Source organism: Mustela nigripes, chromosome 7, assembly GCF_022355385.1.
Source record: "Mustela nigripes isolate SB6536 chromosome 7, MUSNIG.SB6536, whole genome shotgun sequence".
In the NCBI taxonomy this organism is placed as follows: Eukaryota; Metazoa; Chordata; class Mammalia; order Carnivora; family Mustelidae; genus Mustela; species Mustela nigripes.
This window is the reverse complement of record NC_081563.1, coordinates 110,880,964-110,948,877: the sequence shown is the minus strand read 5'-3', so window position 1 is coordinate 110,948,877 and position 67,914 is coordinate 110,880,964. Positions and strand designations below refer to the sequence as shown.

Below are 67,914 nucleotides of genomic sequence, written 5' to 3'. Positions count from 1 at the left end.
AAGAAAAAAGACATGGGACCTTTTCAGTGCACCTCACTCCTTCGGTTCAACGGAGTGTATCTGAGGAGCGGTTGGGGGTTCACTTCCTTGGGTGCTGGTATCATTTTTCGAGAACACCCTGGATCCTTTAGTTTCTTTCAACCATCCACACCCTCAATGAATACTCACTAAGCACTTACTAACAACCTAAGCTAACGCAAAGGGCAGTGACCAAGATGGAAAGCTCTTTGGAATGACAGCAAAACCCAACTCGGCGCCTCTCATCCCAGGAGAACTTTTCTCTTGGTGGTTTCTGTGAGAATTGGCCGCCCTGAGGACAGACCCAGGAAGGCAGAAGTTCTGTCCTTGGGCCAAGCGCCAGTTCTCAGTCTGAAATGTGAGCCCAATTTACCAAACTTGGCTCCAATCATAAAAATCACCGTGACGGCAGGCCTGCCGAGAGACATTTTCCCGGAATCATCCAAACTCCTAAACACCCTTACCTGCAGGGAGATGGTCTGGAGTGGAGAGAACTGGCGCCTTCTCTTTCAAAGGCAATAATGGAATTGACTTTCAGTAACTGAAATTTGTGCACAAAACATTCTAAACACTAGTGAAGCCTGTTTCGTTGAATTAATTCTGGCTCTGGAAATGTTTTTGTTTTATAGGTATTTACGGTTTTTGTTTTTGTTTTTACTTTTGGTTTGGATTCAAGCTTAGTTTGTTAATATGTATAATTTAGCATCTCTTGCACTCATGTAAATATGGAGTAAGTATTGTAAACTATTTCATTGCTGGGGACTGTGGGTGTTATACATACATTTAGGACTGCAATTTTTTGGTATTTTTTGTATTGTAAAATAACAGCTAATTTAAGCAGGAACAAGAGAATTAAGGGAGGTCTGTGCATTTTAAACACAAATGTGAAGAACTTGTATATAAACAAAAGTAAATACTATAATACAAACTTCCTTCTGAAATAAAAGTAGATCTGGTAAAAATGTGGTTGTTGCTCCGAGCGTTGAATTTTGATTTTTTGTTTTGCTTTCTCTTCCTTTATTTTTACAGTTTGATCATTAAAACCTTACAAAAAGGGGGGAAATGCTTAAAATGGTCACCAGTTTTCAGACTGTCTAAGAGAAAGCCCTTGGCATTCAGTGACGGTCAAGGTATAAAACCAGCAGGGTGGGCCCCTTGGCTACCTTTTGGAGTCAGGGGTACAGGGAGCCCTGCGCAGCCTGTGAGCAGACTCCCAGTGTCCCCACTGTAGCCAGCGTTGCCCTTGAAATGACTGTGCTGGGGAGAGAGAGCCGTGTAAGAGCAGCTCTGCCCTGGTGTGGGGAGGGTTCCCAGAGTGGGGGCCGACAGGGGTGGGGAACAGTCCAGGCCGAGGCCCAAGCCACCGCAGCTGCCCTTGGTCTTTGACTTTCTCGTTCTCTCACAAGTTCCTGAATGTTTAGGTTTTCCAGACTGCTCAATCTCAGGTGTGCTGACAGGTCAAGTACTCCACGGCCATGGCATGTCCTGGGATGTTTCCAATGTTCTTCCCACCCAGAGAGCTGTGTCCGGGGGTGTAGCTCCTATGCGTGGAACAGGGTCAGAACAGTACACTTGGGCACCCTGGTATGGAGGGCAGGAGTCCTAGAAGGAAGATCAGCTTGAGAGGAATTGAGAACTGAAGAGGAAACAAGGAAATGCTGTGGTTCCTGTAGGGGAGGGAGATTGAGGCATTAAGTCCCTCTGGCCCACCAGCGCATGGGACTGGGCTGGGGAGGTAAATGGTTGGACTGGTGGCCATTGCTAGGGTGGAGAAGACCATGAAACTGTTCAGGGGGAAGGGCCATGGGAGCCACCAATTGCTTAGGACAGGATGAAGATCTGTGAGTGTGTGGTTTGTAGCAGAGACAACGCCCTGTGTTCACCAAACCTTTTAGAATTTGCCTTTGGGAATATTTATAGCAGCAATGTCCACGATAGCCAAACTATGGAAAGAACCTAGATGTCCATCAACAGATGAATGGATAAAGAAGATGTGGGGTGTGTATGTGTATATATATATATACACACACACAATGGAATGCTATGCAGCCATCAAAAGAAGTGAAATCTTGCCATTTGCAATGATGTGGATGGAACCAGAGGGCGTTATGCTGAGCAAAAGACAATTATCATATGATTTCCCGGACACGAGGAATTTGAGAGGCAGGGCGGAGAGTTGTAGGGGGTAGGGAGGGAAAAAATGAAAGAAGATGGGATCAGGAGGGAGACAAACCATAGGAGACTCTTAATCTCAAAAAACAAACTCAGGGATATGGTGGCTGGATCCCTAACGCCAGGGACAGGCAGAGATAGGGTGACTGGGTTATGGACATTGGGGAGGGTATGTGCTATGGTGAGTGCTGTGAAGTGTGTGAGCCTGATGATTCACAGACCTGTACCCCTGGAGCAAATAATACATTATATGTTAATAAAAATTTAAAAAAAGAAAAGAATTTGCCGTTGAACCCACAGGTTAGGTGGGGGGCCATAAAGTGAGCTGTGGCTAAAGAAATGTTGGAAGAAGTGATGGACACCAGTTCCAAACTTGGCCCATGCAGTGCTCCCACAGGGGGCTCCCTGGAGGTCAGGTGCCAAAGAGGTTGGAAAGCGTGTGGGTCCCTGAGTCACCAATTAGAGGTAAGTCACCCGCTCAGCAAGAGCTGTATGCCGATCTTTGCAGCACTGAAAGGAAACTTCTACTCTAATCGACTCACTGAGATTTGGGATTTGGGGCTTTGTTACAACAAGTGGCTTTTCTTACTCCCGCTATACAGATTGGTGCCCTGAAGCTCAGCGCAACCATCACGGAAACCTACAACGCAGGGCTTTGCCCTCGGTTGTGGCCAGGTGGTAGGCAGGGAGCAAACAGATGGCAGCAGCAGAGCAGCTGGGATCCCTGACAGGCAGGGGCAAAACATCTGGTAGGCTGTTCCAGCTCGACAACTTGGAAAGCAACCTATGTGTCTGCTGACTTTTTAGCTCAGAGGGAAGACGGTCTAAAAAGATTTAAAAAAAGAAGAAGAAAAGAAAAGAAAAGAAAGAAAGAAAGAAAGAAAGGAAAAGAGAAGAAACAGCCCCAGAATGTGGCATGCATTGATCATTATCGGCTGTTCTCGGCAAGGCGCCACAAGGAGGAGTTGACTTCCAGAAGGAATTAGCCACTTTACAAGCTGAAGGGAAAGGGACCCTGAAATCCAGGGTCCCGCAGAGCTGGAAAAAGCCAACTCCTCTTGCTTCTGGTCTCCAAACACTAAGAGGCGCTCACGATCCACCAAGATCCAATAAGCCTTGTCCTCCCAGGGTGAGAAGGTGAAGGGTGTGGTGTTCCTGCCTGGGACTCAGAACCTCAAAGCCAGCATCTTGAGGGAGAGACCAGAAGGAAGCAAAGCTATAAAGCCAATTTCAGAATGGCGTCCAGGAAAGAATCAGGAATGTCATCACTGACCCTAGACCTGCCTGGGAAATAAATAAAAAAGGGTGTGTGTGGGGGGAGGGCGGTGAGAGGCTGAATGGCTCAGTCGTTAAGCATCTGCCTTCAGCTCAGGTCATGATCCCAGGATCCTGAGATGGGGGCCTGCATTGGGCTCCCCACTCAAGCCTGCTTCTCCCTCTCCCACTCCCCCTGCTTGTGTTCCCTCTCTCGCTGTCTCTGGCAAATAAAGTCTTTTTTTTTTTTTTTAAAGTGTAGGTTTGGGGGACTCCTGGATGGCTCAGTCAGTTAAGTATCTATCTGACTCTTGATTTCAGCTCAGCTTATGATCTCAGGATAGTGAGATCGAGGCCCGAGTCAGGCTCTGTGCTCAACCAGGAGTCTGTTTCTCTCTTTCTCTCTCTCTCTTTCTCCTCTCTGCCCCTCCCCCTGCTTGCTTTCTCTAAAATAAATCTTTAAAAAAAAAAAAGTATAGGTTTTGGAGGGAATGATGTTGCCAAAGAAACCATTAGTCTGACCTTTAAAAAGGTAACCAACCAACGCTGTGCCTGCTGAGGAAGCCTCCATTAGAACCACGCGCAGGCTAGAGATGGTTGTACAGGCTGTGTCTAAGGGCGCACGACGCAGGGCCCCAAAGGAGTTCCGAATCGCTGCACGTCTGCTGTCCTCCTCCTTCCTGCATGAGCGTGTCCTTCAGGACCAGGGAATTCAGTGAACGGAACAGACAAAAATCCCTGTCCTCATGGAGTCTACAAGGCAGTTAGGGAGACAGGTAATGGGTACGATGTCAGATGGTAAGTTCTGTGAAAGTACAGATGCAGTAGGGGGCAGAAGATGTGGGGGGGCAGAAAATGCGGGAAGGGTGGCTCCTTTACTCAGTGGGGCAGGGGAGGGCCATCCTGACAGGTGACAGCTGAATAGAGGTAGGAGCTGGCACATGGATGTTCGGAACAAGGGAAATCAGAAATGGAGGGGCAGCAGGTGCAAAGGCCTAGAGGTAGGGCATGCCTGCTGGTCTGAGCTGGTCCAAAGCAGCCAGAGTGGCTAAAACAAAGTGGGTTACCCTAGCAGTGTCGGGAGTTGGGCCGGGCCCAGGCCTGTAGGGCATAGTTCTTTAGTGCCCCATCTTGGGACAACTGGGGAACAGGTAGGGGCCATTTGGTTATTGCATTGCATGGGGAGGAGCTGCTGCGATTTAGTGGGTGAGCCTGAAGATGGTCATTCTGTGACACCCACGATTGTTCCACCCAACCAAGAACTGACCCACCTCCCACTCGATTTTAAAACATCTTGCTGGGTATTTGTATAGATGAGAACATCGCTTCCTAATTATTTAAGTGTGGAACCCAACCCCATTTCAAACACAAGGATCTGAGAGCTGGAGTGAGAGCCAGTTTTCCAGAAAGGCAGCTATGGTGTAAATCGGAGGAAGGCCAAATTTTTTCTTCAGAACTACACCCAGAACTGGTCATCATTTTGGAAAATGCTGTCACCAATGGCACTGTCCTTCCTGGTGTCTGATTCCCCAGCCCCACCCACACACGCGGGCGAGTTGGGTATGAGCAGACACACCCTGCTGCCCCATGTTAGTGATGGGAATTCTCTCCCATCCTGTGTCATCACAAGAAAGGGACCAGACCGGAAGACCTGCTGACCATATGCAACGTTCTGACATCCCATACGGGGAGCTGGGTTGTAGGGGGTAGGGAGGTAATGGGTACGAGGGTCCATTTGCACACCTCAGGGTCCATTTGCACACCCAGTAGGCCCTTCCTCGTTTGCTTAATCCTGACCCCTTGAGGGCTCAGCTTCTGAGGTTGTGTATTTTGCTCTGGTGTATGCTCATCTTAATTGTTCTCTCTGGATCGTCTGCCTCGGACTGGAGGCTCCTTTGAGGGTGGGGTAACATGTTCTTGGCAGAGCAGCTTCCCGAAACACTCTTCAACTCGGGCCTTCCAGGGCCTGTGGGCCAGCAGAATGGCCTTGGCTCTGTCTCCTGTCACACACATGCCGGGCTCATTGGCAAGTTGCCATGCAGCTGGGGGATGTCTCCTGAAACCCCACATGGCCCCCGTCCTCCTGCCACTCTGGAAATCTAAGCTAACAATGTCCACACGTCCTCTAAAAGTGAGCTGCTGATGGGAGTTTGGCCCTGCCTGACAGCCAGGGGGCTGAGAGGGCAGGACGGGGACAACAAACAGATTCCCTATCACCCTTGCACTTAGAAAACGGGCCCCAAGCCAGAGTGGACATTCATGAGCCGTGAAGTTTCCACCAATAAATCCATGAATGCTTCTAGCACCTGCCCTTCTGCCTGACCCCCTCCCCCAGTCACCTGCCAGCTAGAGGCTCAGTGTCGACAGCAGCTAGCAGAGGCCCAGTCACGGGGATGACGCCAGGGCCACAGTCTCCCCGAGGGCACGCGCGAGAGACTACCAGTGGGCTATCTGGAAGGACACAGAGGCCAGCGCTCAGATGTGGACCAACAGAACAGGAGCCATTCCTGGTCATGAGGGCCACAGCAGGACTCAGCCTTGAGGCGTCTGACCAGATTGAACACCATGTATAAGGCAGACCTCTTCAGGTAGAAGTGATGGAAAATGAACTCTGACGACTCTTGGTTTCCTGGGGGCTGCTGTAACAAATTCTCCAACCTTTGGGAACCTTGGGGGCTTAAACATAATTTCATTCTCACAGTTCTGGAGGCCAAAAGTCTGGAATCTCAGTGTTGACAGGTCCCCAGCCCCTCCAGGAACTCTGGGGAGAACCCATTCCCAGCCCCTTCTACTTCTGGTGGCTGCTGGCTCTCCTAGCTCTGCTCTGTCTTCACATCGTCTATCCAGTCTCCCCCTGCCTCTCTTATAAGGATGCATGTGACTGCATTTAGGGCCCACTCAGATAATCCAAGCCCCTCCTGTCCAGATTCTTAATCACATCTTTTTTTTTTTTTTTAAGATTTTTATTTATTTATTTGATAGACAGAGAAGATCACAGTAGGCAGAGAGGCAAGCAGAGAGAGAGGGGGAAGCAGACTCCCCGCTGAGCAGAGAGCCCGACGTGGGGCTCGATCCCAGGACCCTGAGATCATGACCTGAGCTGAAGGCAGAGGCTTAAACCACTGAGCCACCCAGGCGCCCCCTTAATCACATCTTTTGCTGTATTAGTTAATGTTTACTCTTTTGCGGGCATCTAAGGTAACAGTCCTGGGTTCCAGGGCTTAGGATGTGGACATAGCTTTGGGGCCCCCATTCAGCCCATTCCAGTAACAAAACCCCTGGAAAGTCAGGGGGTCCAGGGGTGGCCAGATGGTGGCCTCTGTACATCATGGTGCCTGGTCCCCCCTCCTCTTGGCTTCTGTCTTCAAAGCTGCCCGGGTCCTCACTCCGAATAGCCCTAAGCCTCCCACGTGGGAATGTTCACGTGGGAGAAGAACAGAGAGCCAGGCAGCAGGAGTCCTGAGACCGTTCCTTTTCCCCTGCTCCCAACAAGGAAGCCTCCTTCCCACGACACACTGTCTGATGATAAAGCGACGCCATTTCGTTAAAGCCCGAGCCCGAGTTGGAGAGAACTACCGAAGGGAGACCGCCAGCTGCTGTTGGAAGAGGGCCACTGATTTCTACAAGGTTCTGCTCTTTTTTCATGTTCATAATCTTTCAAAAGGTATAATTTACTCTAATTATTGGAGTAAGAAAAATGAAGTGATGGGAGCGCCTGGCTGGCTCGGTGGGTAGAACACGCAACCCTTGATCTTGGGGTTGTGAGTTTGAGCCCCACTTGGGGTATAGAGATTCCTTAAATAAGTAAACAACTTTTTAAAAATGTAGTGCTAGAATTAAACACACTCATACACGTGGCCCGTCATTTAGAAGATACGGAATTCATCTGGGCCACTGCGCCATCATGGTGGGCAGCTTTCCACGTTGCAGCTCCCAGCACACATAAACAGTCTATTTCTCCCCAGCCCACACACAGGTGTCCATTCCCATGCAGGTGAAGAGAGTCAAGAACATTCCTTCTTCGTGAAGTGAGAGGAGGCTGGACTCTGAGCTTCCCCCTGCCCAGCACACCTTCTTCTCTTCCTCTGGAGAACTGCCCTTCCCATTCCGTGTGATCTTTGCGGGCTGCCTGGTAAAGGCTTAAAACCCGCAGTGGGCCTCCCCGGGTCCTGCCTCTGTTCATGGATGATGGGAACGAGAGGAGCCTTTCTCTGCAGAGATCCCTAAAAGGAGAGACCACAGTCTGCAGCTGCAGATGACACTCTAACGCATCCTGCAGGGAGAGCCTTCATGGCCACGGAGGGAAGCCATGGATAGGCCAACGGGGCACCATCACTTGAACCCTGAACACAGCTGTGCCGGAAGCCCGGGCTGCCCAGGGGCATATCCCAGCAGGTCGGATTGGGGCTGGGTTCCGAGGCGATTACTGGCTGCAGTTGCAAGGCTGGTGGATTGCCGCCGTATGTGGTGTCTGTGGGTTTGCTCTGAGTGCTAAATAGAGAGTCTCAGAGCCAGTGGCTCTTGTTCTGGTCAGGACAGCCCCAGGCCTGGGCTTGGGTGTGATCTGCATTGAAGCTTTGGTCTAAGGTCAGGTTCTCCAGAAATTGAGCCCAAGACAGGAATTCACAGGCCATGGTTTAGGAGAGGGAGTGCCCTCAGGGGAACCTCTGAGGGAGGCAGGAGCAGGCAGGGGAAGGTGTGCTAGGTGAGGCTGTGGTCTCAGCTGGGATCTAGCTTTAGCCCAATCCCACAAGGAGCTCGGGAGCACAAACAGTGTAGAGGAGCGTCCCTCTGCCCCATGACTGCAGTCTACCTCAGGAGCAGAGAACTTTACAGGCATTTCTTCTAGAGTGGGGGGCAGCTCTGAGCTGTGTCAGCACCCAACCTCCCGAGCACCCAACCTGGTGTGGTGGGCACCCAACCTGCCCAGATTGGTCTCTGAGCAAGGTACCAACAACACGGCCCACATGGGTTTCACGGCCCCTGACAGCCTCAACCAGCTTTCAGACGCAGCGACTCAGAGACTCTTTAACCCTTCACTCATCAGTGTCTCCAAGCTCTTGAGAAAGAAGGAAGCGGGCAGAAGACTTCATACGTGGCCCCCACCATTCTGCCTTCTCCTCCCCGAACACTTTCGCAGGACCGCAGATCAACACAATGCCCCTGGCACACCCTCACCCACACTGGCCACACACAAGTGCTTGTGAAAACCTAATGAGACACTTCCTTGGACTCCAGGAAAGAGTTCGACTCTCCACATGGACAGAAGCAGGCAGAATGTACGGAAATAAACAACAACAACAACAATGACAAAATGACCACCACTCTAAAGTGTCTGTCAGGCCTGGGCTCTGTGTACACTGATCCTAAGTGATCCCAGGGCTCATTGGCACCCTGGAAGTGATTGTGGAACAATCAGAAACTGTATTTAGCTGCAAATGACAGATGTTTTGGAGAAACTGGCTTCAACAAACTAAAGGTATTATTTCTCTCATACAATGAAGAGTCCAGCGGGAGGCAGATGGGGGCTGGGACAGTGGCTCCACAATATCATGTGATTCCGTTTTCAAAATGGCTCCCACATGCCCAGACATGGCCACCAAGTTCTGGGCAAGAAGAAGGGAGAGAAGGCTAAAGCCTGAGGGGTCCAGTCAACAAGTCTGCTCCTGTTTCAAGAACTCTCCTGGAAGCCTCATCTGTGACTTCCACTTATGACCAGGACTGTGTTCCATAACCACCTCCTGGCTGCAAGGGAGGCTGGGAAGCATAGTTCCTGAATCCGAGTACTAGCAGAGAAGACAAAGCAACAGAAATCTCTGCCACTAGAATCTAATAGTGGTTCTGATACCATCTGAGGTCTCATAGGCCCGCAGAGGGACAGCAGTCTGTAGCAGACTTGGTCTCCGGGATCCCAGGACAGATCACAGGAAAGCAAGGCCAGTTTCAGTGCATACAGGTTTATTGAGCTATGGTTGCCATTCATAGTGCTAGGTTAAACCACAGGGAAGATGGCGACATGACCAGTGCAATGCAGGGGACTGGAATCTCACTCCAGGTGGTGCCCACTAAGGAGCATATCATGGTTGGGAAGAACCTTAATAACATTAGTCGATGGGGCCTAGGTGGATATCATGACAGGTGGTGCCTCCCTAGGAAGGTGCCATGAAAGGCTGCAGTGTTAAAAAAAAAAAAAAGTTTACCTGTAAGTCTGTCCAGATGTACTCCTTAGGGTATGTTCTCTTCAGGGAAGCAGGTAAAAATCTCTTAAAATTCTTGGAATTTGGATGGTTTCTGACTTGTAGGTGATCTGGGGCCCCACTGAGGCCTTAGCTAAAAAGGTGACCACCTCCCATCCCTACCCTGTAGGAGAAGCTGACTGTTCCAAGGTCAGTGGACAGAAGGACCTACAACCAAGAAACCCACTGAAAGGGAAACTAGGGGCTTTGCATCGGGCCCTCAGCCCCAAATCCCTCACTCTAGGGGACAGGCACACAGGGTGTCCAGACCTAAAAAGAACAGCAGTGCAAGAGCACTGGAGTCAGCTTGGGAGGCAAGCCAGTCCACTTTCAGGGGGCAAGAGGGTGCAGATGGGGCCCTATATCCCAGGCAGTATGGCTGTCAGTATGATGTTGTTGTCCAAGGTTGTTGTTGGTTGTTGTTGTTGTTGTCCTAGTCAGAGCAGGGGCTGCAGAGCCAAGACAAACAGCATGGAAAGCAGAGATTCCCCCACCAGGAGCCCATCTGCGGAGGACACCTTAGGGGTGGGACCAGAATGTGCACTTGAGGTAGAAGCTGGGTTCTACTCTATGCCTCCACCACCTCCAGCCCAGGCCATTCATGCCTCCATCCAAGCCCACCTGGATTGGAAGTGTGTGGAAGGAGCCAGGCCAGGGGCTGGCAGCTTACCATCCCCTCTCTACACCTACTTGCAGGAGGCTGTGCTCAGGGTCCTGGCGGACATCTGGCTGGTTCTTCAGGATTGGAGACCACCCACTGTCAAAGGCCTGTATGGCACCATCTATGGAGGAAGGGGGCCAGGATGGGCTAGGCTGGGAAACCTCAGCACCAGGCCCAGGTCCTCTGGGACAAACAGAGACCTCTGGTTTCCTGCAGTGGGTTGGGAAGATAGGAGATCTGCAAGGATTGGCTTCTGGAATGGAAGGTGCATGACAAGGCCTTCCAAATTGTCATCCTCACAGGGAAGGGTGACGATTACCACCCCCATACTACAGATGGGCACAAAAGGCTTAGAGGAGTTGGCTAACTCTGGGCGGGTGAGTGGCAGAATCAGACCCAAAAAGCAAGATCACCTGGGCGTGGGACCACGTCAGAAGTGGCGCTGGCAGGAATTTCACCTGGTTCCATTCCAGGAACTCGGAAACTTGTTTTGACTGTTTCCTCCCACCCCTACCCGCCTGCAGGGTCACCAGCCTAGACATCCCTAAGATCCTGCTTTGGTCTGTGACCTGGTCTCTGGGGATAACTGGGCGCGTATTTCTTGCGGGGCAGGTGGACAGCACAGACGGTGTGCACTTGCATGGCTGCAGCAAATAGCCTCAGTTTCCTCACCGCTAAAATAAGCTCCCGCCAGCCCGAAACTGGGAAGGAGCGGTCATCGCCGCCCCGTCCGGGCCCCTCACCCAAGCAGCGGTTCCTGGTGAAGAGCCCCCGGAAGTCTTCGCACTCCTCACGCCGGTTTCCGCTGGCTCCGCAGTCGCACCAAGGCGCCACGCGCGCGCTCGCGTTGTCCACATAGTTGGGAGTGACGGCGGTGCCTGCTGGGGACTCCAGGACTGAGTAATCGGCCCACCCAGGCAGAGGCATCTTCGGGAGAACCCCAGTCGGCGCCCGGATCCCGGCAGTGCGTACCCACGAGGCCTGCGTAGGCACGCAGGCAGCTGGGGGCCTCATCCAGCAGGCAGCCGTCGGGGGCGCTGGGGGCGGGCGAGCAGGAGGCCTGGAAGGCCAGGAGGCGGGGCCTGCGCGGTGCCACGGCGGGAGGGTGAGCGGGAGGCCCTGCCCAGTCCCTCCCACCCAGTCTCCTCCCGGCCAGCCCCCACAGCCCGTTCACACCTGCCCCACCGCCCCGCCTCGCCTCCGCCCCATCCCACGTAGCCCCACCCCCCTCCTCACCGGCAGATCCGGCTGTGTTCGCAGGCGTCTAAGGGTGCGAGGCAGGAGGGCGGCGCTGGCCCGGGCCCCGCGAAGGCGCAGGCTGGCACGAAGGTCTGGCGCCGGCGCTCGGCGCACGCGGCGGTGGCGCACGGGCAGAAGAGCAGCGCGTGGGTGAGCGCGGGAGGCCCGCGGGCGAAGAAGCGGCGCAGGGCGCGGCGGCAGCGGGCGCGGGGGCAGCCTCCGGCCCCGACCCGACCCAAGCACTGAGCCACGTACTCGGTGCGCAGCCGCTCGCACCGCGCGTCCGCCGTACACGCCTCGGCCGCGTCCAGGCATCGGTTCCGTCCGGCCGAGCCAGGTGACCCTGAGGGAGCGGCGGGCAGCTGCAGTTCTCGGGGAGCCTTACCAGCGCGCTTCCCCCGCGTCCCCCGGCCACGCCCTCTGAAGGCGCGGGGCGCGCGGAATCGGAGGAGCGCAGAGTGTGGCTCCAAGGCGTGACCGGCTGGCATTGACCGCCCCTCTGTCGCGGGGACGGGCGGCCCCTGGCTCTGGGGAGTCCTGCAACACGTCACGGGTGGGTCGGGCGCACCGAGACTCGGCCCGGCCTCCCCCAGACGGTGAAGCCTACCCTCCCCAGGCACCACTCATTCCGCAGAACGGCCACACCCGTTCGAAGAGGGGTCCGCGGGGCTCCTGCCACTCTCCTAGGCCCCAGCTGACGTGGGAAACAGAGCAAGGCTTCTGGGGACTTGGCTAATGGGCATTTATCAGAAATGGGTTGAGGACAGTGGCTCCTCCTCTTTCTCTTTTGACACGCTGGGACAGCTGAGCTTTCTTCCTTTCTTCTCCTCCCTATTGGTTTCTGGGTCTCCCACCTTCCATACCTTCTCAGGTGCCTCCTTCTGCCCCTTACCGTCTTGCCCTTCCATTCCCTTCTGATGCTCCCTTCTCATCCATCTCCCATGTGGCCCATCTCTGGTGTCTCCTGGCCCCTCCACTCTCTACCAGCCAAGCAAAAGAGGGATTCCCTGAAAGGATTCTGGGCTGCAGAGGGCCCATTTAGACTAGGCTGCCAGGTTGTGAATTCCAGGGAAGACCCTCTGGTCAGGCCACAGGTCTCTGACCTTAGCCACAAGGCCCAATAGTCCATGACAGGTGGCAGTCTTCTGGGGCCCAGGCGAGGGTCTCATAGGAAGGGACTTGGCAGCCCCTTCCTAGGACCTGGGTCACCAAAACCAGACTTCCGCTGCCCCTCTCTGTACTCTCAGCCCCTGGAAGCGCTACCCTCATGGGCAAGTTTTCCAGTCTGGCCCCCCATCCTTCTCACTGAGTGTGTGCAGGGAGGTGACTCCTGTTTCAGGTCTGGGAGCAGGGTCCCCATCTGGCCCTGGCCCCCTCTTTCAGGATCCATGGATTGGATGGCAGGAGCCACAGTGACTCTCCGTGTGGCTGCAGCATGTCTATTCCGCAGGTAGGATGAACAGATACCAAGGGCTTAGAATGAGTAGGTATGTGGAGAGGGTAGGCAGGAGAGAGGGGAACCCAACCCTCCCCAACCCTCCCCTCCCCTCCCCTCCCCTCCTCCTCCAGGACTCCAGGAGCAGCAAACTCTACCCTTCTGTCCCAGCCAAACCCCTCACATGCCCAGCTTCAGCCACACACAGCAGCACTTAGTGTCACCTAAGGTCTTGGTCCCACCTCTGCTCCTTTGCTTACAGATTTCCCCTCTGCTAGGAGTACCCTTGCCTCATCTTTACCCTCAGAACAGCGCATCTCAGCTCCAGTATCTCCTTGGCCTTATACCATTGTCAGATTCTATTCTCCCCACCCGGCTCCACCCGGCCAAGTGACGGCTCCCTCCGGGATGCCCCAGCTGGGAAAGGGGAAGTCAAGCAGGTAGAATAGCAGATGCGTGGCACCAAGGAATGAGTGTGAAGCTCCAAGACTGAAGATGGGAGAAGGGTAAGAGAGGTGGGAGAAGGGACCCAAGAAGAAAAAGAAAGTCTCTGGGACCAGGTACCAAGATGGGACTTGGAGGTGGGGAGTGGCAGGTGGCACGGCGTAGGCACATCCCATATGCAGGTCTCCTGCCCGTGCCCTGCACTACGGTTGTGTTTTTTTTTTTTTCCAGACCTCTTTTTCCAGTCCTCTTGCCCCCTTACTCTGTCCCTGAAGATCAAGCAGAGAGGCCAGAGGTGAGGGGTCTTCGGGAGGAGGCAACCACTCACCCAGCAGCTGCAGCAGCAGCAGCAGCAGCGCAGGCGCCAAGCAGAGGCCCATGCCAGGCAGCAAACAGATGGGAAGGACGACTGAAAGCAGAACCCCAGCGGGACAGGTGTCTGCTTCCCAGCAGCGGCCTGAGCCCAGCGTGGGAACCCAAGCGGCAAGCTGCATTGGTGCTGAGGCGCGGACATCCCATGGGGAGGAGCCTTGTAGTGGGAATGACATCCTGCCCCACTGAGTGTGTCTCCCCCTACCCCCTCCTCCGCTTTGCCTGCAGGTAGGTCCCGGAGGTACACAGCCTAGGTGGAAACACACACACACATACACACTCTCTCTCTCTCTCTCTCTCTCCACAACCACTACCACCCCCCACCCCCAGGAGACCTTGTCTCTCCCATGCCAAACTGTCAACTTTGTGAAACATCATTGTTCTTCCCCTTCTTTTATAATTTTAACTTTTCATTGTTAACTAACCTTAGACTTGAAGAAAAGTTGCTAACAAAAATGTTAGTGTTCCCTTATATCTATCCTTCTCAGGATGGCTTTGACCATTCAGGATCTTTTGTGGTCCCATACACATTATAGGGTGATCTTTTCTATTCCTGTGAAAAATGCCATGGAATTTTGATAGGGCTTGCACTGAATCCATAGATGGCTCTGGGTAGGATAGACTCTATACAGTTCTGATTCTTCCTGTTCATAACCACAGAATATCTCGTCATTTATCTGTGTCTTGTTCAGTTTCTGTCATCAAAGTCTTGTAGTTTGCAGCGTACAGGTCTCTTATCTCCTTTGTTGAACTTAATCCTTGATTTTTTTTTATGCAATTGCAAATGCAGTTTTATTTCCGTTAAAGATCATTTGTCAGTGAGGAGAAACTCACCTAATTTCTGTATGTTGATTTTGTATGCTCTAACTATCAAATTTGGGGATTAGTTCTAATCGTTTTTTGGTGGAGTTGTTAGCATTTTCTGTATATAAAATCACGTCATTGGAGCACCTGGCTGGCTCAGTTGAAGCACGTGACTCCTGATCTTGCAGTTGTAAGTTCAAGCCCCACTCTGGGTGTAGAGATTGGTTAAAAATAAAATCTTTGGGGAGGTATGTGCTGTGGTGCATGCTGTGACGTGTGTAAGCCTGACGATTCACAGACCTGTACCCCAGGGCAAATAATACACTTATGTTAATTTAAAAAAAAAAACAGAAAAAAATAAAATCTTTGAAAAAATAAGGTAAAAATAAATAAAATAAAAACATGTCACCTGCAAACAAAGATAAATTTACTTCCCCCATCTGATTTGAAGGCCTTTTATTCTTTTTTCTTTTTTCCTAAGGGCTGTGCTCTCATTTAGGCTTCATGGGAGTGGTTGGAGTGGGCATCCTTATCTTGTTCCTGATCTTAGAGGAAAAGTTTTCAATCTTTCACCATTGAGTATGAAGTCAGCTGTGGGTTTGCAATTATCTGACCTTTGTTATGTTGAGTTATAGTCCTCCTGTGCCTAGTTTTATTTTTTTTGTCTTTATCATGAAAGGATGTGGTATTTTGTCAAATGCTTGTCCTGCATCTATTGAGACGCTCATATGATTTTTATCTTTCTATTAATGTGGTATGTCACATTTATTGATTTGCATATGTTAAACCATCCTGGCATCTCAGGGGTAAATCCCACTGGATCATGGTGTATGATCCCTTTAATGAGCTATTGAATTCACTTTGCTAATATTTGGTTGAGAATTTTTGCATCTGTATTCATCAGGGATATTGGCCTGTAGTTTTCGTGTATCATCCTTAGCTGACTTTGGTATCAGGGCAATGCTGGTTTCCTAAAATAAATTTGGGAGTGTTCCCTCCTCTTTTAATTTTTTGGAAGAGTTTGAAAAGGACTGGTATTAGTTCTTCTTTAAATGTTTGGTAGAATTCATCAGCAAAATCATCTGGCCTGGGGCTTCTAGCTTTTTAAATGTGGACCTTTGTCCCCTGACTTTCAGCTCTCTTTGAATAAAAATTACTGTAGCTATACATTTTCCTCAAAGGACTGCTCTCATGGCCCCCAATATTTGATCATTCAGTTTTTAATCATGCAATGTTTTTCTCTTTATCATGCAATTTTAAGTATTTTGAGACATGCAATATAAGTGGGAATCTCATGGGATCCAGACATCACCCCCCGCCAAAGGGTGAGAATGTGGGGTGATGTATTCATTATGTTCTCTGTTTTCTGTATTTGATGATGGTTTAACATCTTGACTTAGAGGGAGTGGAGGAGAGGGAGCTTGGGAGAGACTGCCTCTAACCCTAATTCCTAGAGCTCATGAAAATTTGCCTATGAATATGTCTCTCTTATGCAGACCAACCAATCTGGTGTCTTTTTCCTAACCCTTACAAAATCTATATTTGCCTTGCCCTAAATCATCCCAGGGCCAGGTACCAGACCATTAGAGACACCCCTATACCTCACAGCTAGTCAGTTGCCCTGCCTTGCCTTTCCTGCAGAAACCTTAGTATAGGCTCTGCCCTCACTCCTGCTTCTGCCTCCCCACTGAACGTCGTGCTTCCCCACGCAGCCCTGTGTGACACCCTTCTCTTGGGAATTATAAGTAATAAAAACTTTCAGTGGCATTAACCTCTCCATGTCAGTACTCAGGTCATCATTGTAAATCAAAAACCTCATGGGTACAATCAAGACAGAAGGCAGCTTGGGCCGCTGGGGTGGCTGGGTTAGTTGAATGTCTGACTCTTGGTTTCACTCAGGTCATAATCTCTGCATCCTGAGATAGAGCCCCGCATCATCGGGCTCTAAGCTCAGTGGGGAGTCTGCTTGAGATTCTCTCTCCCTCTCCCACTGCCCCTTCCCCTGCTTGCTCTCTCTCAAATAAATTAAAAAAAAAAAAAAGACATAAGGCAGCTGTAGAAAACTGCCTCATTCAATCTCTGGGGCTGATGGAGCGGAAGCCAGCCCAAGCCCGGGGCTACCTCTTCTCTGCTGCTCATGGCAGGAATGGTTGGTTGTCAAAATTCCCCCAAGCCTTTGTGCCCCTGAAACATGATTCTGCCGCTCTTCCCATCAAGAAGTAGAGTTTCTCTCCCAATCCCTGGAACTTGGGCTGGCCCTGTGACTTGCTTGTGCCGATAGGGCATTATGGAGTTTAATGTGCCAGTCGTAGAACCTTCCAGAGGCCTTGTAAGCTTCCATTTACTTTCTGGCACGGCTGGGACTGGGGTGAGAAATGATCACTATTATGAATTTTTCCTTCTGCCTCAGGTTCCAAAGTGGCTTGGCATGACACTGTCACTGATCCGGTCTTCCGTTAAAATTCTGATATTTTGTTCACCATTGATTTTTTTTTTTTTGGCATTAATTTTGATCTTTTGACTTTTGCATCTTTTGCATTAAGATTATCTTGATCGCCTTTATTTTTTTTATTTTATTTTTTTTTTTGGTGCTCAAGGTAAGTGCATCATCTGCCTTGCCCTACTCCTGCTCTCTCGAACCCTCCACAGCTGTCATGTGAGCAAGCCTGAGCTAGTCTGTTGGAAAATGGGTGCTTAGCCTGCTCATCCTCATCACTCTCGCCAACAGCCAGCCAAACCCAGAAGTAGACTGGCCCAGCTGAGCAGCAGCTGAATTACACCTAATTTGCCAATTAGTTGTTTCCAGCTACTACTAAGTTTTGGGAGTGGTTTTGTTCTATAGCAACAGCTGACTGATACAGAAGATCACCCAGCAATTCTTCCATGAGTAAGTGGCTTCTCAGAATCTCCAAGGGAGTCAAAAGAGGTGGGGCAAAGGGACGGTTCATGCTAGGGAACAGCATCCTATGCCCAGGTACATCTGGGGCCCTGGCTGCCATCTGAGGCCCCACCCACCAGCTACCACCCCTTAGGACTCATAGGGAGCCCCCTGGGGTTGAATCGATATACAGAGAAAGATTCACAGAGTCTCAAAGGCAGCTTGTCTCTCTTTTGACTTCTACTTGGGTGTCCTTTTTAAAACAGCTCCCATTGTTTTTAAAACAGCTCCTGGAGGAGAGGGTGAGTAGTGTCCACAGCAGACCCCACACTCCTCTGAAACCTCAAGTGCAGGACCAAGAACATGGGTGAGGCTAAGAAAGTGCCTGAGAGACAAGATAAGGCAGGAAAAGCAAAGGAGGAAGGTCCCAAGGATTTTTTTGTTTTGTTTCATTTTGTTTGTTTGCTGGGGCCAAGCTCCAGGGAAGTGGACTCTGTCTGAACTGTAGGGCCCTGAGGGCTATCTTCTGGCCCAGCAGTCACCAGTCTCTGCAGACCTGGGTCTGGGTAAAGTACGTGGAACAGAGACCCCCGGGCTCCCTGGACAGAGGCTGGGTCATGCCCTCCTGCTGACGGGAGGTCAGTGACTACATGACCTTCTCTCCTTGGACTGATAGATTTTAGGGCTGCAGTATGTACCCTACCAGGATTCCCTAGCCCTAAGGAATGGGGACAGCACTGCACACCTTCTGATAAAGCTCTGGGGTCCTGGAGTAGGTGGGCAAGCTCAACTTAGGGAAGCAATTTGTAGGCTGCCAAAGTGCAGACGGTCTGACTCTGTGGCTCTGCGCCTGGGAGACCTAGTCCCTGGAGAGGCTGCCAGCGGTCCATGGTAAGTATCCTCATCTCAGGAGCTCCCTCTCACCAGCGACAGGATCTCGGCTTCTGGACCTGACCCGCTGAAAATGAAGAGGAATGGTTGCCCCTGAGGGCCAAGACCCCCTTTCCTCCCTCACTGAGGATCAGTGACCCAAGAAGAGATACGACTTCTCTCTCTCCCACGCTAAGGCCTTCCAGCGTCAGGTCTCCATGACCAATGCTCTTCCACAAGGTCATGTCTCACTTGCATAATAACCCAAGATCAGCTACCTCCGAGTTGGGACAACAGAGGTGGTGGGTGATGTGCGGAGGGCGCTGCCTACCTTGGGGTTGCAGGCAGGGCACCCAGCCAGAGGCTCCTCAAGGTGGCTCCTGGGCTCTGGCAGAGTTCTCAAGGTCTGCAGCAATGGGTGGAGGCCACATATTGTGACCACTGGCAGGAGTCCCTGGGGCAGGGTGGGGACTGGGGCCTCAGGGTGTCTGGGTGCTACATGGAAAGAAGGGGGGTCCATCTGGAAGGAGGTGGAAGGCAAGAGCGCATCCTTCACTGCCCTCCCCATCTCCTTCTGTGCCTCACTCACCCAAGGGCTGGGGTTCTCCAATGACTGTAGGGCCCAATTCCATGGAGTGAACACCGCTGGGGGGGCAGTCCCTGTTTGGGCCATCTTTGGGCCTGAGCAGTGGGATAAGAGAGCAGGAGGCTGGCACAGTGGTCCTGAGCAGACACACCTGACCTGAGTTCTGCCTTTAATGCGCCTCTACCCTTCTGGTCCATGTCCCTGCCTCCAGTTCCCCTCCTGCTCCCTCCTGGGAGAGGCCCTGGGGTTCTAGGCTCCAGGTCCGGCTCCTGCCCTCCCAGGGCCACAGGCACTTCTCTCTAGCCCTGACATTTTTCACAAGCTCTGCCATCACCCCAATATCCTGGCACCCTTCAGATACTGGCATCACTCAGGCTCCAAAGACAGGTGTCTGTGCTCCCCAATATCAGGTATTCCTGTGCCCCTTGCCATTGGGTGGCCCTGCCATCCTTAATGACTCAGAGCCATGCCTGGGTGCCCACGTCCCATCTCCCAGAGCCTTGCCTTGTCCTTTGCTCTCTCTCCGAAACAGTATCCACTGTGCTCGAGACTCTGCCTTAATGATGATATGTGGGTGCCCCTACCACACCTGGCCTCTAGGCCCCCTGATGCTGACACACCAAACTCTGAGCACCTTGCTTGTCCCCCATAGACCTGCAATCACTGCTCATCGTGTCAAAGCCCTCTCGGGACCTGGGACCTGGCTGGTGCTCTGCCCCTGTCCGGGCTGCCTTCAGCCCCAGTCTCTAGCCCAAACCCTGCCCTTGCCCAAACTTGTCCAGAGCACTCCCAAGGTCAGGCTGTGTCAGATGTGCCCTAGGGGGCCTCCCCTGCCCAGCACCCAGTGATCAACCCTGCTTAGGTGTTATGTGACCTCCTCCCAGGCCACGGAAAACTGGGTGAGGAGCAGGCCCTGGGCACAAGGGCAGCCAGCCCCCTAGCTAAGCAGTGGTGTGGACTGAAAGGAGGTGCCAGGCCCAGCATTTGTGAACTTGAAAGATGTACAGAAGAGATTTAAGCAGAGGAAATGGAAAAAGGCAGATGAGTCATTAGAGGCTAGGAAAGTCCTGAAGGGCACAGTGGAGACCTGCAGGATGAGCTTGTAGAACAAAGGATGAGGCAGTCCCCTGGTGGGAGAGACAGAAGAGGGGGTCAAGGGGGCTGAACCACGGTAACTGGGAGGGCTTGGGGGCCCCATGGGGATCCACACCCACCCACTGTGGCCTCCTGCTCAAGGCTCCTTTCCACCGCCTCTGCCCACCCCCTCCTCTGTGTAGCCAGGGGCAAGGTCTAAGCACCCCACCCTAGCTTCCCCAGGCCCAGCTGGGTTCTGCAGAGCAGGGAGTGCTTGAGTGGGCTCAGAGCCTACCCTCGGCTTGGGGCATCCCTCCTCAAGCCCCAGAGGCATGGCAGGAGACGGTATCCTGGGCACCTGAAGCAGCACCAGGCCAGGCCAGCCCCCAGCAGCAACGGCAACACAAAGCTAAGCATCATTGCTAGCAGGAAGGCCTTGTGGTCTGTGGACAACAGGGTAAGTCTGAGTACTTAGCAGGGGCACCTCCCCAGCCTCTCTCCACTTGTCCACCATGGACACACCTTCAGGCTGCATGGGGCCACTGTCCACACTGCCACCAAACCCTCGCTTGTCGCAGAAGGGCGGAGCCCACCCCGGAGCACAGTGGCAGTTTTGGTTACTGTTGCAAACCTAGGAGGAGAAGAAAGGAGGAGGATCCCGCAGGGTCAGGAACTCCAAGGTCATCACCCCCACCCCCGCAATCACATTCTGGTCACTCACCCCACGGCCATGGCAGGCTGCCAGGCATTGCTCCAGCTGCCAGAAGGTAGTATTTCGGCAGCGCCTGTCCTGGCACACCTAGGGGCAGTGTGTACACTGGGCAGTTAGGGGGAGTGATTATCCCAAAGGCAGGACTTCAGCACTGGGGGAAGGGTGCAGGGCTCACCATGCTAGGTCCACACTGGGTGCCTGGCTCTACCAGGCCCAAGTCGAGCACATCCAGCTGGACACCGGGCATCACAAAGACTCCCCTGCAGGTCACCTCATCGCTGCCTAGTCCAATGGTGGAGTCCACAGGCACAGTGTGCGATGGGCGTGGCCGCTGCTCCCCACCAAGGCACTGCAGCTTCCCGCACTGAGCATCCCTGGGGAGGAAAGTGCAGGGCGGGCGATCAAACAGTAACATGTGTCCTTGCCCCAGCGCACTACCCAGCTTCCCCGCCCTCCCCTATACTCCCCACCTCTGCGCACAAGGCACAAAGCCACCCTTGCTGTCCTCCCCGCAGTTCCCGTGGGCGTCTCCCGCGGAGTTCACGATCTGGAAACAGGCCTCTGGTGCTGGGCTGGAGGCTGAGGAAGCATGGGCAAAACCGCACTGGCTTCCGTCCCCCTAGCAATCCCCCCAATCTTCCCTAGAGTAGAAAACAGCGCACACCCGAGGATGGGCCGGAGTGCTCCGGTAGTCTCACCAGGCCCCCAGAGCTGCTGGCACTGCTGCTCCAGTGTAGGACATGCGCCATCCCAGCAGTAGCCCCGGCCGCCGGCACAGGGCGAGCCGTCCAGGAGGTAAAAGTCCGGGGGGCAGTAAGGGGAGGCGCCCGTGCAAAACTCTGGGAGGTCACAGTCACCCACAGCTCCGCGGCACGGCACGCCGGCCGGCTTCAGCTACGCAGGTAGAGGGAGGTTGGCGGAGGCACAGAGGGACAACAGACCGTGAGATCCAGACGGAGAGCGCAGCGCAGAGGCTGGAGGGCCAGGCAGGCCCCTGCTCGAATACAGCCGGCACCCGCCGGGGGACCCGAGCGCGCCAATCAGCCAAGACCAACAGGCCGGCTCGCAAGCGCCCCCTAACCCCTCACCCCGAGCCTCCCACGCCCTCACCAGGCAGCGAGCGCAGCAGTCCCCGTGGGTGCACTGGGCCCCCGCGCGCAGCGAGCAGTTGTGGGCGAAGCAGCAGGCGTCCGTGCACTCCTGGAGCCGAAAAGGGGATGTAGGGACCGGTCGGTAAGGATGCCGCACCCCAGACCTCGGAGGGGCGTTGGGGAAGGGGAGGGTGGGGCGCCAGTCTCGGGTCGCCAGGGGCCGGGAGCGCGGACCTGACCTGGCTGGCGCCGCAGTCGCACTCCTCGCCGTCCTCCACGAGGCCGTTCCCGCAGCGCGCCCGGGGCACGAGGAGCCCCGAGTCGGGCGCGTTGGAAAGGCACGCACCGCCCCCCTTGCGGAAGAAGGCGCGCAGCTGGCGCCGGCTGCAGGCGCTGAACACCCGCGGGAATGGGCGCCTACGGGCGGGGAAGGGCATCCCGCGTGCTGGCACCGCCGCCCTCGGCCCCCTGCTCTTCTCCCATCCCCTCCCACCAGTACCCCTGTACTTGGCCACACAGACCCCGGGCGCAGTCACACTGCCTAAGAGACCAGCGGCCCGGAGCCTCTAAAAGCCGGGCCCAAAGAGGGCAAGGAACCTGCACAAGGTCACGCTGTGAGCCCGAGGCTGGAAGGCGTCACACCAGGACCAGGCAGCCCAGGACTCGAGGTCGGATCGCGACCTAGAGCTGTTCCTCCCGGGGTTGGAGAATCCTTGCTAGAATGTTCTGAAAATAATCTTCATATTTTTGACAATCCACTTTTTCTGCCTTTTCTCCCTTCAAGCGTCATAAAGAACTCTCGGGGGGGGGGGGGGTGCTATGATCATATCCCCATTTTACGAAAGAGAAAATGGAATCGTAATCATTTCTCACAAAGAAAAGGAAAGGGCCCTGGTCCCGCGGGGCCTCCCCTAAAGCCCCTGCCTGACCGCAGCGTTCGTACCCTGTGGCCGCGGCCATGACACAGCCGCCTTGCTCGGCCGCCGCCTCCACACAGCAGCCGTCAGGGTCGTGGCTGAGGCCAAGGCTGTGACCTATCTCGTGGGCCATGGTGGCTGCTGCGCCAATGGGAAGCTCCGAGTGGTCCTGAGAGGGAGTGGGGACAGTCGGGGCAGGCCGCGGGGACGCCACCTCCTCCCCCAGCCCTTCCTTGCCCCGCTGCCTCCTGCCCCCTGCTCCCCACTGCTGTCCGGGCGGTGGGGGGGAGGGGGTGGAGCTCACCGTGCTCACGCCTCCGGAGCTCTCCGCGCAACACATGCCCTCGATGGGCGCCAGGCCCACGGTGTCGCCCTGGAAGGCGCGGCCCCTGAAGGCAGAATGCAGCATGACCTGGAGGAGCCAGGATTCTGGGCCGCCAGGTCGGGGCCCCGCGTGGGCGTGGGGGGCACCCACGTGAGCAGCTGCGCGGAGTCGTGTGGCCGCCGTGCCCTCAGTCCTCGGCGCCAGTGCAGGAAGGCCCAGAGCGTGGCATTGGCATCTGGCGTGACGCGGCTCTGATCCTGCTCCGTCCATATTTCCAGGCCCGTCAGGGCCACCTGAATGTCCAGAGTCCTGAGAATCTGTGGACAAGACGGGGGGTGAGGACAGGAAGACAGGGGTGGGGGGAGGTGAGGGAGGATGGCGTGGGGAGAGTGAGGACAGGACAGGCCACAGTGTGGGTCCTCCTTCCTGGGGTGCCTGTAGGCTCAGTTCCCTGGCCTCATCTCCAAGCCTGCCACACCACAACACCCCCCCCCCCCATCTCCCAGCCCCTCCACCTCCTGCCCCAGGACTTGCCAGCCTATGTGGCAGTCACCCCCACCAGGGCTGTCTTTCCACCAAAGCCAACCTGGTCCACATAGTTGGCCACCTCCAGGAGACGCTGTTTGGTGTGGTTCAGGTTCCGGTGCTGGGTCAAAAACTGGAAAGGCAGGCATAAGAGGGTGTCACAGGCTGAACCGGTCCCATCCCACCCTGCCAGCCCCCTGGGGCCTCTGGCTCACCAGCGTGTGGTCAGCCACAATGTACAACTCCAAGAACTTTGGGCTCCTGCCGACCTCCCGCCTCTCCTGGGGAGAGACAATGGTGACCTTCAGTGGCAGGCTGCCAGGCTTGAGTCCTGACCGCTAACATCAATTCCCAGGAAGCACAAATTTAATTTTAAAGATTGCTAGAACTTGTTTATTCACCCTCCAGTTAGAAATGTTAGAATTGGAGGCCCTGAACTGGGACTGTGTATTCCTATATGCAGTGGTTACTGCATTCCCATTCCCACTCCTGTCGGTGCCCCTGACCTTGACCTGAGTGGCACGAGAAAGGCTAGCCATGTCCCCTTTGTTCCTGGCATCCCTGTGGCCACAGGCCCCTTTCCAGCCAAGCAGCTGCCCGATCTGGAACATCTTGTGAGTGACGAAGGCCTCAGAGTCTCTGGCTGACCAAGGATGCACATAGTAACTGGCATTCCTGTCCAGTGTGATCAGGCCCCTAGGGTGCGAGGAGTGCAGAGAAGGGTGAGAAGGGACTGTTTCCCCAGCCCCAGGCCCAGGCCCCTCCCCCAGAATGCCTCACCTCATCCCGGAGCAGGTGCTGAAGACCACCCAGGAGTCAGGGAAGCCCCTCACGTGCCCATGGTAGAGGCAGTGGTCCTGGAGAGCAAGGGACCCAGCCCCAAAGCTCAGCCAGGGCTGAACTGGGAGGCGTAAGAGAGAGAGAGAGAGAGAGAGAGCATGGTGGGGGGCTGGCTGCAGGCTCTCCTTAAGAAGAGGTGGAGAATGGGGAAGGAATGGTGGAGAGGTCCTCAGGGAGTGCACCTCCCCCCCGCCCCCCAGCACCCTTACCCTGTCCTCAGAGCCCATGGAAGTATCTCACCGTGTGGTTGGGGACCAGCACCACTGGGTGCCCATCTGGGCTATAGTGGGTTTCTGTGTATCCTGGGGCCAGCAGCCTGCTGGGAAGGGGGTGTTGTAGGAGTCACATAATTCAGCCTGGCCTCTTCCAGGATGCCCTCCCAGCCTTCCTCCCTGAACGCTAGCACTGAGGAAGCACCCACGTGGATGTTCGGGAACAGACAGGAACCACTGTGCGTTGCTCAGATCAGAAAAACCCTGGGCTAGAGGGAGAAAGGTGGAGGGCAGGAAGGAGCCTTGGCAATGGCTGAGGTGTGGAAAGTGGGGGTGTGGGAGGCACCAGGAAGGAGCAGGAATGGGGAAAGAGTTTGTGGTCCCTGTGGGACCTGCGGCAGGGTCTGTTGGTCTGGGGAGGGGCAGGAGGGAGGATTCAGGAGACACTGATGAGGAAGTGGGACCCAGAGCCAAGGAAGTGCAGCGACCTCCCTTGGTGGCCCTACCTGCTGCTCAGCCTTGTTGGGCATCTGGTCAACCCTCTCTTGTCTTCTTCCCTGCCCCCCAAATCCAGATCTTCTCCGGCCCCTAGACTGTACATATCTCCCCACCTGTCCATCAGTGATGCTCACCCCATACTTCCAGAGAAAAAGAAAATCCCCACCTGCTCACAGCTGCTCATGCCTGCCCAGCAGAGCAGCAGAATCCCATCCCCACCTTCTTCAGACCCCACTCCAGTAACAATACCACCATTCTTCTCCATCTCTGCAGGGTCCTTGTCACCAAGGTGAATGAACCATGAGTCAGTTTCTCTTCTGTAAAGAAAATCCTCAACCCCCATCTCGCCTTGACGTCTTTACTCCCAGACCACTGCCTCCCAGACCACTGCAAAGACCTGCGATACCTGCTTCTCCACCTCATAGTCTTTCCTCCCCCTTCTCCAGTTTGGCTCCCCCAACACACACAACACACTCAACCTGAGGAGTAGGTGATGTGGTCACCCCCTTTCCTGTGTGGGGATGTTGAACCCCAGAACTGTGCTGAGCTGTGTGGAACTAGAATGTGTTCCTGGTGCATCTGGCTCCATGGGGGAAGAAGTCAGCATGTGTAGAGTGCTTGCAACATTGCGTCCGATGAAGCAAGCACTCAGTGAATGAAAGCTGTTGGTAATTCCGTCTGGGTGGTTTCCAGACCCCACGCTCCACCTTCGACACCCATCCCACCTGGCCCAGCTCTGCCTCCTCATTCACCAGCTCAAAATCTTTGCCTTTGCCTCATCCTGGACACTCAGCCTTAAAATGGCCTCTGTGATCTGGCCTTAACGGGTCTCCCCAGTTTCATTTCCCACTGCTCCCTTCCCTGCAGATGGAGACCCTCCCGGCAAGCCAGACAAATTGCCTCTCTGAAAGCGCCTTGATTTGCTAGCTACTGCACTTTTGTCCCTGCTGTCCCTCAGCCCTGAGCACCTACCCAACTATGGAATCCATCTCGGAGTCTCTTCGGACTCAGCATACCCTTTGAGCACCCACAGGGTGATGCTCACTCATTTCTGGCAGGAAACTAACAAGGTGCTCCTGGGGCTGGAGTGGGGTGTGTGCCCCACAGCTGGCCTGACCCAGCCTCAGCAGCCTATTTCTGCCTTGAGGGACCCGGTCATGGACTGGCGTGCCTTTTTCTGTCACCTGTACCCCTGCCTCTGGGGCCCTCCCTCCAGCCAGCCTCCCTCATGTGTTCCCCTCAGTCCCTGCCCCCCACAGATTCCCTCCCCCCAGAGAGTGGGGGGCTGTTCTTGGTTGCTAGCCTCCTCCCCAGCCTGGTACTCACTGGCTCTTCTCCAGCTCCAGCAGGAGCTCCTGCCCTTCAGCCTTCAAGGACACCAGCCCCGAGTCTAGCTTCGAGACCTGGGCAAGACGGAGAGCAGGGATGGGGAGCAGGCTGGTGAGGGAGAGTCGGGGGGCAGGGGGCAGCAAGCTCCCCACTTGCCATGGTAGGTATGGATGGGTGTGGAGGTGAGAATATGCAAGCATATATGTTCCCAAACTCGGGTGCTTTTGGTTCTGACAACAGGCATTTGACACAGCCCGCTAAGTGAATGTCCTCTGGAGAGATGAGACAAGGCATCCCAGAAAGGTGTGCTGCCTTACACAGGGTGACTGAGCTTTTCCTCTGGCTCTCCCTTCTGCTTCACAGCCAGAAGCCTTGCTCTAAGTGGGGAGGACGGTGGGGTCCTGAGGACATTGGGTGGAGGACTCAGACATCCTTACAACCTCTTTTCTCTGTATCTTGCTGCTCCCTACTCTGTGTAGAATTCAGACTTTACTCCCTCCTTGTCCAATTCTGACAAATCAAAAATTTCCCTGGCCTCCTGAAGGCCTGCCCCACACCTGCTTCACTGAGCCTGTGGAGTAAACATTAACCCCACCCCCCAATTCCAGGCAGAGAGGAAATCTTCTCAGCTAGATGTCAGGACCAAGCCTGGGCCAGCCTCTCCTTCCCCACAGCTTCTTTGCCTCTCCCACCCTGTGGGAATACCCCCCTCTGCCCCGCCTTGTCCACTCTGCCTGGCTGGGGGCCCAGAGTTGGAGCGGGCCCAGGAGCATCGTGGAGAGCTGTTGTGTCTTCGGAATGTGGGCCCCCACCCTTGCTGGCCCTTCCCTTTTATCCCACCATGCATTGGGCTGGGCCCCAGGCCAAGGGGCTCAGATTCTTCTGGGGGCCTTTTCTCTGCAGGTGGGGAGCAGACAAGATCCCCCACCCCAGCCAAGAGACCTCTCCAGGGCTCTAAGCATGAGCCCACGTGACCAGAATGCCACTTACTTCGTTGGAGAAATGTTGGCACCAAGCACGGACAGCTGCCCCAGATGGAAAGCCTCCTCCTACCTCAACACCAGCCCTGGGCTCCCCTCTCTCTGTCCTAAAGCCCCTGATGTCCTTGTTTCCTGTCCTCCTGGTGACCCTGCTATTCACTACGCACCCCACCCCTAACCTGAAATGTGGGTATTTGCTGCCTCTTAGACGGGACTCCCTACCTCAACTCTGCCTGCTGTCCTCATCTTGGCAGGCTTCCCGGAGGCAAGGGAAAGCAATGCCTTCTGGGATACCCAGCCTCATCACAGCCCAGGCTGGACTGGGAGGGAGGACCAAGTCACTGTGACCCCAGCATGTGCCTAGACTTCCCTTCTGGCAGTGGTGTCCAGGACAACCAACTCAAAGCTTGGGCCAGCTTGAATGGGGGCCCCCGAGGGTCTCAGAGACCCAGGGAAGGTCTTCAGTTAAAAGCTGTAGGGCCTATGGGGCCCTCCTAGCCTTAATGACAGTGTCCACCTGCCTTCCTCCTTGCTGGCTTAGACAGTGGGTTGTCTTCTCTTGCCTGAAATTCAGGATGAAGGGGACTCTCTAGATCTAGGGGAGCCACTGGTCAATGGTTACAAGTGTTTCAGACTTTAGTGGGCCTCAGGGTTCTGGTCTCAGATTGTGTGACCTTAGACACTTTCTCAACCTCTCTGGGCTTCAGTTTGCCCCTCTGTGAAATGGGGATACCAAGGGCACTGGCCTCCTGGTTTGTAGCACAGCTGTGTGATCAATACAGATGGGGACACAGTTATTCTGGAAGTGATGGGTGGGCGTTGGCAGGAAGCTAGGGCGGAGCGTCCTGGAGAAACAAAGTCAGGTGCCCTTGGACAACACTAGGAGAGTGACCAGTGTCCCCTGTCCAGAAGTGGATTCTGAGTGAGCCAGGAAGGCTGAAGTTTTCCCAGAGGGAACAACAATGTGTCCACAGGGTAACTTGTTCTAGTAAACTTGGCAAAAGGAAGATATTTGGGTGTTTTCTTAAAGAGGTCCCTGAAAAGTTTCAGGCCCCACAAATTCTGGCTCCACCTCTGCTGGGGGATGGGGGTGGACTGGATAATTCTGGGAGGGAGGGAGCCAGGGCGAGGAAGCCTGAAAATGACTTCCATGTGTGAAGGCTCATGTGAGCCAGCTATCTCCCCACCCCCACCTGCCAACCCTCTGGGAAGGGGCCAAAAGGCCCCCAGCCAAACTGCCAGGCTGAATGAGGAGGGGCAGAGGGGCTGGAAGACCCTGGGCCCCTGTGAGGGGAAGTACGAGCTGGCACTAACCGGCTCCTCCAGGGGGACCACGCGCCTGACTCTTCCATCTGGGACCCAGTGCAAGGTGACTGGTTTTCCAGGGTGGTTTCCTGGGGGGAGGACAGAGAAAAAGATGAGGGGGAGTATGGGGGGTGTGGGGACGGCAGAGGGATGAGGTTATAGGACCTCAGCCAGGTGGAACAGGAGACTCCATCTTCAACATTCAAAGCCCGGGAAAGGATGGCCACCCATGGAACTGGGAGCCAAGGAGCCACCAGGCAGAAGAAAGCCTGGGAAGGATAACACAGCTGGGGAGGTAGGAGCCCCATTGACCTGGGGGAGACTTGGGGGTCAGAGGCCACAAGGAAGAGATCAAGGCCCCCAGTGCAGAAGGGAAGGGAAAGGGGAGGCAGCCTGGGGTATTTTTAGACTGGGCAGCAGATGCCTTTGGGGTGAGAGATCTGTGAAGAGAGGATGCCTGTGTCTTCACCATCTGGGAAAAACAACAGCCAGATGTCTGCGGAGGCCCACCTTGTCCAGAGCTCCCCTTGAGGGGCCTCATGCTGGAAGCAGGACTTCCAGGGACCCTAGCTCAGAAGCCTGATTCCAGGATCTTTCAAGGTGGGGCGGCCTGGGGGGACACAGCCTGAGTCCTCCCAGGCCGGGTGTGCTTAAGGGGACTCTGGAGGAATACTAGAGCCAAGCATTACTCAGAAGGCTCTGGAATGCTCCCCTGGAATGCTCCCAGCCCCGCACCCCACAGTGGGTCCCAGCAGCTCTTGCCACAACCGCCCTCCAGGAGTCAGGCCCCAGGCAGCCCAGAGCCTGTAGGCAGCCCTCCCTGTCCTCTGACACAATCCCTGGGGAAGCAAGCCCAGCTCCCAAAACTGACAGCTACCCAGCACCCAGCCAGCCCTGACACCACATTCAGACAGCGGACTGTGGAAGTGTTCCAGCTCCTGCCAGGCCACCCCAATTCCTTTCTCTTCCTCCATCCTCTCCCCCAGCCCTCATCATCAGAGACCCAGAACAGCAGCAGCTATAGGAGTCCCCTTCTCCCAGGAAGCCCTCCTGGCTTGGATGAGCCAGTTGCCACGATGGGGGAGGGATCGGAGTGAATCTAGGAGGAGGCATAAGTGGGGGGCAGCCCATCCCAGAAAGGACTAACTGGGTGTGGAGAACTTCCTCTTGCTGGCCCTGGGCCTCCCAGGTAAAGAGGAGAGGGTGTGTCTGTGTGCATGTGTGCATGTGGGTTGGGGGTTCTCTTCATGGCACCCCTGAGGAAGAAGGGGAGGCAGAGATGGAGCTGTGGTGATGAGGGTTAGGGAGCCAGTGTGATGTTGAGGAGCACAAAGCCCTTCTCCACTCACTCCCAACCACCCCCCACCCCAGACTGAGGAGGAGTAGCCATCCAAAGGCATGAGGGCTGTCATCCTACCCTCTTGGGACCCCAGGACAGAACAGGACCCTATCCCTATTGGGTACTCCCCAACAGTGCTCTGGAACCCAGTGCCCCCAGGCTGCCCAGCCCAGCTGGCCATTCCTGCCCCCTCCCAGGTGTGCTCCAGTCCCTGCACAGGGTGCTTCCATAGAGGGAACAGGACACAGTCAGTCCTGCACACAGGGGTTGTGGAGGTTATCTTCTAGGGCCCCTTCTGTCTGAAGTACCTTTCTCTATCTCATCAAACAAGGCAACAATATCAACAACACACACATACTGCCCCCCAGGCCCCGGGATGCCGGCTGCATGAGTCTGAGGGCACAGCAGGGGCTCTGGGCAACCAGTGCACTGGGCCTCAGAGAGGGAGATGCAGGAAAGTCCACACCTGTGGGTGGGGTCTGGGGGTGGTCAAGGCAGAAGAACCCAGAGGAATTTGGGAATTTGGGCAGATGCTCAGAGGGGACCCCCCCCATCCCCCACCCCCCACCCCGCCAATGCTTTGTTATTGGCACTGTGGCATCTGGGCAGAGTGTGTCAGTCTGGGCCACAAGGCCAGCCCAAAACCAAGTACAGCTGAGAGTCCCCTGCGGAGACCCTCTCTTGTCCTCCCAGCCACCGTGGTGGCTGACAGCAACCTCGCTGGCCCGGCGGGGCACGTCGCACTCACCTTGAAACTCTTCGACCCCCCACAAAGGCAAAGGTAGCCTCAAGAGCAGCAGCAGCAGCAGCCACGCCCGCGACCCTCCAGCTCTCCGAGACCCCCAGCCCATCGCTGAGAGCGCCCTGGCCTCCACGACGCGGCTCCCGGCTCCCGGCTCCGCCCCGGCTGGATCCAGGCCGACCCACGCCCAGAGCAGCCGGCCGGCCGCCTCCCGCGCCACCCCGCACGGAACCCCGCAGCCCATCCGCCCGACCCTGGCTCCCGGCCAGACCCCGTGCGCCCTCGGGGAACCGGAGCGGCTGTCTAAGGTTAGGAGCAGGGCCTGCGGAATCCGTGCGGCCCCCCGGGGATCAGCCAGCGCCAAGCCGCGGAGCGGGTGTGGAGTGGGGATGGGGCGGGGCCCCTCGGAAGGGCCTTTGAGGGCCATCGGGGGCTGGTGGAGGAGAGAGCAGGGCTGGAGGCCACCTGCTGCTGCTCGGGTCGCCCCCTCCATGGTCCCCTGGGCGGACCTCTGTCTCCGCCTGCTCACCGACCCTGCCCAGAGGGGCCCTGGCCCGAACCCGGCGGTAGTGCCCCTAGGAGAAGGGAGGCGGGAGCCCTCGAGAGGTGCCCGGGCGGCTCCGAACGCTCCTGGGCGTCGGGGTGGCAGCCAGCCCCAGAGCGCGGGTCGGGGGAGCGGGTGGAGCCGCGGTGCTGCGGGCTTGGTGCCCGGCAAAGGCGAGGCGGGCGCGGGCAGCCCCTGTCCCTGGGGTGGCCGCCGGGAACAACTGCGCAAAGCCACAGACTCCAAGACACAGGGGATCCTTCCTGCTTTGACAACATCTGTTTCTTTCTTTAAAGGTTTGTGTACTGAGTAGTAAATCCGGAAAACGAGTAGCCAGTATTCTGATAGGGAGAGATGTTAACTTTTCTTTTCTTTTCTAAGATTTTGTTTATTTATTTGACAGACAGAGATCACAGGTAGGCAGAGAGGCAGGTAGAGAGAGAGGAGGAAGCAGGCTCCCTGCTGAGCAGAGATCCCGATGCGGGGCTCCATCCCAGGACACGGGGATCATGACTTGAGCAGAGGGCAGAGGCTTTAACCCACTGAATCACCCAGGTGCCCAGGAGGGGTGCGAACTCTTGGGCAAATCTATTTGTTATTGGGAACAAATGCCAACGTTCCCTTAGGAAGAGTTGCAGCAGATATAGGGAAACCTCTGTAGGTCTGATTCAAACAACAAAATATAGTAAGATGTACAGGAATCACACCTCCCTTTTCTTCCCACCCTCTGAGCCCACATCCCCCACCCAATGCAAAGCCGCTATCCTTAGCTCCTTGTATAGGTTTTGGATTAGTTTATGCACATCCAAGACAATACAGATCTCTTTTTTCTTTTATTAACATTTCTCTACACCGCTTCCCCCCCACCCCCACTTACTACACACGGAGGTGCTTCTTATCAGTGCATGTAAAGTGGTCTTATGATTATTACTAGTATCCTATTATCATTACTTCAGGTTTTCAAGTCAACTTTATTAAGATAATTTACACACAGTAAAGTGGACCTGGGGCACCTGGGTGGCTCAGCTGGTTGAGCTTCTGCCTTCAGCTCAGGTCATGATCTCAGGAGTCCTGGGATCAAGCCCCGAGTCAGGCTCCCTCCTCAGTGGAGAGCCTGTTTCTCCCTTTCCCTCTGCCCCTCCTCCCCACCCATGCGCTCGCTCTCTCTCTCTATCTATCTCTATCTATCTATCTATCTCAAAGAAATGCATAAAATCTTTTTAAAAATATGGGGCACCTGGGTGGCTCAGTGGGTTGAGGCCTCTGCCTTTGGCTCGGGTCGTGATCTCAGGGTCCTGGGATCGAGCCCTGCATCGGGCTCTCTGCTCGGTGGGAGGCCTGCTTCCTCCTCTCTCTCTCTCTGCCTGCCTCTCTGCCTACTTGTGATCTCTGTCTGTCAAATAAATAAATAAAATCTTTTTAAAAAAAAGAATTTTAAAAAGTGCACATGTTCTACGTGTCCATTTAGATGAACTTGATAAATTCATGCGCCTCTGTAATCACCATCCTAATCCAGATAGAATGTTCTGTAACCAAACCAAGTAGGAGAGTTTGTCCACCCTGTGGGCAGCAGGCAAATAAAAGTGACACAGATCTTTCGCAGTGAAGAAAGATGAGCTATTTACTGGTATGGCACCACCCAGGAGAATGGGAAAGTAATGCTCTAAAGTCCCAGTCTCCCCAGTGGCTTCTTAGTGAAAGGCTTTAAGGGCAAAATTGGGGGCAGGACTGTCCTGAGAAAGTGGGTGTCCTTGACTGGAGGCTCAGGAGGTCACGTGAACAGGTGCCCTGGTGCCACTTTGTCTGGTTCCCTGGGAGGTCTTCTTCATCTCAAGAGACTTGGAATCTGAAAAGTATATTTGTTCTTTTCGGTAGAGGTTTCATTAGGCACATCCGGTAATAATATCCTTAAAGTAGTATTGATTAACTACTTGTAAGCTAGTGGGGTTGCATTCCTGGAGGTTCCTTGGCCAGACCAGACCAGTCCAGCCGTGCCGGGAGCTGATAGACCTATTTCCATCGTCCCCAGGACGTTCCCTTCTGCCCCCTCCCCCGTCCCTCTCTCCCACTTCCAGCCGCAGGCAGTCATTGATCTGCTTTGTGTCTATACATAAATTTTGCCTATTCCAGAACTTCGTATAAATGTAATTACAAAGCTTGTACTCTTTGTGTCTGGCTTTCTTCCTTCTATGTTTTTGAAATTCATTAACATTGTTTGCTTTTGTAGTGCCGAGTATGTTCCATGGGCAGGGGGAACCACGCTTTCTCTATTCTCCAGTGAGGCATTTGGGTTCTCTTCCAGCGTGAGACTCTCCTACAGGTAGCCGCTACACGCTGCTGTGAAGTTTTATATGAGTCTATGTTTTCATTTCTCATTTCTCATCTGTGAAGACCCAGAAGTAGAAGGCAGGGTCCTATGGCAAAGGCATATTTAAGTTTGAAAGAAACTCATTTCCAAAGCAACTGTACCATCTTACATGCCTACCAGCAGTGGAGGAGAGTTTGGGTTCCTCTCCATCCTTGCCAGCACTTAGTGTTGCTCATTGTTTTAATTTTAGTTATTCCAGTGGCTGTGTGTCCCTGCCATTTTTTTATAGTTGAATGCTGCCTCTCATTCATATAGTCCCCTCTTGGCCATGTAAATGGTTTCCAGGCCTTCTGCTATTGCAATCCAGGCTGTGATGGATAATTTTATATACAAACTCATCTGTGAGATGATTTCCTAAAATGGGCTTCCTGGGTCAAAAGATTTGTGTTTTTATGACTTAGGAGGATACACTTAAATTGTCCTTCAATTTGTGCCGATGTATAATTGCAGCAGCAGTATCTAGAGGGCCCCTTGGCCTGCAACCTTACCGACGCAGTTCTCAAACTGTGATACGCTTGTCTGAAGGTGTGAGTACAGTCTTAATTTGCATTTCTCCTAGCAGTGAACTTGAATAACTGTTCAAACACTTACGTGCCATTTATATTTCCTGTTCCCTGAATCATGTTTCTACTGAGATGTTGGTCTTTCTCGTAACAACTGGAAGGAACTCTTTATATAGAAGGGAGTTTCATCTTTTGTCTGGAGTGTGAGTTGCAGATCTTTTTCAGTTTGTCAAATGCATTCAGCCTTTGTGTGTGGCTGTAGTTCAGCTATTTCCTTGCGAACTAGCATCCAATGGTGTGACTATCACATTTTTCCCATTGATTCTACTGTTGCCGAACCTGAGGGTGGTTCCTAGTTTTGAGATGTTACCAAAAACACTGCTGTGGACGTTTATGTGTGTGTGTGTGTCCCTTCCTGCCTTTGCCTGTCTTGCTCCCTTCAGCCCTTTACTGATATCCCCCTTGGAGCACAGCCTGACATTGCTTGCACATGAAACATCGTCTTTGGGAACCAGACCTAAAATAGACCTAGATGGCTTTGGTCATGCTGGGGTTTCCAATGTGGGCAGGCTGGAGAGACATCAACTCTTCCCTCTGTGGATGAGTAAATGGGGTTCCCACGAGTGCCCCCAGCTGCAGAGGCCAGAATTCCCTAATCCTCCCTGGACATGAGCTGGTGGGGGTGGGGTGGTGCAGGGAGCTGAAAGCAAAGCATCCCGTCTCCTCTTAGGGAGGATTTGGGGAAGAATTGGGGTGGACAGGGGTATGTAGGCTTCCATCTTGAACCAGGAGCACAATGAAAGATTCCAGAGCAAAATATGGATCCCGAGGATGGGGAAATTACAGACACACAGTCCTAACTGTGGTAAAGGAGTCCTGAATAGGAAGAAGAGAGAGACAGCTAAGAAAGCCCCAGAGATCACAGACATTGGACAATACCAAATGTGCAGCCTAGCAGGGCCTGGGGAGGACTTGGAGGTGGCTTGAGCTCTAAATGAGCTGGGGGCCTAGACAGCAGAGCAGACTCCCCAGAGCAGGCAGACTCTGAACACAGAGCAGAGGCTTCACTGTGGACAGCAGGGTCCTCTCGGACAAGAAAAGAGCAAACTGGTGAGCTCCTCTTCGCGCTGCAAACCTAGGCTTGGGTGCCTCTTTGTCAAGGGGTTCTTGCTGACCCAAAGCCTGGTTCCCACCCTCTGCATATGCTTCTCCCTGGCCATTTCCTTGTCTCTCTCCCCCCAGACCCTGAGCTCCACAGAGTCTGGGGCTATCTTTGTTTACTGCCTGGCACAGGGCTGGGCACACAGTCAGTGCTAAGAAAACAAGGTGAACTTGTGGCCTAAGAGCTATGTGGGCGTTGGAATCATCCTTGCAACATGGACGCCTTCCCAACCCGGATGAGATATGTCTAAGTATATCCGAGGAATTTTCTGCAGAAATCTCCAAGCAACTATTTATTTGGAGGCTGCAGAGGAGGGGATGGGACCACTAGACCAAAGTTGAGGAAGCTGGATCCCACGAGTAGCCGCTGTGGGAAAGATGATGTCTCCAGTGTCTTGCTGGAGTCACTCTCCAGGGGGACACTGGGGAGTGTCCTGGGCAGAAGGCAAACCACGGAGAGTTAAATCTCCAAAGTGCTTACGTAATGGGTGACATTCACCATCTGTAAACAAGACGCATTCTGAAGAATGACCCAGAACAGGGTGACTATAAACATTCCTCTATAAGCCTCACGGTGGACAGAGCCCTTCTTTTTTTGCATAACTACCCAGGGTGGAATTTCAGGGTCAGAGGGCTAGACAGTTTTAGCTTTAAAAGATAATGTCAGACAATTTTCCAAAGTCATCATTCTATACTATTCCATTTATATAAAATTCAAAAACAAGCCAATCAAATCCCTGGTGTTAGATAGCAAGCTTGAAGTTCACTTCAGGGGGCTTGCAATTGGGAGGGGGCTCGAGGGAGACTCTGGAGTGCTGGTGCTGGTCTGTTTCTTGATCTGGGTGCCAGTGGCACTGGCTTGATCACTTTTTGGAAAGTCATCAAGCTGTGTGCTTATAGTGTGTGCAGTTTTCTGTTTGTGTGTCACACCTGAAGTACGAGTTTATTTCAGAAGTCTTGAGGCTCCTCAGACCTCCAGAGGTAGACACAGCTAACCCCTCTGAGAACCTTCCATTCCCAGGTGGACCTACGCCCCCTTGGAGATGCGCAGAAGGAATTCTCCCCTCACCCTCTCTTCCCTGGACAACCTAAGAACATCTGGCCACATTCGGCTTGTTCTGTCTCTGTCCCACCTCTGGATTTAGTGCACACTTTCCACCCCCACCCCTCCCCCCAGACAACAATATGGAAAAAACCAGTGCTTACTAAGTGCTCACATACTGCGTGCCAAGCGAGGTGCTGGTCATGTGGACCAAGAAGGTGAGCAGGACCTAGAGCCTCAAGGAGCAGAAGAGAGCGCTCATCTCTTGAACATAAGGCAGTTTGTGGCAAATGTCTTGTAATTTGCACTTGCCTGCCACCTCAACAAGCAGTCTCCTAGAAGGAGCTGCATTCACATTCAGATCCGTGTTGCGGTGCAGCCGTTTGGGTTGCAAGAAAGAGACTCACTCTGGTATCGTCACAGGATGGGTGTTTATTGGGAGGACACGCCAGACAGGCCCCCCCAGGAAGAGTCTGGCAATCAGGCACTGCAAGGAATGAAATCTGGGACCAGGAAGCTTCCGGCCACAGTTCCATGGAGCTTACTCAGCCTCCAATTTCTTTCCAACCTGTTAGCCCCTAGGACATCTCCCCACTGCTCTCCCAGTTTCTCAACCCAAATCCCAGGCAGGGTCTTTGCGTCCCGTACCATCTGCCACCAGGCTGTGAGGGGAGACACTAGCCCACCCAAGAACCAGCCCCTCTCAGGCACTGACTTCCTGGGAGCAAGTTATTCCTTCTTTGTGACCCTCATTCCGCTTAACAGCCCCTGGCACACAAGCCCCCAGGAAAACCGCGCGAGCCCACTTGATCACAGAAATAAGGATGCTCTCCATACTCCCTGGGAGTAGAAATGGGGGCCCCTCTTTTTCCAAGGGCGTGATAAAATGCCTGCTCAGGCAACCCCATTGCCTGGCATGCCTTTTCCCTAGGGAACACCAAACCATCTTAATTTCCTCAGTCTTAATGTGTGAGAGGGACTCCCTCTTCTGGGAAGCCCATGAACAGAATGACCAGGGACACATCCTGGCCTTCAGTAGACGGGCACTGCAAACGTGGCCTGCCGGCAGCATTCTCACCAGTGTCAGAAGTCTCAGGCATGAGTCTGTGGTTGGGGAGTCCTATGGAAACAGAACCAAAACTATATTTCTCAGAATCTCTTGCAGCTTGAGGTGGCTGCTTGACTCAACTCCAGCCAATGGAGAGTGAGTAAAAATGACCTGCAACTTCTGTCCACAATGGGAATGGGTGTGCCTTCAATCTCCTCTTCTTGCTGGAGGGAATGTCAACACAGTGGGGCCACCATGAACCTCACAGTCAAAGGTACCATTTCAGGGATGGAGAAAAAGAAGATAGAATGCTCCCAAATTCTGACATCTTAAACTACCATAGCATATCCAGATTAGTATGGGAGAGAGAAGTAACATGTCCTCATACTGAAGTTACTGTATTTGGTCTCTTGTTAGTGCAGCCTAACTTCTAGTCCAGCTCCTATGGAGTACTCTGGTCGGCCTGGGAGGATGTAGGAAGCTCCTCTTCTTTTCTAATCCATCCCAAAAAGTCCAGGGTGGGCTTGGATGTGAGGAAAAGGAAAAGATGTGAGGGGCCATCCATTGGAAGATAAAGGGAGAGATGAGATCCAGAGAAAAGGAAAAGACAAGTAGACAACATGGGCACTTGTTTATCCTCAGAGTCCCCCAGGACCAGCACCCTCCTGGGTAGATTAAAGTTCACCTCTACTTCTCCGCGCCCATTTTTCTTGGCAAGAGATTTGGATCTGGGTCATAGAAAGTCAGATGCTGTAGAGTTGTTTTCACAGAGGGAGTCAGGACTCAGTGCTGCCTTGTTCACGAGGCCCAGGTTGTCACAGTTTCTGGTGACCTCCTCCTCCTGAGGGTAGACAGTGCCACAGATCAGCTCAGCGGCAGAGCACAGGACTAGGGCCCACCTGTGGCTGCATCAGGATCAGGATCAGTGAGCTTCCCGCAGAGAAAATCCTGGTGACAAGGAGGGCTCTGGGAGTGGTCATCCCATGGCCTCTAACTCTGGAGAGCAGTTCCCCAGACCTCAAACCTTAGGTGAGGGTCCCCAGGGGACTGGGGAGCTTGTGCCTGGCTGGCAATGAGGCTGTGAGCCCAGCCCCACCCCCGCAAAACCGGAAGATCTGCAGAAGGGGACGCATCACTGGGAAGGGAAAACAGACCTTCACCCCTGCCCAGGGACATAGGCAGATTGCGGAGTAGGGAAGAGAGAACCCAGCTGGGGTTCTGTGTTCCAGGATGCATCTTGAAAGTCAAGGAGAAGCTGCTATGTCAGAATGTCTGCCCCAGTCACCTTACCAGCAGCTCCCACAGAGAACTCGACCTACAGTATACCCATCATGCCTGGCGAGCAAACACGTGGCTGTTGTGTGCCCCATTTAAAATGGGGCTTCCCTGTCTCTCCGGAGGTCCCTGGTTCTCTGTATTCTCTCCCCAGTCTCCCCCTAGTCCCAGGGCCCGTCCTACATACGAGAGCTGTCTCTGTGCACCAGCCCTGCCCAGTGGGTTAGCCAGGCGTCGTGTCTGCCTGGGCCCACGTGACAGATGGATACCTGCATGGTCTGCTTCTGAGAAGTCATCTCCACCAAATTCTCACCCATGCTCAGCTTACAAAATTGTTTCCTGCAACAGCAAGAGCAGACTCAGAGGGTCTCTTCACTTCCCCTGCGTACCCCCATTTCCTCCCCGGACCCCAAGCGCTTACTTAGCCCCAGATAGCTCACTGAACAGAGCAGTGGGAGCACTGCGGGGAGTGGGGGACCTTATCTTTCTTCCTTCCCTCCCAGCCCTTTCTTTACACAGATGGGCTCCAGATGAAGAAAGAAAACTACAGCAAGAGGGCTTGAAAGACGATTCTAGAAGCAATTCCCAAATTTGGAGCAGTGGGAAGAAGAGGGACAGGCTAGAAAGTACAGAGCCCATGCATCTGGTAAGAGAGACATGAGGGAAGGTTGAGGGGAAGTGGGGGATGACAAGGTGACCTCATCCTGCCCCAGCCCTGAACCCACCTCCAGACGTAGAAGGCCCCCAGGCCCAACAACAGGAAGAGGAGGCCCAGCAGCAGCCCCAGGACCCAGAGTAGCTTCTGGAACAGACTCAGATGGTGCAAGGCTGGAATGCAGGGGTGAGGCTCAGACGGCGGCTCCAGGCCTCCAGGATTCCCTCCCAAGGGGACTCCCCCGAGATGAAAACCATTCTAGCTCTCACTTTATCTCAGAAGCTTTCCGCAACCGAGCATTAAGTTAGACTAGTTAGACAAACTGATCACAGTAGAAAGGATTCAGCGAAGACCTCAGAAGGAAGCCTATGGACCCGAGAGCTGGGCCTTCCTACAGAGGGGCGTGGGAGACAGACCCTCCCCCCACCCCCCACCTCTGGTTCCGAAGTAGGTAGAAGCGGACGCAGAGCCCAAGGCATTGGAGGCAGAGCACACGTATTCCCCCTGGTCGCTGGGCCTCAGCTCCTCCATGTCCACCCTCAGGGCGTTGGCGGTGGCTGTGACGTGGATGTGGGGCTCGACGGGAGCCCTGCCAGGCTGGCTGGAGGCCACCAGCCTCCTGCCGAGGTGGAGACTCAGACTGGCTAGGGGCTCGCTGTCCACTCGGCAGTCCAGGATGCCCCGGAGGCCACCCTCAGGCTCCACGAAGACCGTCATGGAGGGCATCTCAGGAGGGTCTGTGGGAACACAGAGGGGCATAATAGTTGCAGAACACCAGCGCCAACCCAGGCAAGATGACTGCAGCTCGCCACATGACGGGGTAGAACCCCTTGCCCCTCTCCTTGGTCTGTGCCTTGCTCTGACCACTAGGAAGCAGAAGTGATATTATGTGGCTTCAGGACTAGACCTCAAGGGGCCTCATAGCTTCTGGCCTCCTGCAAACACAACCCCGGAGGAAGGTCAGGCGAGCCCCAGCTGCCGGCCGTGAGGATGCAGTAATCCTCAACCAGCTAGCTACGAGACAATGACAGAGACCAGCCGAAGCCCTGCCCAGCTCCGCTCCACCTGAATTTCTAACCGACAGCATCAGGAGCAAACACAACGGCTGTCACCTGAAGCTCTATATTTCGCGGGGCTTGTGATTGCAGCCACAACTGGCTGATCCTGCATGGGGGCCTGGATGAGGGATGGAACGGGGACCCAGGCACTCTGCATGCAGTATCCCCTGGGCTCCTCACTGGGTGAGGGGGCTGATATTTTGCACATGAGAAAAGCCAGGCAGTGGTGTACAAGATCACACAAGAAGGCAGCGGGAGTCCTCCAACCCAGGACTCCATCCCTACAAAGTCTTTGCTCTTTGCAGACAGAAGAGGAGGAGGACCCGAGGCAGGCAGGTGAGATGTGGACAGGGGGTTGGGGGGTTGTACTCACACAGCACCCGGAGCATGACTGGAGCAGAGGTGGTGGCCCCACTGGGGAGCTCAGCCCAGCAGTGGTACGCCCCAGCTTGGGTGCGGGCCACGTGGGTAAAGGCAAGGGTGGGCACAGGCTCCACATGTAGTCGCTGGCCATTCCAGAACCAAGCGAAGGTGGAGTTGCCCATGGGTCCGGGACCACCAGAGAGGCGACAGCTCAGGTTCAGCGGTGCCCCCTCAGCCACGTCCAGCCCCGGCTCGGCCACCACACGCACCCCTGCAGGCCAAGGACCAGGAGGATGTCAGGGAGCCTGTGGATGGGATCTGGGCATCGCAGAGGCCTCAGTGTATTATGGGAACCTCTGTTCTGATTTGGGGCCCACAGAGGTAAGATTGTGGCTCTCTCAAAAGACTGAGATCTCTTGGGGCACCTGGGTGGCTCAGTCGGTTAAGCACCTGCCTTTGGCTCAGCTCATGATCCTGGGATCCTGGGATCGAGCCCTGCATCGGGCTCCCTGCTCAGCAGGAAGCCTGCTTCTCTCTCTCCCACTCCCCCTTGTTTGTGTTCCCTCTCTCACCGTCTCTCTCTCTCTCTTTCAAATAAATGAATAAAAATCTTAAAAAAAAAAAAAAAAAAAAAAAAAGACTGAGATCCCTTGCACTGAGTACCTCTGGGACAGGGTGGTTTGTCTCTACAAACCAGGCTTTCTAATGGATGAGGCTGTGTCTTGCTCGGAGATGGGACTCCTCAAACGTGGGGCTCTATTTCATCCCTCACACTGAGCCCCCTAAAGGTACGGTTGGGTCTCTCTTCCCACCCCAGGCTTCCCCAGAGCAGGTCTGTGCTTCCACCCCAGATTGGGTTCTGTGAGGGCGGGGCTCTGTCTCTCCTGCCTCGGAGGGGCCCTCCACACGGCTGCAGAGTTCTTGCAGAGAACTTGCAGAGTTCTGCAAGGGCAAGGCTGCTTCTTCCCCTCAGGCTGGGCAACGGCCTCCAGGGAGAGAGTTCCTCCTCCATCAGATGGGGCAGGGCTCTAGCTATCCATTCTGGTCAGCCCGCCCCTCGTATACACAAGGCCCCGCTGTGCCTGAGTCCTTCTCCTCCCCCTCGGCCCACTCACCTTCCCCCTGCAGCTGCCCTGTGGTGCTGACCGAGCCCAGGAAGTTGTGGGCTGTGCACATGTAAGTGTCCTTGTCACCGGACGGTATGTCTCGCACCTGCAGTCGCAGGGCATTTCGGGCAGCCTGCACGGCGCCTGTCCCGGATGCCAAGCCGTGGACCCCTGGGCTGGTGGCCAGCACCTTGCCGTCACGGGACAGGGCCAGCTCAGCAGGGGGCTCGCTGTCCACAGTACACTGCAACACGGCCATGGAGCCGACTCTGGAGTCCCGAAAGGATGACAGGATGACATCCCGAGGGGCATCTGGGAGCACGACAGCACATAGTTGGAGGCCTTGTTTGGATACCCTGGACCGTCCATGGCCCACCCGCCTGGCATTGGTGAGGCTGAAGCCTCTGGATGAAAGGTCACTTCCTCAAAGTGACACCTCATGGACAGAGTCCCCCAGGTGGGGTTCGCAGGACTCTTTTCTCATCACCAATGTTCTTCTTTGCCCAAGTGCCCCTTCCAAGATCTGCTACGGTCCTGCCTCCACCCCCACAAAGGCCCAGAAGTGCCCTCTGCCTGCTCTCAGCCTCAGCACCCCCAGCCAAGGGCCCTAGCTCACAGTGGACTTGCAGGGCGGTGGGCCGGGAGCTGCGGGTGCCCTGGGCGTCCTGGACCTGGCAGGAGTAGGCCCCCGCATGAGCCCGTGTGGCCGCTGGGATCGAGAGGGCGGCAGCTGGTCCCTCCTGCAGCCAACGGCTGTTGTGGTACCAGGCATAGAGAACGGGTGGGCGGGCGGCGGGGTCTTCACAGGACACTGTGACGGGGGTCCCCTCAGGCACAGCGGCGGATGGAGCCAGGGCCACCTGCACACCTGGACCAGGGAGACCAGGGTCAGCAAGGCCCAGCCAGAGACCACAGCTGGTCCCTCTCCCCCCACTGGGCTCGGCCTCCAGCCCTGCCTCACCCTCTAGCCGCAACTCCAGGGAGACATTGGCCTGGCCCAGAGGATTGTGGGCGGAGCAGCTGTAGAGCCCCTCATCGCTGGGTCCGGGCTCCCACAACTCCAGGCGCAGAGTGTTGGGGACAGAGGCTGTGCTCGAAGACATCAGGAGGTGGCCAGCGTGGCTGAGGGCTAGCTGGGCGGGTGGGCGGCTATCCACAGTACACAGTACCTGAGCCAGCCGTCCGCCCCGGCTTTCCAGGAGGTAGGTCAGGCGCAGGCTGCGGGGAGCGTCTATAGGGACACCGAAGGAAACAGTTCAGAGACCACACCCAGGAGGCCAGTTGAAAGGCAGCATTCAAAGCCGGAGAGCCCTGGCTCCCTATCGCAAGGGCCCCTAGTTGCCCAACTGAGGCTCCTCTGCCCAGAAAGAAGCTATCCACTCTGACCCTGACTCAACGCTCCTTGTCCTGGGCTTCTTCAGATTGATGGGGTCTGGGTTCCTGAGTCAGACATCTGTGGGGCTCTGGCCACGCCCTTGATCCCTGTGGGCTGCCGTCATTCTTTTTTGTCCCATCCTGCATCCAACCAAACTCACAGAGGACATCCAGAGTGACAGGTCTGGAGAGGTGGGGTGCCTGGCCAGGAGTCACCACACCACAGCGGTAGGAGGCAGCGTCCGTGACTGTGACATTGGGCAGAAGGATGGAGTGGGCACCTGGGCGCTGCTGCCCATCCTGGTACCACGTGTAGGTGAGCTGGGTCAGGTTCGAGGTCCACACAAGGCAGGTCAGGTTCACCAGCTGCCCCTCTTGCACAACGGCCCTAGGCTGCACCTGCACACTCACAGCTGGGGAGGGAAGAGGGCCGGGGACACGGGTTAGACTGTGAAGCTGTGTAAAGCAAGTCTCTTGTCTCCCTGAGGAAGAGAAACATGTACAGGGGGCTCAAGATTGAACATGGGAAACAGCTCACCATCTCTCAGGTGGTCCCAACCAGGGTTCTGCAGGGCTCCGGGGTACCCTAAGCCCTCCCTGACTCTGATGGGCACATGGAAGAAGAACACAAGCCTGCCTGGGCTGCAGTATTTTCTCCTTGAACACCCCGCCCTTCCTTTTCTGATTTATCCACTGGACATCCAGGCAAACATCTGTTTCTAAAAAAGGCTCTTCTGTGAAAGCCAAGTCTGGAGTCATTTGTCCTGAAAGGAGGCTGTCTTATGTTCAGCCCACCTGGCTGTCCCTCAGGTTTCCAGAACCTTCTCCAGCCTCCTCTCTTCTCTTAAAGGAGCCCCCCATGCACACACTCACGCCCTCACACTGACCCTGGGCATCGAAGAGGGCAGAGGCTGAGGCCTGGCCCAGTGTGTTGTTGGCCTGGCAGGTGTAGGCGCCTTCATCCTCCAGCACTGCTCTGTGGATCTCCAGGCGTAGTGTGTTGGGAGCGACAGCCACCTGCAGTCGGGGAGAGCGGCTAGCCAGCTCCCCCACACCCTGTAGGGTGGAGGCCACGAGGTGGTCCCCGTGGAGCAGTCGTAGGTGGGCTGGAGGGTCACTGTTCACACGGCACAGGAGGAGGCCCAGTCGTCCAGGGCCCGTGTCCATCAAGGTGGTGAGTGTGGCCTGGCGAGGGGCGTCTACAGGAGGTAGGGAGTGGTCAGGAACCCCCGTCCCTTCTCTAGCACTCTCGCATGGAGGCAGGGCTTGCCCAGCCCCTCCTCTATCTGTCCCTTGTGTCCCTCACCCCCCAAGAAACATGGACAGGATGAAAGCTTACAGGACACGTGGAGGCTGATGGGTGCGGCCAGGCTCGTGGTGGCCGAACCTGGGGCCTGGGCTTGGCAATGGTAGGCCCCAGCTTGGCTCAGAGTAATGGCCGTGAAGCGGAGCGTAGCTGAGTTTGACTCTGGGAGGGGCTGGCCATCCTGGTACCAGAGGTATGAGGTCCCCTCCTGGACCCCTGCGGGCACCTGGCAGCTCAAGACCACGGCCTGGCCCTCCTGGAGCTCAGGTGATGGAGACACCTGGACCCAGGCTCCTGCAGGGGGAAACCAAGGGCAGGTGAGGGCCCTCCCCCATGCCTTCTCCCCCAGCCTGGGACTATGTGTATGTCCACACGAGGACCCCAATCCTATGTCCTGGAGCCACAGGCCCCCTATGAGACCACCACCAAAAGGCCCCACTTCAGCTCCATGCCTCCCCCTGTCCTGCTCCCAACTCCCCTGCCCTGCTCTGTCCTGGCTTTTACCACTCACTACCTGGAGCTACAGTTTCACTCTGTCGGTCATATCTCACCTACCAGAAGGTCCAGCTAACGGGACTTCCAACCCCGTGGCAGGTGCAGCGCCTGCACAAGTTAGCTCAGGACAGATGCTGGCTTGACCCCATAGAACACTGAAATCAGAGGGGTTTAGATCATGCCAAGGTCCGTTGTCCCAAGAGTGAGCTGGACCCAGCATGGATGACCCAAGTGATTACAGGGAAAGGTATCCAGCTGGAGACCAAAGGAGGCCTGCTGGTTGGCTAGAAACTCCTCTGACCGTCACTGAAAAAGGCTCACATTTCTACCCCGAATCCACATGACACAGCCCAAAGCCTGGCCAGAGCAGCCCCCAGGGCACGTGGGCCCTAGGGACCGGACACTCACCTCGGACCTGAAAGAAGAGGGAGGTATTGGTGGATCCGAGGGCATTGGTGGCCTCGCACCGATAGCTTCCAGAGTCCCCAAGGCTCAAGTCTCGGACCTCCAAGTGCAGGGAGTTGGCTGTGGCTTTGACCTGGAGGCGGCCATGGAGCGGGAGCAAGGGCCCCAGGCTGGTGGCCAGGAGGTGCTCCTCGTGGAAGAGGGCCAGCTGGGCCACAGGGTGACTGTCCACAGTGCAGACGAACACAGCCACGTGGCCCTGGCCCACGTCCAGGAATGCTGACAGCTTTGGAGGGTCTGGGGGATCTGCAGACAGGAAGGAGCTCAGGCCACGCCCCGTCCTGCTCACCACAGCACACCGCCCCTCTGCACACGCAGTCCAGGCCTGCCCTTGCTCACGCCCAAGCCGTGCTCTGCCCCTTACGACCGTTCCCCCGCACTGCGCACCCCCCCACCCTCTGAGCACCCAACCCTGCCCTTGCCCGTCACCCACAGAGCACACTCAGGAGCACCGGGGCGGAGAGCTGGGCCCCAGGCTCGGCGAGGATGCGGCAGGCATAGAGGCCAGTGTCCGTTCTGGCCACAGGCAGCAACGTCATGGTTTCCAGGGGGCCCTGGGCCCACAGCGCCCCGTTCCGGAACCAGGAGAAGTTGGCAGGGCCGCCGGCTTCCCGGCTCACACTGCAGGTCAGGTTGGCTCCGGTGCCCTCCAGCAGCGTGTGGGATGGGGTGATGACCAGGCTGGTGGCTGGAGGGCGAGCAGCACAGGCCACCTGAGACAGGCCTCCCCTTGACTGCCTCCCCCCTGGGGTGGGGGCCCAGCCTCCCAGCATGGAGAAGGCAGGAAGGAGACCCCTCCCCGGTGTGCCCATGGGGTTGGGGAGAAAAACGAGTTCCCATGGCCAAACAGATGTGGTTTCACCCAATAGACCTGCCCTGGACGGCAGAGAGATTTGGAGTGTCCAGCGTACCAGCCCCTGACCCTGAACCACCCATTCCCTGCACTGACTCACCCTGGGCATCGAAGTTTGTGGAAGCAGAGGCGTTGCCCAGGGCATTGCTGGCTTCACACAGGTACACACCCTCATCCTCCAGGACCGGGTCACCGATCTCCACACGCAGCAGGTTGGGGGCTCTGGTGACCTTTAGGCGCTGGGAACAGCCCCCACAGCCCAATGGCAGGGAAGAGGCCACGACATGGTCCCTGTGGAGCAACCGCAGCTGGGCTGGGGGGTTGCTGTCCACACGGCACAAGAGGAGCCCTTGACGTCTCGCCGCAACCCCTGCAGCATCGGGGTCCAGCTGGGCAGTGAACATGGGCTGGCGTGGAGCATCTGTAGGGAGGAAGAGCATAGGCATTCATCTCGTGGCCTCCACAGGGTTCTCCACGTCCACTCCCGCAACACACCAAACAAAGGCATGTGCTCAGAATTGCCATGAACAGTTGTGTAGGTTGTTCACTGCACAAGGACAACCAAACAAAAGGAGGAGGAATTCGGCCCATGGCCCTCATGCTCAGCTGTGCTCTAGTGCTGTACTGAGTCTTCCCAGAGGAAGGAATATCATTTTCTAGCTTGGACAAGGGTGTCGTATGGGCTAGCATAACATTGTGTGCTTCTGATTGGCCCCCCCAGGTTAATATTGAAGCATCCACCCTTGATAGGCCACAGTCCCTGTGCTGAGAGGTTCTGCTGTCAAGGCTATGGAAGCTTGTGAGAGCACAGCCGAAGGGTGTGTGCACATATATGGAATTATGGTGTCCTAGGGACCAGCTCAGGACAAAACTTGGACAAGGTACCCATGGTGCCTTTGAGGCTAAAAGTAGAGGGCCCTAAAGAGGCTGGGATTGAGGGACAGGATATGGGGAGGCAGAGCAAGCCCCAGGCTTGTTCTCCACATTTCAGCCCTGGGCGGGAAGCTCTGTGGTGCCCATGCCCGTGGCTGATCTAGACCCCGGGGCGGGCGGGCCTGAAGGAGGTGAGGGGGATGGCAGGCTCCTGTGGGCTGACCCTCCCTAGGTAGGCAGGGGCTGGTGGGAAGACTGCTTACAGAGCACAGTGAGGATGGCAGGTGAGGAGGGTCCGCTGTCCCTGTGGCCATCATTGGCCTGACAGTAGTAAGATCCGGCATCGGTGCTGGAGGCCGCAGAGAGGTGAAGGCTGCTGCTGGAACCTTCAAGAAGCGGGGCTCCATTCCGGTACCAGGAGAAGCGGATGTCAGGCGATGGGCTCAGACCACTCCTGCAGTTCAGGGTCACTCCTTGGCCTTCTACCACCTCTGCTGCGGGGCTGATGAGGAGGTGCGCCACTGGCAGAGGAGGGAGTAAGGAAGGCTCAGGTCCCCTGCATCCAGCTGCACCCATGCCACCGGCTGCAGGAAGACCTCCAGGGTTCTCCTCTCCCCACATGACTGTAGGTAGGTCTGGACTCCGTGGCATTAGCTCCATGAACGTCTTGATATCAGGAGAGTTTGTCCTTCAATGCCAATTCTAATCTATTGGCTGCAGCTTGATGGAGAAGGATTGTGAGCCAGAGCCCAGGCTTCCATCAAAAACCTGGCACAATTGATTAGCTCTGTCCTCCACAGCCTCAGAAGGAGGGAATGGCAATGCATGCATGAAGGTATAGACGACCGCGCTTTGCTATTTTTCCTCCTGCCTCGGACTCCTAGCAGAGCCTGCCCCAGACGTTTGATAAATAAAAAAACCAATGGATGTGAAGGCCCTTCAAGTTCAGAGTCAAAATGTGTACAAAAGGAATAATGCAACCTGCCACGTTTCCCCTTTGCCTTGACTTCAGGAACCTCCCAGATCTTTGATGTGATTTTTTTTTTTTTTAAACCAACCAGCTTGTTCGTCCCCTCAGCTAAGTCCCCTGGACTCCTGGGACAAAGACCAGAGCAGGCCTCCTCCTTGGTGTCCCTTCACCAGCCCCCCTCCCCATGCCTGTCTTACCTTTGGCCTGGAAGTTCAAGGTGGACGATGACTTCCCCAGGGAGTTGGTAGCTGAGCACGTGTACTCCCCAGTGTCATCCAGCCCCAGGTCTCGGATCTCCAGGTTCAGGGAGTTGGGGGTGGAGAAGACACTGAAGCGTGAGCTGTGGTTTCCCTCCCCTGGCGTGGAGGCCAGGATGAGGCCATTGTGCGACAGCGTCAGGGTGGCCAGAGGCTCGCTGATCACGGAGCAGTGGAGGATACCCACCAGCCCCTCCCGTGTCTCCAGGAAGGCCGTTAGGTCCGGGGCAAGGGGCGAGTCTGCGTGGAGATGAGGGGGTGCTGGTCACCCTCAGATGGGGGCAATCCCGGATCCCACTTTATAGGCTATGACCCTGCAATACCCCTTGAAGGGAGCAACCCCAGAGCTTCTGAGGACCAGTCGAATACACTTGTGCCTGAGTGGAGCCAGTCACTTTGTTTTCTCAGTCAACAGCTGTGGCAACTCTGTGAGTGGGGGGTCGGGGGCCCACCATGAAGTTGGGAAAACTGCCAGGCGGCAGCGGGTAGCACCTCGTCCAAGGAGCCAGGGTGAGGAACTACCAGCAATGGGACAGACTGTCATCACATGCCCCCTGACGTGACACAGCAGGACGGACCCAGAGTCACACCCACGCTGTTGCTGCCCGGGTATGCAGGCTCAGTCTACACAAACCACACAAACACAAACAGGGACACTCACACAACTAGCCTATACTCTTCAAGTCTCAATGGCAAGAAAGGCAAGAAAAGGGGCGCCTGGGTGGTTCCATCTATTAAGCGTCTGCCTTCACTCAGGTCATGATCCCAGGGTCCTGGGATCAAGTCCCACATCGGGCTCTCTGCTCAGTGGGGAGTCTGTTTCTCCCTCTCCCTCTCCCCTTCCCCCTGCTTGTGCACATGTGCGCTCTCTCTCTCTCTGTCTCAAATGAATAAATAAAATCTTTTAAAAAGAGAGGGAGAGAGAGGGACTACCTTCTGTATGATTCCAACTATTTGACATTCTGGAAAAGGCAAAATTTTTTATGCCTGTGGTTGTCAGGCATTCAACAGATAAATAAATGGAGAACGGGGGATGTTTATGGCAGTGAAACTCTTCTGTATGACACTGTAAGATGAGTACATGATATTATTCAAAACCTGTAATGTACAACACAAAGAGTGAACCTTACTGTAAACTACAGACTTTAGTTAATAATGTATCAGTGTTGGTTCAGTAATTATAACAAATACACAACACTAATCCAGAATGTGATAGGGGAAACTGTGTCAGGAAAGATACATCAGACCTCTGTACTATCTGCTCAATATTTTTGTAAATTTAAAACTATTGTTAAAAAATAAAATCTATTAGGTAGCTCGGTCAGTTAAGCATCCAACTCTTGATTTCAGCTCAAGTCATGATTAAGGGTGGTGAGGCCAAGCCCAAGAAGACTCACACACTAGGCGTGGAGCCTACTTAAGATCCTCTCTCCCCATCCCCTCTGCGCCTCCCCGCACCATGCACCCGTGCTCTCTCTTTCCCACTCTTTTTTTTTTTGACAGAGAGGAAGATCACAGCAGGCAGAGAGGCAGGCTGGAGGGTGGGGAGGTGGGGAGCAAGCTCCCTGCTGAGCAGAGAGCCCGATGAGGGGCTCCATCCCAGGACCCTAAGATCATGACCTGAGCTGAAGGCAGAGGCTTAACCCACTGAGCCACCCAGGCACCCCCTAATCCCACTCTTTAAAAAAAAAATTAATAAATAAAGACAGAGAACAAATGTACCACACTGTTAATAAATGGAATGGAAAATCTAAGTTAAAAGTGTATGGTAATTCTTTGTATTCTTCTTGCAACTTTCTGTAAGCTTAACTCATTCAAAATGAAAACTGGTTTAAAACAGGAGGACACCCAGGCCCAGGGAGGTGAAAGCTTGCCCAGAGTTGGAGAGCTGGGGTGTGAGCTGAGAGCCGCCCAGGCCCAGGCTCTTCACCCTCCTGTGGGGCCCCTGTCCGCAGCTCCACCCTGGCCACTTACGGCTGACCACCACGCTGACGGGGCCGGAGCGCTCCCTGCCATAGGCATTCTGCACCTCGCAGACGTAGAAGCCAGTGTCGGCCCTGGAGGCCGAGGGCAGCAGCAGCGTGTGGCTATGGGCATCCTCCAGCACGACGTGGTTCTTATACCAGCTGTAACGCAGCTCGCTGGGGGCTGTTTGGGGCGTGTTGCAGGTCAGTGTCACCGTCTGATTCTCTAGGATGCGGCCTGCCGGGCTCACCTGGACCTCAGCCACTGTGGGGGCAGCAGAGGGCATGCTGGGGGACACTCAGACATCTTCCAGCATCCTGGGGTTGTAGCCAATCAGCCCGAATCCTGCATGCTCGGTACCAGGCCCCTTCTGGATGGGCACCGCATCTCTTTGTCCTGTTTACTGGGATTCTTGCAACCGCCCACCCCGCTGGGGATGTTTGTCATCTATCTGGGGCAGGGCTAGGGCTCCACACCTGTGTCCCAGAAGGCGCTTTGGCCTAGCTCCCTTGAGCAACAGTGGCCTGTTGGGGACCCCGCCCCACCCTCCAGTCAAGACCCAGGCTCCTCCAGGACTCACTGAAGATGTGGACCCTGATGGGGGGCGAGACCGAAGAGCCCACGCCATTCCCAGCTTGGCAGGTGTAGACACCAGCATCGTCCCAGGTTGCCTGGGACAACCTCAGTGTACGCCCCTCGACCTGGAGCGGTGCCCCGTCCTTGATCCAGCGAATAGAACTCACGTCGGGGTAGCTGCTGTTCACCCGGCAGGTGAGTATGACCAGATCACCTGGCAGGATGTTCCGCCCTGAGGGGCTGAGAAGGATCTCCACGCCCCTGGGGGCATCTGCAAGGCATAGGGTGGTGGTGGGCAGGGCGTCAGAGGAAGGGCCCAGGGAAGACAGTGGTGCCACTTCTCTCTTCTTTCAGGAAGCCCCACCAGGCACTGCCCCCACCTCGTGAGGAGGTTCTGGTTCCTTCCTTCTCCACCGAGGGCCTAATAATGCAGGCCTAGCGTCCAGCCTGCACTGCCTTCTAAGGCTTTCTGCCACGTGACACTGGCCATCACCCTCTCTTCTATCTAGGGATCATGAGCACCATCGTTCCTGCTTAGGTGGCTTTTGGTAGCTGTTGGCAAGGAATCAAACACTTCATGAAGGGGGCCAAAGGCAGAGGATGGTTAACCCGCTTGGAAGGAAGGAGCCAACCATACAGCACATCTGCATTTCTAGAAATCTTGTTCCAAATCCTCTGGCTATGGAAATAGGCTTATAAAAGCTATTATTTTCAAATGCTTTATCTAGGGAAATATGAAAATAGCAGAAGCTAATATCTTAGAGTGCTCGGTATGTGCTAAGCACTCCTTCAATTTCCATAACAGTTCCTTGAGAACAACTCCTCTCCTTCACAGAGGTAGACATGGAGGCCCCAAAGGTCAAGTAACTCGCCCAGTTTCCTCAGCTAGTGGTGGACCCAGCCAGCCTGATGATGCCTGTGAACAGCCCTTGTTCTAGAATAGGCCGCCATGTTTTACCATGATGGGAAGTTGCATAATCAAGTAGAAACTCAGGTTTCCTCCAACCTCCTCTTTGTTGAGTAGCCTTAGACAAGAAAAGGGTGAACCTTCCTCCCCCCAACACACAGCAGCCTCCAGAGCTGGGTTGAATCCCCAAGTCCTCCCTCCCCGGCCCCCAGTTCTCTGGCTCTTCGTGTCTCCCCTCCTCTGCCCAACCCGGCCTCAGGGACACGAGGTACTAGGGAGTCATTCAATGTGACTTTTAAGGTTTTGCAGCGTCTCTCCCCTCTGGCTGAGCCTGGAGGTCCAAGTGCACCTGGCTCTGCCTCAGGGGCGAGGGTTCTCTTTCTACAGGCTGTAGAAGAGACTAGTTTCCTCTGGGGAGCCACAGAAGTGCGCTCAGTCCCAAGGGTGGGGCCCCCAGCACACTCACATTGCACTTGGAGGTGAATCTCGCCCCGAGCCTTTTGCTTGGCCACCGAGACTTCGCAGTGCAGGGTCCGGCCATGGTCCTGCCACGACAGGGCCATGTGGAGGGTCTCCAGGTGGCTGATGCCTGTGGGCCTGAGATCCTGGAGGTTGGAGGTGACCGAGCGCTCGGGGTCCTGGCCTTCCCACTGCAGGCTGATGTGCTCCTCTGGGCACGCATAGGGAGTAGAGCAGTTGAAGTAGGCCTCCATGCCCTCATGGAGCTCCGCCAGGGAGGAAATGGAGGGCTTCTCAGGCGTCTCTGAAGACAAAGACCAGAGGCTCAGAACTCCCCTTCACCACACAGGAGGCCTCCTGCCCTAGAAAGCCCAGCAGAGGGGCGAGACCTGGGCAGGGTCCTTCAAGAGGAAGGAGAGACTACTTTCGACCCCCAGCCCCACTTGGGTGAATGCAAAGGAGATGCAGGGCTGGGAGAGGCCGGGGATGGGCTTACACTGAGGGTTGGGGCTGTGAGTCAATGGGGCCAGTAGCAGCTTGGGACACACTTCCAGGCCATAGCCAGCTCACCCTGCCCCTCACCTGTCACAGTGACCACAGTGCCTTTGACATCTGACCAGCGGTTGCCTTCACTGATCTCAAAACGGAAGTTGTAGGAGCCTGAATCCTCAGGCCGCAGGTCCTTCAACAGCAGGCTGCACATCTTGTGCTCTGTGCGCCCCAAGAACTGGGCACGGTTACGAAAGCGTGCCTCCACCAGCTTGGGGTTCTCCGAGTGGCTTACCACCTGCCGCTGGCCCGCATAGTCGTAGTACCAGATGGCTGTGATGCCGCGGGTCACTTCCACATCAGCTGGGAAGCTGAAGACGCAGGGGATGATGAGGCAGGACCCCCTCACGCCCTTCACAGCCTGGGGACTGGAGACACCCCATGAGGACAGGCCTGAGGGTGGGGCGAGACAGAGAGGAGAATGATGAAGACCTGGTATCATGCAGAGCCCCCAGACCTGTCCCCAGATGAGCCCCCAGCCGGGCACCCCTGGAGCAGCCCCTTAGCGTGGGGGCGCTCCAAGCCACTGCCTCCCTGAGCCCTCCTTTGACCTCAGCAGACAAACCTGTGACCAGGCCCAGTGCGGTCTGCCCAGGGCCAGGCCCTGCAAGCCGGGAGAAACCAGCACAGCTTACCTGTTGAGATCGATGAGAACAGCTGGAGAAGCCAGAACAGGGAGTCCATAGCAGGCTTCACACCGGTTCTGGTGCCTAAGAGGCGATACATACCTTGTGTGCTGGTTGGATACACAAGGGCCTCCTAGGGCACCTCAGGGCACCTCAGCCTCAGAGTCTGCTGAGAGTCCAGCCCTCGGTCCCCACATGCTCTGCTGCCCGCCCTCAAACCCCCAGTGAGAGGTCCGGGTGGCCAAGGACCCTCGCACAGCCAGCAGCAGGGAGCCGGGATCCCACGTTCCTGGCGTGGACCACACCCAGGAATACCTTCACTTGGTGTTGTGCCCCAGAAAGCCCTCTGTGTGTCCCTCAGCCCCACCCCAAGTTCTGCTTTCCCAACCCCTCAAGGACACTCCTCCAGAGCAGATGAACATCTGTTTCTCTTTCTTCCCACTTCCCCACCTCTTCCCCACCACCCAGCCCAACAGGAACTGGAGCCCAGAGAGGCCCAGGGACTCACTCCAAGGCACCCAGCAAGGATGATGGCTTGAAACTTGTGTCCTTACCACCAGCCTTACCAGCTGTAGGCCTTAATGGGGCTCGACTGAGCACTGACCAAAGTGCTGCCTTTGAGAGCTTCTTATATCCCTGAAAGGTTCTCAGGGTTCCCACTCCCAGTTCTGCCCCCATTCCCTGCTGGTCACACACACGGTCTGTGGCCAACTCCCATCTACACGTGGGCTCTCCAGTTGACCAGCTCTTCCCCACCACAAATGATCTTTGCCTGCTGAAACCTTATTCAGTCGTCAAGGTGCAGCTTGAAGGAGGTGGCTTCTAGCCGGAACTTCCCTTGTGGGGTCCCTGGAGCCACCCCACAGCCATCTCCATGCTTGCCTCGTTCTTGGCAGCTTGTGACCCCCATTTCTCAGGAGCTGGGACTGAGGACATGCACCCTGAAGCAGAGCAGAGCCCCCAGGCCTTGCAGTAGTGAGCAAGAGAGGGGTGTGATCCTTGGGCGTCTGGAGTTGGTGGCAGGGCAAGTCTGGGCAGGGGACACAAGCCCCGCACAACACATATCCCTACTGTTTACCATGTACAAGAAGGTGGGCTCTCTGCCAGCGGGGGGCCCTGCTGGAGATGAGGATCTAAGGGGGTGCCACAGAGAAGAATCTGAGGGGCAAGAGATGCCAGAAACACATATAACCAGAACTATAAAGCTGTGAGAAGAAAACAGGTGAAAATCTCCACGACCTGGGATCAGGCAATGACTTCTCACGTATGACACCAGAAGCACAAACAACAAAAGAAAAAATAGATAAATTGGACTTGATCAAAACTTACAACTTTTGTACACATTGAAGGACACTATCAAGAGAGTGAAAAGACAACCCAGAGAATGGGAGAAAGTATCTGCAAATCATCTAGCTGACTAGGGGCTGATATCTAGAATATATAAGGAACTTCTGCAACCCAACAAGAACAGTAACAAGCAAACAAAAAACCCCAAACCACCCAAAATAAAAAAATGGGGTAAGAACTTCAATACACGCTTCTCCGAAGATGATATATGTGGCCAAAAAGTTCATAAAAAGTTGTTCAACATCATGAATCATTTGGGAAATGCAAACTGAACCCACAATCAGCTACCACTTCATACCCATCAAAATGGCTATTAACAAACAAAACCAGGAAATAATAAATGTTGATGAGGACGTGGAGAAATGGGAAACCCCATGCACTGCTTCCCCACTTTACATTCTGGTGGGAATGTAAGATGGCACCGTCCCCGTGGAAAATAGTTTGGGAGTTCCTCAAAAGTCAGACATAGGGGTGCATAGATGGCTCAGTCAGTTAAGCATTTGCCTTTAGCTCAGCTCATGGTCTTGGGATGGAGCCCCACATCAGGCTCCTTGCTTAGGGGGGAGCCTGCTTCTCTCTCTGCCTGCTTGTGTTCTTTCTCTCTCTGATAAATAAATAAATATCTTTAAAAAAAAAAAGTCAGACATAGATTACTGTAGCATCCAGCAATTCCACTTCCAGGTATCAAAACCAGAAGATTTTTTTAAAAAAGATTTTAATTAATTTATTTATTTGACAGAGAGATCACAAGTAGGCAGAGAGGCAGGCAGAGAGAGAGAAAAGGAAGCAGGCTCCCCACTGAGCAGGAGCGCCCAATGTGGGGCTTAATCCCAGGACCCTGGGATCATGACCTGAGCCGAAGCCAAAGGCTTTAATCCACTGAGCCACCCAGGTGACCCTCAACAGAAAGATTTGAAAACAGGGACTCAAACAGATACTTGAACACTTGTGTTCATAGCAGCGTTAGTCACAATAGCCAAAAGGTGGAAACAACCCAAGCGCCCATCACAGATGAATGGATGAAAGAGAGGTGGTCCATCCATAAAAAGAATATTATTCAGCCATAAGAAGGATCGAAATTCTCCCATTCTGACACGTGTGACAAGGGCAAACCCTGAAACCATTATTCTAAGTCAAACCATCCATATACATAAGGGCAAATATTGCATGATTCTACTTATATGAGGTACCTAGAGTATGCAAGTTCAAAGACACAGAAAGCAGACTAGAGGTTACAGGGACAAGGAAGGGGCATGGAGGAGTGAGTGGAGAGGTCATATTTAATGAGAGCAGAGTCCCTCTTTTGGATGATGAGAAATTCCTGAAAATTGACAGTGGTGATGGTTACACAATATCATGAATGTATTTAATGCTGCTAAACTGAACACTTAAAAAATGGTTAAAACAGTAAGTTTTATGTTAAGTGTATTTTACAACATGCATACAAAAACCCATGTTGCTAGGCCGCCTGGGTGGCTCAGTTGGAGAAGCATCTGCCTTCAGCTCAGGTCATGATATCAGGGTCCTGGGATCGAGCCCCACCTTAGAGTCCCTGCTCAGCAGGAAGCCCGCTTCTCCCTCTCCCTCTGCACCCCCCCCCCCCCCCTTCTGTTGTGCTCTCTCTCACAAATAAAAAAAAAAAAAAAAAAATCTTTAAAACAACAACAAACAAACAAAAACCCATGTTGCCAACTTCGCAATCCTCCCTGGTCCTAAACGCTGACTTGGCAGAGTGAGGGGGTGAGCCTGAGGAGGCTGGGAGTGGGGACAGGAAACTCATAACATCTCCCAGCCCCCAGCCCATCAGCCGCAGGATGGGGCCCAGCTGATTCTGGAGGCTACCAGGGTACACTCCTGGGGAGGGGCTGAGCAGACACCCAGGGCCTAAATGGGATCTGAATTGTCCATCAGGATGACGATACTTGGCCAAGTGTGAAGGGGGGAGGGCTGTCTTTGCAGGGAGTGGGGCAAAGGTGAAGGCATGGGAAGGCCGGGAAGAGCACTGTTCCTCAGGCAACCCAGCCGACAGTGCTGGTCATTGGCTGAGGCCCAGCGGCTCGTCCCCAGTTCTTTCGGTGGCTCTAGGCCTGCTCCTCTCCCAGGAGAATGGAGAAGCCACAGGAGAGGTTCATGCTGGCCCAGGCTGGAGCTAAGGCCCAGATGCTGGGCTGAAAGGCAGCTCAGGGCATGTTTGGGGTGGGTGGGTAACAAGGTCAGCTCTGCTACAGAAGGGGCATGAGGAAGAGGGGGCATGTCGGCCCCAGGGCCCCTGCTCTTCCCATTTGGAGCCATGGAAGGGACAATGGTGAAACTACAGGATGGTGGGATTTTAGACCTACTGACCCCAGAACAGAGCAGAGATTATTGAAACATGCAAGAGGACCCCTTCTAGAACCACCCCAAATCACATCATGTAGGTTTCACCTACACTTAGCCCAGCCCCAACACCCAAGAGGTAAGTCCCACCGGCGTCCAATTCATTGACTCATCCTGTTTCACCCCTCATCCTAAGACCTCGTCTAAGACCACCCTCGTCCTAGAGAACTTTCCTGGGAAAAGAAGAGGCAAAACAGACCCCCGAAAGGAAGACCCTGTCCCTATTTGGAAACCTCAGGGCTAGGGGTTAGGTGCTCCTAGGGCTTGGATTGAGCTGGGTGTACTGGTGGGCGTCCTGCGCCCCCTGGTGGTAAAGGGGTGATTGCCAGTCCTAGGAAAGGGGGTGGGTGTCCTGGGGACCAGACCCCGCAAGCCTGAAACAACCTCTTCCTTAGGCAATGATCACCAGACCTCAGAAAGCTCAGGGCTCTGAGATTCATCTTTGTAGCTTCAAGTCTTGGGTGCTCCGAACATGGGCTTTAATCCCCACTCTCAAAATTGGTGTATGTTGCATCAGGGTGGGACTGGGATGGCCTGGAAGGTGGGTGCCCGAGTCTGCTGCTGCCTGTGCGAGAACGAGTGGGCGGGCGGGTAGAGTCTATGTGAGACCAAGTGTCCCATGATAAGTGGGGAGGGCTGGCTGAACCCTGACCTCTGAGCCCAGAGCCCAGTCTGGCCTGGGGAAGGAAGGGCAGACGGAGTTTCACTACAGACAGCTATGTAGGGCTCAGTTTCTGTTTCCTAGTACCAGGGCTCCCCCCTCAACTTCCCTATCAGGCTGCAGAAGGAGGGAAATGAGGGGATCCAGACATCTGGAGTGTCCTTCCCCACAGATAAGAAATCAGGGTACAGGAGGGAGACTCCAGAGTATATGATCTTCCTAAGAGTGGAAAGCCCCAAACCTAAGCCAAACGTTTTGCGTGAAAAGCCCTAAACCTAAGCCAAACGTTTTGCGTGAAAAGCCCTATCGCCCATAAATGAAGTCGCCTGGCTTTGAAATGGGCAATAGAGATTTCACATCTCCTTTTTCAATCCGGCCCAAGCTCCTGCGCCCCAGGCTGTGCTAGGCAGTGCTGGGGGTCCTGCTGGGAGGAAGAAGTGGTGATGAGGGCAGTGAGTGGGACTGGGCTCCTGTGAGGCCAAGATGAATGGTGGGTGGCCCCAGGGCGGGTGTGAAGATGAATTTCGGCTACAGTGTGGGATGGAACTGGGTGGACGTGGAGGGGAGAGTGATGGGTCAGGAGAGGATGAAGGTCAGGGTTGAGGCTGCATGGAGATGATGGAAATGTTGCGGGTGTCGCTGAGGGTGAGGGAGGGCTGACAGGTGTGAGGACTGGGACCGGGGTATGGGTTGGAGAAGATTTGGGGGTTCTGGTAATGGCTGCAGCCTTGATTAGTGTCTCGGGCTTGAGTTGGTCTGGGGCCCAGCACCCACCCCTATTGCCCCCCAGCAAATCTCAGCCCAACCCCTCTCCCAGCCCTCCTCTCGCACTCCGGAGATGGGGGTACCTGCTCCGCAGGGGGAAGGGGCTGCGAGGCTGGTGAACCACAGGAAGAAGAACAGGAACGAGAGCCAGATGCTCGTGGTGCTGGTGGCTTCCCAGGGCTCTGCCACCCCAAGAGAGGAGTTCCAGGCTCAGAGGCTGCTTCCTCTTTTCCCAAAGCCTCAGCCCGGAGGCTGGTCAGGGAGGCAGCTGGAGGCCTTGCGTAATACCAAGACAAGAAAGTCCTCCTAGGCAGGGGAAGGGCCCTGGGAAGGCCCTTAAGGACTTGAGGAAGCAGAAGTGGGATCTGGGGCCACACTGGGTGTACTCTCAGACAAAATGAAATGGGGGGGGGGGGTCCTGTTTACCAGCCACGTTCATTCTCCTCTTCTTTGCGGCCACTGGCCTTTTTAGGGAGTCCGAGAGAAGAGGAAGGGAACTTTCTACCCATGGTCCTCCTGACAACTGAGAAGGAGACAAGCCCAGCCTGGGGTGAGGGAGCATGACAGAGTGCCCCGATGCAAGTATTGCTTCTCCAAGCCCTTTGGGAACCTCTTAGTATCCCAATGCTACCAGGACACTCTGAGAACACCCCCCCACACCCTGCCAAGAAGCAGGCCCCAGTCATGGGAGACACAGGGCCCTCAACCTCCAGGATACTCCTTAGTCTGGAAGGGTGTCTCTGGTTTCCCCTCCCTTCCCTACTCTCTCTCCTACCCACTATACCCACATGTGATTTCAGCATCCCCCAACCCCTGCTGAGGCAGAAAAAGAAACCCTCCACCATGGCTAGAAATGGCTTTTTTTTTTAAAATTGGAGCCCATTTCATTGATGGCCTACTATGTGCCAGACACATAGCATATGGAGAAGGGAGTTCATTGCTCCAAATAATGGCCACCACAAGTGACAACACAGTTCTCATTTCACGGCTCAAACTTAATTCAACTCAGCCCCTACATATTTATGGCAGATCAGGCCCCCTGGACCCTGGGGGCAAACCCACAGGTACAGATCAAATAGGACATGAAACCCTGAATCAGGATGAACCCAGGATCCCAGGTCACAGTGGCCCAAAGCAACTGTCTCCTGACATTCTGCCCTGAAGTCCTCAAGTCCCACAAAAATGAGCGCTCTGTCACTTACTCTGGCCTCTCTGCAGCCCCGCGTTTATCTCTCCTAACCTTGAGTCATTTCCTCTTTTGACCAAAACACAATGGGTTAATCCATTGTTTCCCCCTCCAACCCCAAAATGAGACTGGCTGGTTCAGTTTGAGGTCTGTGCAGCTGATTCCAACTATATGACATTCTGGATAAGGCCAAACTAGGAAGACAGCATAAAGGTCGTTGTTACCAGAGGTTAGTGGGGAAGGAAGTATGACTAGGTGGAGCACAGGGGATTTTTTAGGGCAGTGAAACTGTTCTGTATAGTACCATGACGTACGCATGTCCTTAAACACCTGCCCAGATACACAGACTGTACAGAACTGAGTGAACCCGAATGTGAACTGCGGACTTGAGGTGATTAGGATGTGTCAATGCAGGTTCATCAGTGACGACAAATTGGCAGGGGATGTTGATAACGGGGGGAAGCTATGCATGTGGTGGGGGTAAGAGGATGGGAAATTTGTGTGTCTTCTTCTCGTTTTGATGCGACCCTAAAACAGTTCAAAAGAATGGAAGGGAGGGAAGGAGGAAGGAAGGAAAGGGAAAGAAAAAAGAAAAAGGAAAAGAAGAAGGAAAAGAAAATACTAGAAAGGACAAAGCTCATTCCATTCGCTCCGGCCACTGGAGTGAGAGCTCAGAAATTCTCTCAAGGGGCACCTGCGTGGCTCAGTCATTAAGTGTCTGCCTTTGGCTCAGGTCATGATCTCAGGGTCCTGGGAACAAGCCCCACATGGGGCTCTCTGCTTGGTGGGGAGCCTGCTTCTCCCGCTCCCTCTGCCGCTCCCCCAATTGTGTTCCCTCTCTGTCAAATAAATAAATATCTTTTTTTAAAAAAGTGTGTTCCTTAAAAAAAAAAAAGAAAGAAAGAAAGAAAGAAAGAAAAGAAAAGAAAAAGAAAGAAATTCTCTCAAGACTTTGGCTGTAACTCGTAGGCCCACAGCTTTGGCATCCACCTTCCAGCCCCTGAAGCCAAGATCAACTCAGGCCCTTGACTCGGGCAGCTGACGTTTCAGCCTCAGGCAGGTGGCTGAAGGCGGCATGCAAAGCCACTTTTATATCCCTATTGTTTGGAGATTGTAAAATAAAAGGAGTAATGGTTGGTGAAAAGAAACTCTCTTAACCATTCTCAGGCTTTTGTATCCTGAAATTCCATCTCTTTGCAATTAAATCTATCAGATCAAAATCTGTCCTAGGAATAACAGATCTTAAAATAATAGAACCTTGCAGGATTAGGAAAGAGAATGAGCAGAGATGTCACATATTATGTTTTTAGTGACAATGCGTGACATGGGAAATCTTGAATATGAAATTAAATCTTGTTAATAAATGAATTTATTTCATGGTTTCACGGTGCTACTCTTAGTAAAATGTGGATAATGTGTTTTACTTTTGTTCTGGAATAAAGAAGTATAATTTTTTAAAAGATTTATTTATTTATTTATTTATTTATTTATTTATTTATTTATTTATCAGAGAGAGAGAGAGAGAACACTCAAGCCCAGGCAGGGGGAGGTAGAAGGAGAGGCAGAGGGAGAAGCAGGCTCCCTGAGGGAGCCCCATGTGGGACTCAATCCCAGAACCCTGAGGATCCTGGCTGAGCCATCCAGGTGCCCCAAGCATATTTTTTTTCTTATGAAGAGTAATTTTGGCTAAAATACAGAAAATTAGAATTAATAGGGATTTAAATAAAATAGTAAGGGTTGGCATCAAGGCTGATGTGGCAACTGCCCAACCGTCACGAAGCTAGAACCCTTTTTTTGTGTGTGTGTATGTTCTGCCATCTTCAATGGGCTGCTTCCACTCATGGTCTAAGATGGCTACTGGAAAACCAGCCATCATATCTGCGTTCCATAAAGCAAGATAGAGGAAGGAACAAAGCAGGCCATGCCCCCGTCTTTTAAGGATAATTCCTTAAATTGCATATTTCATTTCTGCTTATATCACACTAGCCAGAAGTTAGTCACATGGTCTTATGTCTTTGTTCCAATAGATGATGTGCCCAGATAAATACTAGGAGTTCATTATTAAGAAGTGGGCGGTGGAGGGATGAAGCCCTGCCTTTTTATGGAGCAACCAGGGTCCTAATTAAATCTCTCATTCCTTGGAACCGTTGGGATCTCAGCCGCAGGCCCCAGCTCAACTATGACAGCATCTCTGTAGAGCCTCCTGTCCCCCATAGAGGGCGCCAGAGCCCTCTGCTTCCTCACCTTTGTCCTTTTGGATCCAGCAGCAATATCCGAGGCCTATGACCAGCTCAGCCCACAGTGGCCCAAAGAAGATCCTCAGGGCCTGCTGTGGTCAGCTTGGGGACAGATGCGAGTCACATAGCTCAGTGGTTAGGAGCCTGGGCCTTCCACAGAGCTGAGTTCAAATTCAGACATATCATTCACCAGCTGTATGACCAGGGGAAGTCTCTCAACCACTCTGAACTTGGAGACTTCCAGACAGCTTGTGTGAGTGTGAAGAGCCTGCCACAAAGCCTGGAATGTCAGAATAGCTCTGTGGGTGCCGTGAGAGTAGCCGAAGACTGCTCCCACTTCCCCACGAAGGTGACTGCTCCTATAACCACCCCTTGGCTTTCCTTCAATCACCCCAGAGCCTGTGGTCTGTCCCTCTGGCTCTCCTCCCCTGCTCATGCACTCATTTCTGCTCCCTGAGTGTGAAGGCATATGGACTTCTCCATCTCCCCCTGCTAACGCTCCAGGGCAGAGAAAATCCCTCCATCCATACCAATACCAGCCAGCCCTGCCCTCCCTTCCTAAAGACGAACTGGCCACAAGGTATTACTGGCCAGTTGAGAAAACCCAACAAAAGCAAGATTCAGAAAAGCAGAGCAAACCACAACTGAGTGAAGATGTGCGCCTGGCCGTGGTCTAAGCCTCACCGTTCAGTAACCAGGTAACGATGCCCTGAGCTAGATGCTCTTGTGACCTCCACTTTGCAGGAAACTGAGTCACAGAACAGTACATTAGCTTGGTCAAGATTGAAACAGCTCATGAGGGGCAGAGACACAGAATCTGAACCCAGGCAGCCTGTTTACTGCACTGCAACCTGAACTACTCAACTCTACTGCTTCTTTCTTATTATTATTAATCTTTTTATTTTAATTCCAATCCAGTGGACATATAGTTAAATAAGTTTCAGATGTACAATACAGTGAGTCAACAATTCTATACATTCCTCAGTGCTCATCATGATAAGTGTCAATCCCCTTCACCTGTTTGCCCATGTCCTCCTCCCAGTTTCCCACCAGTTTGCTCTCTAGAGTTAGGAGTCTGATTCTTGGTTTCTCTCTCTCTCTCTCACTCTGCTTGTTTGTTTTGTTTCTCCAATCCCACATATGAGTGAAATCACATGAATTTTCTTTGGCTAACTCGTTTCACTTAGCCCTCTCGCTCCATCTAAGCCGCTGCAAATAGCAAGATTTCGTTCTTTTTTATGACTGAATAATATTCCATCATGTACATATACTACGTTTTCTTTATCCATTCATTTTTTGATGACACTTGGGCTGCTTCCAAGGATACTCCCTCTTTAATAAACCCCCCAAAAAAGTGACTTACTGATCCCAGAGGAAACAGATAATTCAAACAGAAGAGAACTTAATAAGAGTCTCATTCTATTATATTCATAAAACAAATAGAGGAAGCTATGAAAAAAAGCAAGAAATAATTCTTAGAAATTTAAAATAGAATCACTAAGAAAAACCAAACTCAATAGAAAGGAGGGTGAGCATCTGTGGTTTGGGTGTCCAAAATGAATTCACCCTTCTTTTGGTAGAATAATAATAATAATAATAAAATTTTAAAATGCTCTGATGTCCCTCTGATTTCTGAAGCCTGTGGATTGGGTGGAATTGACCACCCCTCCTCCATTTTATACACAAGAGAAACATGTTGCTGCTGACAGACCATTCTGAGGAGCCAGGGATGGAGACAACACCGAGGGCTGAGGAAAGATGTATAGTGACCCTGGGTCCTTGATGACATGGCAGTCCTTGGATCCAGGCTTACCTGAAGCTAAAGGAGTGAGTGCTTCTCTTTCCCAATATCCACTTATCAAATCCTATAGAAAGACTCTACTTATCCTTGCCTCAGTTGTGTTTCCAGCCCTCAGATGAGTCCCCATCAAGGTAAACTCCCTGGCCTGGTGTACAAGCCCACCCCTGAAGGCACAGCAATTGGAAACAAAACCAAAAACAAATCAAATCACAAAACTGGACGGGGGAAGCAGCAGTTCACTGAAAGAAAGGGGTGGAAAAAGGAGAGCTGGATAAACACAACAGCAGTTACCACTCTCACTACACAGACAAAAGGCCCAGGCATGCGAAGGTGTGCATGGCAAGTCGATTTTGTGGTAACATAATGGAAACAACATCTGTTTCTTCTCTCAGGAAGAAAAAAGAAAGGCAATTAGAAAACCAGAAACAACAAAATCTATTCCAGGCACTGAATATGAAGCAAACACATGTGAGGCATGATTTTGAACAATTAGTGAAGTATAAGAAAAGAAAATCTGCTTGACCTTGATGTTGGAGACACCAAATGCTCTTCTGGCAGCAGAGGGTGGAGAGAATGGCTTTACATTTCCTTCTCAATGGAGCTATCCCATTACTTGGTTCTGTAGGAAATGATGTTTATATAATCATAAAATTGGCTGATTTTCAGTTTTCTGGATCAACTTGAAGATAAAGAATGGGAGATTTAGTTATAATTACAAAACAAAATGTAAATGTTGTAAACTTTGGCCATGGAAATGTGAAAGTAAAACCAATAGAAATTAGATGGGGGTAGGGAAGGAGCATGGCAGGTGGACTAAAGACATTAATTATCTTTACGTATTGATGGGGCTCAAGAAGTTGTCTAGGTTTTAAATATAGATCGTTCAGGGGCACCTGGGTGGCATAGTCATAGGTTAAGCCGCCAACTCTTGATCTCGGCTCCGGTCACAATCTCAGGGTCCTGGGATCAAGCCCCATGGCAGGGAGTCTGCTGGAAGATTTCAAGTCAAGGGAGTCTGCTTGAAGATTTCTCTCTCTCTCTCTCTCCCTGTGCCCCTCCTCCTGCACATGTGTGCACATTCTCTCCCTCAAATAAATCAATCTTAAATATAGGTTGATCAGAACTATAAATAACAGCAAATGAGACTGTGATAATAATACAGCCAACAAAATTGAAAAAGTGGGCTTGGGGGGAGATGGGAGCTAGTGTGATTTAAATTCTTGCATTAACAATGAGGTATCATTAGATGCTCTCGAGTTACTAAATTGAGAAACAGAGGTAGTTGTTTGGGGTTGTTTGGGTTTTGTTTTTTTGTTTTGTTTTGTTTTGAGAGAGAGAAAGCACATGTGAGGGAGAGAGAGAATCCCAAGTAGACTTCCCCCAGAGAGTGGAACCCGACACCGGGCTCCATCCCAGGACCCTGAGTTCATGACCTGAGCTGAAATTATGCTTAATCGACTGAGTTGCTCAGGCACCCCAAGAAACAGAGGTAAAGCATATTCTTTAGAACTATAATGTTAAAACTCTGGACTATCTAAAAATAGAAAAAGTTTTGAGGAGTGGAACGGGTGTAGGCAATTTTGTCTTCCATTTTGTCCCATCCTGTACTGGTTGAATTTCTTTATCTACACAGACTATGCCATATCAGAACCCCACCACCCACCTCACGCTACCTCCTGTGTTTCTATGGAGGGTTGGCACTAGGCACCATTCCCACCTCCTTCTAGTTTGTCTGCCTGTACTGAAGGGGGTGGAAAACCACATTTGCATTTCCCAGACTCCTTTCCAGCTGCCTTAATGCCACCACACGACCGTTCAGCCAAAATTAATTTCCCACTTCACCAGACTGTCAAATAATAGTGTCTCTCAAAACTCTGGAACTAGAACAAAGTGACACGATTAGGCCTCTGCTTATAGCTGAAAGGAGGGCAGATAAATTCAGGAATGCTCATATGCATGAAGAAGAAAAACATAAATAACAGGCAATCTGTTAAGAGAATGAAAAGACAAGCCACAGCCTGGGAGAAAATATTTGCAAACACTTATCTGATAAAGGACTTGTATCCAAAATATATGAGGAAGTTTACAACTCAACAATAAGAAAACAAACAACCTCAGAAAAACATGCACAAAGGGGTGAGGTGTCCGGCTGGCTCAGTCAGTGGAGCATGCCACTCGTGATCTCAGGGTTGGTGAGTTCGAGCCCCACGTTGGGTGAAGAGATTACCTCAGATTTAAAAAGTCATTTTAAAATGCACAACAGATCTGAACAGATATGTCACCAAAGATCCACAGCTGGCAAGTAACCATTTGAAAAGACTCTCAACACCCTAAGTCATTGGGAAATTGCAAGTTAAAACAACAATGAAATGTCACTACATACCTATCAGAATGGCAAAATCCAGAACACTGACAACACCAAATGCTGATGAGGATACAGAGCAACAGGAACCTCCATTCTTTTCTGGTGGGAATGCAAAAGGGTACAGCTACTTGGGAAGACAGTTGGTGGGTTTCTTACAAAGTTAAACCTAGTCTTACCATATGATCCAGCAGTCACACTCCTAGATATTTACCCAAATGAGCTGAAAACTCAAGTCTACACAAAACTCTGTCTACAAATGTTTATAGCAGCTTAACTTATCATTGCCAAAAACTGGAAGCAACCAAGATATACTTCAGTGAGTAAATGGATAAATAAACTGTTCCACGCATACAAGGAAATGTAATTTAGTGACAAAAAGCAATGGAGGAAGTTAAATGCATATGACCAAATGAAAGAAGCTAGTCTGGAAAGGCCACCTTCTGAGGGCTCCTGGGTGGCTCAGTCAGTTGAGTGTCTGACTCTCATTTTCGGTTCAGGTCATGATCTCACGGTTGTGGGATCGAGCCCGGTGTCAGCTGCACTCAGTGTGGAGTCTGCTTCAGATTCTTTCTACCTTCCCCTCTGCCCCTCTTCCCTCTCTGAAATGAATAAATGAAATTTGGGGGGAAGGGCGCCTGGGTGGCTCAGTGGGTTAAGCCTCTGCCTTCGGCTCAGGTCATGATCTCAGGGGCCTCCAACCCGCATCAGGCTCTCTGCTCAGCAGGGAGCCAGCTTCCCCCTCTCTCTCTGCCTGCCTCTCTGCCTACTTGTGATCTCTGTCTGTCAAATAAATAAATAAAATCTTTTTAAAAAAAAATCTTTGTGGGGAGAAAAAAAGGCCACCTTCTGTATGATTCCAACTATTTGATTCTGGAAAAGGCAAAATTTTTTTTTGCCTGTGGGTGCCAGGCCCTCAACAGATAAATAAATGGAGGACAGGGGATTTTTGTGACAGTGAAACTACTTTGTGTGATACTATAATGGTGAGTACATGATATTATGTATTTTTCAAAACCTATAGATGGGCAACACAAAGAGTGAAACTTAATGGAAACTATGGATTGTACTTAATAATGTATCAATGTTGGTTCAGTAATTGTAACCAATACACAAAACTAACCCAAGATGTTACTACAGGGGAAACTGTACAAGGAAAGGATATATGAAAACTTCATACTCGCCACTCAATATTTTGAAGATTTAAAACTATTTTTAAAAACAAAATCTAGGGGTGCCTGGGGGCATCAGTGCCTCTGCCTTCGGCTCAGGTCATGATCCCAGGGTCCTGGGATCTAGCCCCACATCAGGTGCTCTGCTCAGCAGGGAGCCTGCTTCCCCCTCTCTCTCTGCCTGCCTCTCTGCCTACTTGTGATCTCTGTCTGTCAAATAAATAAATAAAAATCTTTTTAAAAAAAATATATTGGGGGATGCCTGGGTGGCTCAATTGGTTGGACGACTGCCTTCGGCTCAGGTCATGATCCCGGAGTCCCGGGATCGATTCCCGCATCAGGCTCCCAGCT

General features: G+C 53.5%; 4 protein-coding genes and 2 long non-coding RNA genes across 14 annotated transcripts in view; 3 read left to right on the top strand and 3 right to left on the bottom strand.

Annotated features, from left to right (window-relative positions):
- The window catches only part of LOC132021769 (attractin), a 149,082-nt gene extending 148,102 nt beyond the window's left edge, over positions 1-980 (top strand). For both annotated transcript variants that reach the window (XM_059406627.1, XM_059406631.1), the window contains exon 29: positions 1-980. This exon is cut by the window's left edge and continues 3,502 nt beyond it. The gene's annotated coding sequence lies outside the window, so the exon portion shown is untranslated.
- An 8,430-nt stretch (positions 981-9,410) lies between these two features.
- Positions 9,411-12,068, bottom strand: LOC132022408 (GDNF family receptor alpha-4-like). Its single transcript, XM_059407668.1, has 5 exons — positions 11,578-12,068; positions 11,314-11,423; positions 11,085-11,219; positions 10,371-10,462; positions 9,411-10,129 (listed from the first exon to the last, which is right to left on the bottom strand). Exons 1-5 carry the CDS (start codon positions 12,066-12,068, stop codon positions 10,118-10,120), a joined length of 840 nt encoding a protein of 279 aa, XP_059263651.1. The 3' UTR covers positions 9,411-10,117.
- Positions 12,069-15,058: 2,990 nt separating this feature from the next.
- Positions 15,059-31,160, bottom strand: LOC132021766 (disintegrin and metalloproteinase domain-containing protein 33-like). Of its 7 annotated transcripts, none has more exons than XM_059406620.1 (22): positions 30,865-31,160; positions 28,787-28,866; positions 26,490-26,566; positions 24,694-24,772; positions 24,394-24,470; positions 24,120-24,309; positions 23,829-23,894; positions 23,675-23,746; positions 23,239-23,405; positions 23,068-23,152; positions 22,790-22,932; positions 22,086-22,263; positions 21,866-21,955; positions 21,454-21,649; positions 21,226-21,334; positions 20,931-21,129; positions 20,765-20,842; positions 20,566-20,674; positions 20,339-20,486; positions 18,973-19,064; positions 18,715-18,878; positions 15,060-18,471 (listed from the first exon to the last, which is right to left on the bottom strand). In XM_059406620.1, exons 1-22 carry the CDS (start codon positions 31,100-31,102, stop codon positions 18,415-18,417), a joined length of 2,694 nt encoding a protein of 897 aa, XP_059262603.1. In that variant the 5' UTR covers positions 31,103-31,160; the 3' UTR covers positions 15,060-18,414. The 7 variants fall into 7 exon arrangements, with proteins under 7 accessions (XP_059262608.1, XP_059262609.1, XP_059262603.1 ...); XM_059406623.1 differs by having other exon boundaries at positions 18,715-18,789; XM_059406622.1 differs by having other exon boundaries at positions 24,126-24,309.
- On the top strand, positions 21,460-22,604 carry LOC132021767 (uncharacterized). The gene is made up of 3 exons (XR_009405440.1): positions 21,460-21,550; positions 21,869-21,988; positions 22,366-22,604. It is a non-coding gene; the product is annotated as an uncharacterized LOC132021767 (long non-coding RNA).
- On the top strand, positions 31,080-40,848 carry LOC132021768 (uncharacterized). Its single transcript, XR_009405441.1, has 3 exons — positions 31,080-31,166; positions 39,303-39,445; positions 40,818-40,848. It is a non-coding gene; the product is annotated as an uncharacterized LOC132021768 (long non-coding RNA).
- LOC132021765 (sialoadhesin-like) lies at positions 36,889-59,009 on the bottom strand. 2 transcript variants are annotated; one of them, XM_059406618.1, is made up of 22 exons: positions 58,889-59,009; positions 53,666-53,740; positions 53,064-53,423; positions 52,489-52,785; positions 51,120-51,386; positions 50,549-50,803; positions 48,515-48,814; positions 47,611-47,868; positions 46,575-46,895; positions 46,055-46,309; positions 45,565-45,867; positions 44,695-44,955; positions 44,243-44,554; positions 43,517-43,768; positions 42,943-43,212; positions 42,598-42,849; positions 41,991-42,293; positions 40,886-41,146; positions 39,889-40,191; positions 39,525-39,627; positions 39,069-39,138; positions 36,889-38,365 (listed from the first exon to the last, which is right to left on the bottom strand). In XM_059406618.1, the coding sequence occupies exons 2-22, from the start codon at positions 53,712-53,714 to the stop codon at positions 38,258-38,260; spliced, it is 5,160 nt and encodes a 1,719-aa protein (XP_059262601.1). In that variant the 5' UTR covers positions 53,715-53,740; positions 58,889-59,009; the 3' UTR covers positions 36,889-38,257. The 2 variants fall into 2 exon arrangements, with proteins under 2 accessions (XP_059262601.1, XP_059262600.1); XM_059406617.1 differs by lacking the exon at positions 58,889-59,009 and having other exon boundaries at positions 53,666-54,003.
- Positions 59,010-67,914: the final 8,905 nt, after the last annotated feature.

Excerpts from the sequence above, each read along its gene's own strand:
- LOC132022408 (XM_059407668.1), bottom strand. The coding sequence starts at position 12,068 with ATGCCAGCCGGTCACGCCTTGGAGCCACACTCTGCGCTCCTCCGATTC. Across the intron at positions 11,424-11,577 it reads GAACACAGCCGGATCTGCCG|GCCCCGCCTCCTGGCCTTCC; the intron begins GTGAGGAGGGGG and ends GGCACCGCGCAG. Across the intron at positions 11,220-11,313 it reads TGCCTACGCAGGCCTCGTGG|GCACCGCCGTCACTCCCAAC; the intron begins GTACGCACTGCC and ends AGTCCCCAGCAG.
- LOC132021766 (XM_059406620.1), bottom strand. The coding sequence starts at position 31,102 with ATGGGCTGCGGGGTTCCGTGCGGGGTGGCGCGGGAGGCGGCCGGCCGG. Across the intron at positions 20,487-20,565 it reads TGGCCCCATGCAGCCTGAAG|ACCACAAGGCCTTCCTGCTA; the intron begins GTGTGTCCATGG and ends TGTTGTCCACAG. Across the intron at positions 18,472-18,714 it reads GCCCTGCCTGCAACCCCAAG|CGGGTCAGGTCCAGAAGCCG; the intron begins GTAGGCAGCGCC and ends CTTCATTTTCAG.
- LOC132021765 (XM_059406617.1), bottom strand. The coding sequence starts at position 53,756 with ATGTATCGCCTCTTAGGCACCAGAACCGGTGTGAAGCCTGCTATGGAC. Across the intron at positions 48,815-50,548 it reads CGTCAGCGTGGTGGTCAGCC|ACTCGCCCCTTGCCCCGGAC; the intron begins GTAAGTGGCCAG and ends ATCTCCACGCAG. Across the intron at positions 46,896-47,610 it reads TGCCATCCTCACTGTGCTCT|ATGCTCCACGCCAGCCCATG; the intron begins GTAAGCAGTCTT and ends TCCTCCCTACAG.